Consider the following 68,237-nt stretch of genomic DNA (forward strand, 5'->3'; position numbering starts at 1 on the left):
CATCTGATGATCAAGTGCTGAAATGTTTTTTTTAGTGTCAGCCGCCTATTTCACAAGTTGAAATGGCAACAAACAAAAGCTGAATAGGTTAAAAAAAAAAAAGTTTAAAAATAATGTTCCTCAATTAAACAACAGCAACTCAGAGAAACAGGACATGGCCTTCACCTTTTTTAAACTCAAGTGAGTTCCTTTCTAATGTTAGAAAATTGCCACTTTTTGCAGTAGATAATGCATTAGTAACTCAAAAGTTACATTCAGACTGTATCGTCTCCTTTTTTAGGGAGTCGAAGTTGTAAATGCCGTGGTTGACTGAGCTTTCTTTTGTATCACCCTGACAGGATTAACATGTTTTCACAGCATCTCAGTGGGGAGTGCTAACGCTTCCTGAAGTGGGAAAATCCTCATACTTTTGTTCTGAATTAGAACATGCCTGCTGTCTTGTATAGAAAGCATAAAATTGCTTGATGTAAATATGTGTAATAAAATCCTTTACAGCTGCTTAACAGACAATGCTGCAGGACAAGCTAACCTGAAAGATTCTGGGAACGGCTCTAACTGCCCCTAAATTAACTATCTATGTAATTCTGCCCCACTGTTCCATCTCAGCCAGCAAGTACCTGCATATTTGCAGAAATAAAAGAGAAGACCATATGGTGAAAATAACTGGTGTATAACCAAACTGGTTATGTGCAGAGCAGCCCAAAGAGGCTGTGTCTCTCAGAAAAAAAGATGGACAAACTTTTCAGAATATTATCAGAATGTTTGGTGCTGAAAACTAGTTATATTTGATTTTTTGTGTTGTTTTTTTTTTTTTTAGTGAATCAGAGTTGTAAATGCAGTATCTGAATAGCAAGACTGCTGCCGTTATCCAGCTGGAGCTGGCACCTACCCTACATTGACCTCTCAGTGATGCAAATCAGCTCGTCCAGAAAACTGTTCCTAACCTATGCAAATAGGACATAAAAGGAAGCGACTGCCTTTTCTTCCTAATTCAAATAGCTTTTCCTGCTCTTGTAGCAAATTAGTTGCACAAAGCTTCACCTCGTTCAGATAAAGCAGTTGAACCAAGGAGGCGCAAGTGAATTTGATACAATTAACTGGCAAAAAAGAGAAGCTGAGACCCAGTGGATGAAATTTTGCTAAATTAAAGAATGTTTTTGCTTGAAAAATAGAAAATAATTTTTTCATTTTGATGCCAGTCTGCAGTCGCCAGTTTCACAAAAGTGACATGAACACCAGAGGAGCGACAAAACATTTTAACATTTTATCAGCATTTTATAAGCAGTCAATTTGATCATGACTGCTTATAAAAAGTGCTGTCCAGAGACAAGAAATACATTTCTATGGTCATTTAGGAAAAAGAATAGGATTGAGCTAATATGTGTCCATTCAGTATATTGCCTTAGGGATATTTGCAGGCCTCTATTTAATAAACGTGATGAAAAAAATGTCAGAATTGAATTTTTTCCCCCCCCCCAAAACATGATTGTTTTTTCTCAGTAAAATGCAAATTGCCCACTTCAGTTTTCTAATTTGTAATGAATCCTTATAGTACAAGTTTGTGAATGAGTGGGAGGCAGGTAGAAAGGTTGAAAAGATTCAAAAAGTACAGTAGAGGTGGATGAGTTTAAATTCCTGGTGTCAACCATTTAAAGTGATGGACAGCAAGAGCTAAAGAGGTTTACAGGGTCGTGTGGAGGAAATGCAGAGGGTTTGGTGTGACAGAGGAGGATACTAAGCAGAGGGTGAGATGTAGTCAGATGTTCAGCGACCCCTAAAGGGCGCTGCTGGAAAAAGAAGAAGAAGATGAGAAGGAAGTATCATATCCAGCACTCAACAGAGAAAACAAACACCTTTTAACTGGGAACATCTGATTTATTTCATGCCAGGAAAGGCACATTCATACACTGAATTCGACTGTTTTAATAGGCTATATAATGTTATATGCATCTACATTTAGGCAGTGCATATAATATGATTCCCTTGAATAAATGCCACAATAACATTAACATATTTTGTTAACCACAAAAAGATATAGCACATATGAGCACTGATAATTTATATATGCACACTTTTAGCATAAGGAGAAGTACATGTGCACCCTGTAGTCCATACAGTTTTACTGACCTTTTACACCAAAAGAGACATACAGTACTTTGCATCAGCAGCACTTGTTGGTTTTTATAAAGTCCATAGAGAATATATAATGTTTTAGAGCCGGGTCCATTTATTCCCAAACTATTTCTGTTCATTTGTTCCTGTTGCATAAATCCAGTCATCTCGCATCTGCACTCTCTCTTAAAATGCATATATAACAGACCAGCATGAAGAGCACAAAAGTCCCTCTCTTGTTGTTGTTTTTTTTTCTTAAGGGGATTTTTCACCTTTGGCAGATTCATATTTGGGCTTCTGCTGACTTACACCTTCTGTTACACATAACAGTAATCTATCCAATCAACAGATAAGCACTGTCAGGGAGAATCAGACTGTGCTTTTATTCACACTTTACTGTCCCACTATGAGACAAAGCAACATTCACGAATGAATGTCTAACAGCGAGCAGCATGTCCTGCTTCCTTCAGTCCGACATGAGTAGATATACAGTATAGGGTGGACGGGGAGCAGCAGGGTTAGGTAACGCACACGTGTTTCGTGATCAGTTATCAGTTTAAGACAACATTTTATCAGTTTGTTGCTGTTATGCCAGGATAAAAACGGAAATAAATAAACAATAATAATACTTACACACTGAGAGGAACCATTTCATTAAAGACGATTGTGCTGGGAATTTATGGCAATATATTGCAACTGTCTGAAACAACCCTTGTGTATATATCTTTCCATACTCTGAACTCATGCATGCTCTCAGTACTTTTTATCCTTAGGATAATATATATATATATATATATATATATATGTATATATGTATGGTATCGAGGCAATGGCTGTTAATCTGGAAGAGAATCTCTCGGCTTTGATGTTTGTTTTAAAATTAACTATTAACTATGAATTGATTACACTTTAATACTGACGCATAGCATTTTTGATTTTGAGTTTAAAGCAAGGAAAGTAACTTGCTTCTGTCATTTGTTAATCAGTCAGATTGTGTGTGTCTGAGATGCTGTACACTGCATATTATGCATATGTGGTTCCAAAACAATATGCTACAATTTTTTTTTTGTATGTGTGTGTTTCTCCTTCAATCATATTGCAATTTATGTAAGCATGTGACACAGTTATTAATCACATTTTACATGGACAGTGTAGTATATTAAATGCATTTAATCTATTTCCCCGCTGTCTGCATTTAATCAAACACAATTATTCTGTTATAAATTGCTCATCACCCTCACTGATTCCCCGGTTTACTATGTTTGATGGGTTTTTTTTCTTCTCTTCCACTGAAAGCAGGGCTAAAATGGATACATTAGCCATTTTGTTAAGGTAGAACAGGAGCTCTTTTCTGCAGTACTTTACAGAATATATATGATGGAGGCGAGACAATTCCAACAGCGTTTCACGCCCTTTACGCCTCGTCGGTCAGTTCTTCACCACAAACATTTCATACACAAATCATGGTCCCTTTGACCTCCAGACTTTGTGTTGGTTTGCAAACATGGTGAGATGGAGGACAAACTGGTATCAAAAAGCGTAGCAGAAACTGACTGTGTATCGGCATCCGCCCCTCTCATCATACGTCCTTTCCCGCTTCATCTCGGAGCACCAGTGGTCATCTACATCCATAAGATGTGACCCTGTTTTAAACAGCTCTCAGCCCTGGGAGCCTTAGGAATACATGCCAACTGCCGAAAAATAGGCCTTCTTCTTTGCTCTGTAATAAAACTTTATGCCTTGATGGTTATTTGTTCACAGGTTTACTGTTTTTCAGCGTGTGGAGAGTGTCACTGGCAGCGATCGCCTTCTCTGTGTCTGTCTTGCTGCTGACTTTTCTTGACATGTCAGGCTCCCATAGAAAGAACTCATGCAGGAGGGTGTTGACAGTTTCAGGACACTCCATCATGACCATGTGACTTCCCTCTTCGATTACTTTTAAGAAAGCGAACAGGAGGATCTAAAAACAAGAGCCAAAAATGGATAAAATTACAACAGATCCAAATCCAAATCTATGAGACAATAAATAACAAATGAAACAAAATAGCTCTTGTTTGGATAAAGGTGTGATATACCTCTGCCATCCGCTGGTCCTCATCCATGGGCACAAATTTGTCACACATGCCATGAACCAGAAGAATGGGCACAGTGAGCTCGGCATGGTAGACCTCGTCCCCCTCGGGCCAGTACTGACCGCTCATCATGGCACGCAAAACGAATGGAGACACATTGAAGGCATTGCCCTGCTTCAAAAGCTGCTTTTCTTTGGCACCCTGACGGGCAAATCCAGCTCTGAAGATTAGAAAAAGAAAGAAAAAAACTTTACCAAAATCTGCTTCCTGCACATTTTAAAGATAGTAAACATTTTAACCAAGCTATAATTTATCTATTACATCTGTCTGTCACAGTGTGTCACTACTGTTTGCAGCATCACAGCGTCTTACTTGAGGAAGCTCCAGGCCAGACAAGGTGACAGACAGTGAAGGACACAAGACGGCAGTTGGAAGATGGAACAGAGGCTGGGCTCCAGGGCTGTGGGACCCCCTCCGTTGATCATTACTACCTTATGGACCAGATCGGGATATTCGTGGGCCAGGAAGGTACAAAATGACACTCTGGAAGAGATATAATGGGATAGGTACAGCATGTTAATCACTGTATGCCCTTACTTTTCTAAGCTGACCCTCAACACAAGCATCTCACAAATCCTCACCCATATGAGTGGCCAATAAGAATGTTGCGTTTACGAGCATATCTCTTGAAGATGGCTCGCAGGTCCTCCGCGAGGGCATAAAAGGTATAAGCTGCTGCAATCTGTGGCGCTGTGCTTGCTCCGTGACCTGCCAAATCCGGTGCAATGACCTCGTAGCCCAGGCGGGAGAAGAAGTCCAGCTGGCTGCTCCAGATGTCAAGAGATCCTCCGACGCCATGCACGAAGAACAGTGCTACATCCGAGTGCGTTCCTTTGCAGCTCGAGATCATCCTCTTGGAGTCTATTAAAACTGTGCGCTTGGGCTTGCGACGGCGGCGCCGCGGAGGCGGAGCAGGTTTATGTTCCCCAGGTGGTGGAGGAACTGGAGGAGGAACAGGGTTGGGGTCTGGAGAAGAGGCTATTTCTTTGTAGTCAGCAAGCTCCACCTCTACAGTGCTGCAGGGCTCTAAATCCCCATCCTGACACTGCAGAATCTCAGAGTGCAAAACATCCCCGAGATTTTCGATCACCAGCTGGCCATTTCGGTAGACTGTGATCTTCCTCTTGCAGTGGACAATGCTGCCATTATCGCTGTCATTATTAGATTCGGGAGAATCTTTATCATAACAGTCAACATCTGCATTGTCCTTTTCAGCAACTTGTTTTTCTGTTTCTATGGGTTGGCGCTCAGGGACGATATGCCGCACTCGCAGGACTCTCCCAGGTTTCACCTCCACATACTCAAAACCATCAGAGGGTTCTGACGACTCCAGGGGCAAGACTAGATTGGCAGTCTTCCCAGTCAGGCAGCACAGTATCCCTTCAGTGATGCTAGTCAGCATGGTGTTTCCCTGCAGGAACAACATCACACAGACACAAATAAAACATATCAGTACTCTGATGCTTCCTTTGAAATGTGGGAAAAAAAATATTTTTAATGTCTTGCCCTACTTTTCACAGCTCATTTAGTCTCACAGTTTCAAACATTCAAGCATTCTAACTTGTTCCAGTTGCAGTGCTTTGCCAATGGCATTGGCTGCACTGCAAGAAATTGGACCCAGCTTGATTCCTACAAAACTGAACCCAAGCTGTTTCCTAGCAACAGAGACACAAGGAAAAGGCTTTCTTTATCCTTCATCAGTCCAGAGCCAGAAACAAACTACGCCAAAATAAAGGGTACTTTAACACATTTCAATATCCATATCATATCCAACAGAGCTGTTTAAGTCTCTACTAACACACTCACCTCGGTGACTCACCTGGCTTGACATTCTGATGCATTCAACAAACAACTGCAAAGCAATATTTGCACCACACACCATATAAACAACCTAGTCCGAGCTAGATGTCTGCTATTAATAACCCCTCTGTTTCACATGGTCAGAATCAGGATATATATAAATAGAGAACTCCAGTCAGAGGGCATGACTGTACACATGTCTGCGGACCGTGTGTCTCACGACAACATGATAGCAGTTTTCCAAACTGCGCTCTTTCCGGCGGGAGAGCTGGTTTCTATGTTTCCATTTAGGTCCAGCCACTGCTTGACATTCTGCTGTCAGCAGCACAAACACACACATTAGTGTCCCCACTTTTGATAGAAAACACCGTTATCTCTAGGAAACACACAAGGCTGAGTCACATCTTCAGTAGCTGGTGAGACTTTATTGTTTCCTTGTTTGTTTCCTTGTTTAAGGAACTGCTGTTGTGTCTATGCACTATATATGCATTATCCACACTATCATTCAGCACACTTTTGTGTGAATGCAAAGTGATATACATCTCATTGGATGCAAAGTGAACCCTTATTTTTACACACAAATTGAAAACCCTTTTAACATTTGAGTTGAGCTGCATTTGCAACTCATTACCATTGAGCATTATGTGCATTATTGTAGGATATTTGTGCATTCCCCTATATTAATGTGCGTTTTTGTACTTCTTATTATACTTCTTAGTATACTAAGGAGTACAAAATAATACAAGGATGTAAACATGTAGTTTACGTCTTTATTGTCTTCCAATCATCTTGGGTACTTAGTATATTTAATGATTGGTACCTTGATAAATTTAGAGAAATATAAAAATAAAATGTAAATAGTGGAAATGATTATTTGTTGGTGGATGTCTGTGGAAACCTGACAAAAACAAATCCTTTAGGTATATTGTGGTATATTGTGCACGTGCCAGTTTTTCAAGCACCATACACCTTACATTAAAACAGAACATCAACACAAGAAGCAAAATCCTCCCCAAAGAGCACGGTTATTACCATGCTAGTCTGCAAAAAAAACCAAAAAAACAAACAGAGCAAAAACACATAGATGAAAAATATTCTACATGGCCACCCACAATCAACAGATCTGCACAAAACAAACTACAGCAGCACAAATTCAACAGTCCTCCCACTTAAATCTGAGCTTCTCCTCCTGACCTACAATTCTCCAATCCTGCCAGCAGGTCTGGAACATGGCTGTGGGGGAGCAAGTGTAATGGTTTCCGCGACATCCATAACCTCGACCAAAGTCAGGGCTGAAGGTTACTCAGCCATGTTGAAGTTGTTTGTTTTGTGTGTCTGCATTGCAGAATATTTAGGTTGACAGGCCTGCCAACTCTTACAGTAACACACATTCGGTACACTGTGTGCTGCTGCATTTCCATAACAAGAGTCTAGCAGAGTGAGGCGCAGTCTGTCAAGATGCACGTGAAGTGAGTGGCCTATATTTGCAACACGAGACCGTTATGTTAAAAACGCCTGATGCACAAACACTTGGCGGCTTGGTTCCTACAACAACACATGATTATTATTTTTTAAACAATTCATACATCGCAATAAGAAGAAGATTCAAATACTCACAAATATACGCACCAAAAATATGTTTATATAAATATTCATATATATATATTCAGCTTTAGGCTTCATAAATAGTGCGCTTTGAATGACCCTGCTTATATTATTCATAATCTATTATTATTTTAATCTGTCTCAGGCGAAATACATGCATGCAACATGCCTGCAGCCGTTTATTGGCGCTGATATACTGCACAGTAAACATCAGATATCCAAACGTCACAGAGCAATACAAAAAAAAAAAAAAAGCTAAAACAAAAGCAAAACCAAAAGATTTGCATTACCTGCAGAAATACTGATGATTAAGGTGATGAGAAACCTGCACCCAAAGATGAGAGTCAAGGGCCGACCACACAGTACCGACAATAGCGTTGCATCTGGCGCAACAATTTGTCTACGCTAGAGATGCTGCAAAACAGTGAAAGCTCCTTATTGGCCCAATTAGACTGTCATTACAGACCGCAGGAGGGCATGGAGTGAAGATAAAGCATGCATCCATAAAAGAGTGCCACTGGTAGTTTAATGATATACCCATTACGAAAACAGACGCCTGTGTTTTTCTCGCTTCCTCTGCATCCACTGCGCACTCGGGCCAGACCCTACCCAGCCCTGCTGCCCTTGAATCCGCAGCACCAGCAGCAATCTTCGGGTATTTTCGCTGCTGAGTGGCGGTGGGGAGGGCGAATAGAAAGCAGCTGTATATTGAGGAGGCCAATGGGAGACGCCTGTTTGCTTGTTGCTAGGGCTGACAGGCCAGCAAAAAAAAAAGGAAAGAAAAAAAAATACGGTGTGGTCCTGCCAGGGCGCAGAAAAGGAGACAGGAATGATAAAATGACTGCCCGGCTAATTTGTCTAAATAAATTGGGCACGTGACCACAGTCGAGGGGGGGGGGGGGGGGGGGGCTCTGCGTGGGGTGTTATTTCAAATCCCACATCTGATTGCGGACTATCATCATAAAGTGTCACCTGAGAACGAGTTATTGTTGCCTCACCACCAAGGACAGACATGACCTTTCAGTTTTAATCTAACACATTTCGAGCAGTGCCCCCTTCTTGAACTCACATCAGCATAGGCCTGCTGCTGTGACAGTCCGGTGCCAGTCACTGGAAAGCAATCTGTGACGTTTATTGGGCGGAGAGCCCGTGAGCCAACTGGGTGCTTTGTTTTATTGCTTGGCGTAAATAATCATTGGTTTATCTGTTTGTATCTGTGTTTTGGAAGATTAAAATTCAATTAAAAAAAAATAGGCCTTTATCACTGATACCCGCCTAAAAACAAAACGTGCGTCAGTTTTTTTCAAGATTCCTACGTGTACCATCATCACTGTAATGAACTTTGAATACATAGTGCTTTAAAAATACTGCACTATAAGCAACAGTTTGGCTATGGAAAAAGTACTGACTGTCAGTGGAGAGAGCTTCAGAATTTGTGTTTGCACATATCTGCTGATGTGTGTATTGTCTTATCACAGGGTGGTCTTTTACATCAAAGGCTAGCCTGAAGTTAATGTTTAATGACTAAACTGTTAGATTAAAATATAGCAACAATGCAAAAAGCAGATCCTCCAAAATGCAGGTGAATTACACATATAACATTCTAGATGGCCACCAGAGCACTCAACAGCAATTACACTTACAGCTCAAGGAGTCCTCAGTCAGCATGCCAGGATAGACTATACAGAAACTCTATTATAAAAACATCTTCTCACATCTAAAGCTCACAAGCTCAAACTGGGCGTCAGAGTGAGGAAGAAAGCCCATTTAAGTGACTTTGAAAGTAGAATGGTTGCTATTGTCAGACAGAGTATTTCAGAAACTGCTGATCTACTGGGATTTCCAAAACATGGAAGAATGGTCTGAAAATGAAAAAAATATCTAATACGCGGCAGTTCTCTTAGAGAAAATGCTTTGTTGATGTGAGAGATCATGGGAGAATGGCTGGACTCCTTTGAGCTAATTGGAAGGCAATGGTAACTCAAATGACTACTCTTTATAACCAAGGTAAACAGGAGAGCACTATTGAATCTTGGCACAATATGCCAAGATTTGAAGCAGTTAAGCTAGAGAAGACTGTGGATTCAGCTAAGAACAGGAAAATGAGGACATAGTTTACACGTGTTACCAAATCTTCACCAAAGCATGGATCCACCCTGCCTGGTATCAACTGTTCAGGCTGGTGTTGGTACAATGGTGTCTTCTGGGCACATTTTGTGCTCCTTAGTAAGAACTGAGCACACAGCCTATGCCTGTTGTTGATCACTATGCCCATCTCATTGCTATGGCCACTGTGTATCCATCTTCGAGCTGCACCCAGCAGAATAATACACCCCGAAGTCAATTAATCTCAAATGGCTTTCTTGAACATGACAGTGTGCTCACTGTACTCCATAATCACCACGTCTCAATCCAAAAGAGCATCTTTGAGATGTGGTAGAACGGGAGATTAGGATCATGGATGTGAAAGCAACAGATATGCAGCAACTGTGTGATGAGCATGCCAACATGGACCAGGAAAACGTTTCCAACACCTTGTTGAATTTATACTATGAAGAATTAAGGCTGAACTAAGGCGATAGGGGTTTCAACCTGGTACAAGCAATATGAAACTCATAATGTGTCTGGTGGGTCATTCACCCTATTAGTGCAGTTAGAATCTACAAATGCTAAATACCTTACACCAACGTAAAAGTTGTGTAAAAACTTTTCTTTAAAATCTGTCCAACGGGACCAAAAGCTGTTGTACCGTGACTCAGAGTAATATCCAAAAATACTTCATTCTAATGTAACCATATATTTCTGTGGTTCTTACACGCTGAGATCAGTAGGTGGCAGCATTCACCTTTAACGTTGGTTTGCAGTCTTTTAACAAAACCAAAGAAGAAGAAGCAGACCTGCCTGTGACATTCACTGCTCTCATGTCGGTGTCGTCTGTACATTCCTAAATATCTCAAAATGAACATTATGCTGTCCTCATTTTCCCGACTGCGTGGTCTAACTCACGTGCGTAGGTAAGTGACTTAAGTTATTTGCACGCGAGGCTAACCCTTAAGCCCACAGTGTTTCTTTATGAGGCTAACATTGGAAAGCTAGCTTGGTACTCATTTAGCAGCATGGCTAGTTGCAGTTAACCTGGATAGATAGCTTATATTTAGTCGAGCAAAGGCTAAACCAAACAATACTGATTTACATTTATAGGCGATTTTACGTTTAATTGCTAATAAGCAGTGTGGTCATGGGAAAAAACACAGAGTAATAATGTTTCCTATAAAGAACTTTTAAAAAATAGTTTTGGGGAAGACTGAAACACTTTCTGCTCTAATTTTTCCACAAGTTATTTTATTCATACAGTATCCTCCTTGTATATGTTATGTAGGGGAGACCGGGGCCGTAGCGATCTGTTCCTCAAAGCAGGACCAGCTTTCTTTGATCATGCTCATTATGGTTGAACAATCCACTCTAATATAGGTGTTGTTTGCTATAATGCAAGATTTTAACATGGAACCTTTTAATTGTTCTAGGTAAACTCAAAGACTTAAAATCTATTTTGTAGAAGCTAGAACTGTTGTAAAGTTTCTGGAAAAACAGAAATGGAAGTCTTGAATGTATAGCCAACAACAACACATATATTTGTTCCTTTTATGAAAATATGACCAGTATATTTCATGTAGTCTGTGAGTTATCAAGTTAAATGTAAAAGATGTTGTAATTGCCACCAGTCCACTACTCTTTAAGACAACCTGCACTAAATTTTGTTTGCAAATTCTTAAAATTAGTCCCTTTATTCTAAATATTGAAGTAGTATAACTGATATAATGCTGTTGTCCAAAAATGAAACCCTACACATAAACTTCATTGTGATAAATGGATTTACAGCTTGCACGAAGTTACTGTATTATTGTGGCATAATTTTGAAATTAGAGTAACATATTTCAACAACATTTTAATCTTTGTTCTTCCAACAGCATCCCCACAGGACACCTAACTGGAGCCTCTTACCTTAGATCATTCAGCAGCTGGATTGGTCCCGGAGCAGCTGCTAGACCACAGGTTTTCAAAGCTTCAGATACAATTTCTTCACAAGCTGAAGGTTCAGGAGTGTTTCAGCAGGTTCCCTGGCAGTACCAGCAGGTACGGACCCGGAAAAGAGGCACAGAGTATCAGCCCAAGAACATCAAACGAAAAAGAACCCACGGCTGGATCAAAAGGATCAGCTCACAAGGAGGCATCGAAGTGATTCTGCGGCGGATGTTGAAAGGACGGAAATCGCTCTCACACTGAAAGTTCCCGATGGAAGATTTGACTTTAAAGAAACAGAGCTTGGTTCTTATATGCTGAAGGTGCTCAGCATGCAACAAAGAACTTGTGTATTGGGTTAACTGGTGTGATACTAGGTGTGGTCTGGGTCTGGCAGTTCCACAGTATTGGTCTTGAGAGTGTAAATGTGCCCTGTAGTTTTGCCCACCCACTCTGGTCAGGGTGGTTTTGGTCAAAGTCATTACATGTTAGCACATTTGTGTGACTTCATTTCTTTTTCTTTTTGAGTAAACATTGTTGACTTAAAGAAAAAAAATGTTCCTGTAATAAAATTATTTTCCAGAATCAGCATGGTCGGGCTGAAAATGAAAATACCACCTTCACTTCTTTTAGTTTTATCCTGTTTAGAATGGCTTTTGTAGAGTCGCTGTGCTCATGAGCATGATCAGTTCATTTGCAGCAAAAAAACAAAAACAAGTTTGTGTTACCTTAGTTGACACAAAAAGGTATATACATTATTTTTTCTGCATATCTGATAAATGTGTATTATGCTTGAGTAAATGAAACATCACAACAATGGCCTAAAAAACTAAAGATTGTCCTTTGGTTGTACCAAAAAGCTCCTCTATGTTGGAAGAACATAAGAAGAAAAAGAAGTTCTTTGTTAATTCATTGTTCTTTGTTTGAAGTTTTCCGTTATCTTGAGAGACTATACTTAGAGCTACAAAGCTGCCGCAAATTTTTATGTTTTACTTAACCTTTTTCACATATCCTACATTCGGTCCTGGTCTTATCTCTAATAAAAACATGCCTGAAATACTTTTTTTGATATTTGACAGATACAGAGGCTCAAAATTTACTGCACGATTGACTAACAATCAGTTTTGTGGCCAGGCGAGCCCTGTTTCCCCATTAGTCTGTGACAAAACAAGCAGATAAAAAAAAAACCTTGATGTGATTCCAAGTGTGGAACTTGCATTTGGTAGCTGGAGCATGGTATAATGTCCAAAGATATGTTCATGTAAGTTAGGCCATCATTAGGTTGAAAAACCAAAATAGACCTATCAGATACATAAAACTTTACATGTAGTCAAGTCAACATAAAAAGTGATCAGACAACACTTAACGGTGCAAATGAATAATGACCCAAAGCATACTGCAAAAGCAAGCCTCAAAAGAAAACAGTGAGGTATTGTTTAATAGTCAACCCAACAGAGCATGCTTTCAAGTATTATATACAGGTGTTATATACAAAACCAAAGGCCGAGAGACCCACAAACAAGCACTGACTGAAGGTGGCTGCAGTTAAGACGAAACAGCATTTGGTCCATGGCTTCCTGAATTCAGGCTGTAGTTGACTGCAAGGGATTTTCATCCGGGTTTAATCCTTATATTTCAATCGATATTTGATAGCCCAGTGGTATAAAAATGGTTCTATAGCCTAAACAGTTAATGCAATACTTTTGTTAAACCCCTTGAATTAAACCTGAAAGTCTGCATTTCAATTACATCATCATACAAATACAAATTACATCATACAAATGTGGCATTATCCAAATAATAATGAACCCAACTGGAGCCTTGATATGGTGGCTCCCCTGAATAAGAAGGCAACAAATCAGAAGTACTTTACTCCTTGGTAACTCTCAAACATGCATCTTAGACTAATTTAGAAGGTCTTCATTTAGGCTGTAGAAATAGTTTGTTTTTCTAAAATAAAAAAAAGCCCCCCGTAAAGCTAGGACATCTTACTATTCATCAAATAAGTACAACCCGAGGTTTCTCTTCAGCACTGTATTCAGGCAAACTGAGTCCGAGCTCTCGTTAAAAACTTTCCTTTATCTAGTAATGACAAGTAATGACTTCATGAATTTCTTCACAAATAACATTTTAACCATTAAAAATATTCACAACCATCCCACAGATGTGCTTATAAGAATAGCAACTTTTAAAACTGCTGATATATATATATATATGTATACTGAGTTTACTTCAATAATGTCTTCCCCTTAACCATCACTCTGTCTTTTAGACCACACTGACCCCTCTTGAAACAGTATTTTTTAAACAGCTTGCTGAGGAGTTGAAGAGTTTGTGCCAAGATTTAGTGCATCATAGCACAGCACTTGAGGAAGTTATGAATGATCTTCTTCTGGCCTCTGACAGGGAACTCTATTTCTATGTTTTTCCTTTCAGACCTCAGTATTTTACTACAGAGAGTAGAACACACTGTTGCTTTTGACTACAGTTTGGTTATGTAAATGAGGAGTTTTCACACACAAGTTAGTCATGTTCCACATGTTTTATGCAAAGACCAGTACTTTTTACATTGTACAGGCTTTCCTTGGGCAACATTATTAGAAAACACTGCAAAAATGTTCATATTTTCATTCGTATGCAGATGACACTCAGCTTCATTAAGCCACGGAGCTAGATGACACAATTCAGCTAGTTAAAGACATAAAGGTCTGGATGATTTCTGATTTCCTGCTTCTAAATGCAGATCAAACTGAGGTTGTTGTACTTGGCCCTATAAATCTTAGAAATATGGTCTGTCACCAGATACCTACTCTGGATGGCATTACCTTGGCCTCCAGTAACACTGTGAGGAACCTTGGTTTCATTTTTGACCACAATATGTCCAAATATATAGGACTGCCTTCATTCATTTGTGCAATATCTCTAAAATTAGAACAACATTTTCTCAGAGTGACACTAAAAAAAGGTTCAACCATTTTCAAAATCAAGAGTGCGACATCTCACTTAAAATCCAGAAAATCCCATTGGGCTCCACCCAACCTTAAATCTTTATACTAATCGAAATACAAGAGAAGGTCGTTTATTTCCTTGAAAAATGCAATCAAAAAACATGCATGACCAACACAGGCTGTTGGTTATAAATTGTTAATGCTACCCAGTCGTATGCAAAGTGTTAAGGCCAGTTTGTGACCCACTTGCCACTGGGACACAAACTTCAATATAAGAGCAGTAAAGGTCAGAGTAATGACTAATATCACAATATAAAAATGTACCATTACCAATTTTAATTCATATTACATATAAATATGAAACTGTACGTAGTGATTTAATTTCAAACTGAACTTCTGTTATTGCTGCAGCCCACCAGGGGTCCCCAGCACAAACTTTGAGAATCACTTCATACATTAATGAAGACAGCGCTTCACAGTGCAAATGAACAGAGATGGGCAGTAACGCGTTACTGTAATCCGATTACTTTTTTTCAAGTATGGAGTAATGTAAGGGATTACCATTGCAAAAACGGTAATTAGATTACTGTTACTTTCCCGTAGGAACGCTGCGTTACTGCGTTACTAAAACCGTGAGTTTTTTGCGAGAATGTCTCATGATAGTGACGTAAGCGAGTGCGACTTTCGTGACAACAGCTGTCTGCAGATCAACAATGGATAATATATCAAGTACGGGAGAGAGTATGAGGATGCAGCGTTTAAAACGTGGAAGTACTGACCTTACTTTGAGTTTGATTCCATAAAAAGTGACAAAAACATTAGTGTCCGTTGTGCGTGGGAAGAAAACTTCTTTTTACAGCGAAAAACCCCCCCTAAACTTCCAAGCAAGCACCGAGTGCGCTACGACTGTAATGGGAAATTGACAGAGAAACTCGCGGAGTCTTCAACTGACCGCTGCGGCACACCTGCACCAGGGTAAACCTCCGCCTACCCCAGTCCTGCTTTACAGGTGAAAATAGAGCAACTAGCCTTTGACTTTATTTATTTTCTGCTGTGTTTTACTTTCATCTATTTGAAAGAGTGAGTGTAAACACACAAAAAAAATTATTTTATGTGCTGGAATGTGCAGAAAATAGGTTTAAATGTTAAACAAATTTCTTCCAGTCAGAGAATGTTGCATATAATTTAATTTTTGCTTGATGCATAAAGTTAAAAGATTAAAACTAATAAAACAAGTTTTAAAAAGAGACATTTCCATATGATTACATTTTGTATGATGGATTATGCAGAAAAAGTAGAATTGGGCTGAAAGATCTATCGCTTTATCACCTATTCAGGTTGTAAATTGTGTTTTTAAAAAGTAACTAAGTAATTAATTACTTTTGAAAATAAGTAATCAGTAAAGTAACGGGATTACTTTTTGGGGGAAGTAATCAGTAATTAGTTACTGATTACTTTTTTCAAGTAACTTGACCAACACTGCAAATGAATAATGACCAAAGAGTTCCTCAAAAGAAAATGATGATGTATTCTTCAATAGTCAACCCAACAGAGCATGCTTTCAGGAATATATATACAAAACTGTTGGCAGAGAGACCCACAAACAAGTGGCCACTGAAGGTGGCTGCAGTCAAGACCTAGCAGAACATCCCAAGGTAGGCTGGACTGTCATTCATTATTATCAGGCTGTCCTAAAAACTCCCTGAAAAGCCTTCATTTAATCCCAAATAGTGCACCTAGAGTACTGACAGGGACTAGAAAGAAAAAACGTATTTCTCCTATACTGGCTTCTCTTTACTAAGAATCAGGTTTAAAATCTCTCACCTCACATACAAGTTCTTGAATAATCAGGCCCCATCCTATCTTAACGACCTCATAGTACCATATCACCCCAACAGAGCACTTCACTCTCAAACTGCTGGCTTACTTGTGGTTCCTGGGATATTTCAGCTTTCAAGCTCCTCTTCTGTGCTCCCAGTTTGGATTTGCGAGACAGACACCATCTCTAGTTTTAAGATTAGGCTTAAAAAATTCCTTCTATGATAGAGCTTAGAGCTGGATCAGGTGACACTGAACCCTCCCTTACTTAGGCCTAAGTTGCTGGATGCTTCCCATGAGGCACAGAGTGTTCCTTCTTCACTCATCTCTTTTTAGTCTCTGTATGTTTATTGTCCACTACTGTATTTAATCATTAGTGATTATTAAACTCTGGCTCTTTCTCCCATAGTGTGTCTTTTGTCCTGTCTCTCTCTGCTTTCTTCTCTTTCCCCTTACACTTAACTGGTCTTGGCAGATGGCTGGCCCTCCCTGAACCTGGTTCTGTCAGAGGTTTCTGTTAAAAAGGAGTTCTATCATGAAGTTGTCATCAAGTGCTTGCTCTTAGGGCGATATCTGATTGTTAGGGCTTGCTAATATTGTAGGGTCTTTATCTTAGAATATAAAGAATCTCGAGGCAACTACAGGGAGTGCAGAATTATTAGGCAAGTTGTATTTTTGAGGAATAATTTTATTATTGAACAACAACCATGTTCTCAGTGAACCCAAAAAACTCATTAATATCAAAGCTGAATGTTTTTGGAAGTAGTTTTTAGTTTGTTTTTAGTTTTAGCTATTTTAGGGGGATATCTGTGTGTGCAGGTGACTATTACTGTGCATAATTATTAGGCAACTTAACAAAAAACAAATATATACCCATTTCAATTATTTATTTTTACCAGTGAAACCAATATAACATCTCCACATTCACAAATATACATTTCTGACATTCAAAAACAAAACAAAAACAAATCAGCGACCAATATAGCCACCTTTCTTTGCAAGGACACTCAAAAGCCTGCCATCCATGGATTCTGTCAGTGTTTTGATCTGTTCACCATCAACATTGCGTGCAGCAGCAACCACAGCCTCCCAGACACTGTTCAGAGAGGTGTACTGTTTTCCCTCCTTGTAAATCTCACATTTGATGATGGACCACAGGTTCTCAATGGGGTTCAGATCAGGTGAACAAGGAGGCCGTGTCATTAGTTTTTCTTCTTTTATACCCTTTCTTGCCAGCCACGCTGTGGAGTACTTGGACGCGTGTGATGGAGCATTGTCCTGCATGAAAATCATGTTTTTCTTGAAGGATGCAGACTTCTTCCTGTACCACTGCTTGAAGAAGGTGTCTTCCAGAAACTGGCAGTAGGACTGGGAGTTGAGCTTGACTGCATCCTCAACCCGAAAAGGCCCCACAAGCTCATCTTTGATGATACCAGCCCAAACCAGTACTCCACCTCCACCTTGCTGGCGTCTGAGTCGGACTGGAGCTCTCTGCCCTTTACCAATCCAGCCACGGGCCCATCCATCTGGCCCATCAAGACTCACTCTCATTTCATCAGTCCATAAAACCTTAGAAAAATCAGTCTTGAGATATTTCTTGGCCCAGTCTTGACGTTTCAGCTTGTGTGTCTTGTTCAGTGGTGGTCGTCTTTCAGCCTTTCTTACCTTGGCCATGTCTCTGAGTATTGCACACCTTGTGCTTTTGGGCACTCCAGTGATGTTGCAGCTCTGAAATATGGCCAAACTGGTGGCAAGTGGCATCTTGGCAGCTGCACGCTTGACTTTTCTCAGTTCATGGGCAGTTATTTTGCGCCTTGGTTTTTCCACACGCTTCTTGCGACCCTGTTGACTATTTTGAATGAAACGCTTGATTGTTCAATGATCACGCTTCAGAAGCTTTGCAATTTTAAGACTGCTGCATCCCTCTGCAAGATATCTCACTATTTTTGACTTTTCTGAGCCTGTCAAGTCCTTCTTTTGACCCATTTTGACAAAGGAAAGGAAGTTGCCTAATAATTATGCACACCTGATATAGGGTGTTGATGTCATTAGACCACACCCCTTCTCATTACAGAGATGCACATCACCTAATATGCTTAATTGGTAGTAGGCTTTCGAGCCTATACAGCTTGGAGTAAGACAACATGCATGAAGAGGATGATGTGGACAAAATACTCATTTGCCTAATAATTCTGCACTCCCTGTATTGTTGTGAATTAGTGCTACTTAAAAGAAAACTGAAATGAATTGAAATGAAATGTTTAAATGTTTTAAATTAATTTAATTGTGTTGTAGCTCTTTAAATATGAGTTTAAAGGTAGTTTTTAGGGGGGGGGGCGTGAACAATTACAGTTTAATACCCTTGCAATATTCTTAAGCCATTATTGTAATTCATTTTAACTGAATATACACGACAGGAATCAGTCCGATCACTAAATTAATAACATTATTATTATAGCTTGTTTTATGCTGCTGTATAATCTGCGTATAATCTCTCCCTCTGTGTGCAGATTCCCCAGAAGCGGTGTACGTGTGAGGGGAGTAGTGAAGAAAGTATTGTTTTTATGAGCACCCTCGTCCATAACCTGCGTCGTATTGGGGAAATTTGTCTTCTACGTCATGACTTTCTGACCAATCGGCTTCTTGCCCTTTCTCTCTTTTCCCAGACCTGCCACTGTTCAGCCAATGAGATAGGCTGGATATCAGAAGATAACCGCCCATAAGAGACGAACAACAAATATGGAGTTTTGAAATAGTAGCAAGTTGGCGGCCAAAAAGACCCTAAATTTCGGCATTTTTGTAGTTACACGAGTGGTAGTTTTCTACCTGATTGAAGTGACGCGATGCAATCATATCAAACGTAGTTTATGTTTTGTAACAGGCGCTGTTGACCGGGTAAACCGTTCGGTATCTTGGCTTCGACAAAAACAAGGCTTAGTAGCTAGCTAGCTAAAGCAGTAGCATTTGCTGGCTTTCACCCTCACCGTGCTTTGCTCAATAACAAACGAAGAGCACGACCCGGGCAGAAATGGAGAAGGTTGGTTCATAGATACTTCATTCCTGAACTGTTTAAGTTGCTTTTCGTCGAATTGCTTGTTGTAGCAAGTGAGACGTGCTGTAAATAGCCTGTCACATTACAAATACGTCACCTTGATAAATGTGAAGGGCAGGAGTTGTTTGTGCAACCTGCCTGAGTGTGTTTTCCATCTGGTAGTGTATGTGTGTCGCAGCTGCAGTTACACTTAAGTGTTTATCGTCTTATTTTTCTGTTGTGTATACAGAGAGACTTCCTGAAAGGACTGCCCGTCTACAACAAAAACAACTTCAGCAGGTTCCATGCAGACTCTGTGTGCAAAGCCTCAGTGAGTGATGCTTGTGTTTCTCATTATGCTCAGATGTTTTCATTTCTAATCTGAGCTCAAGAACGTCTTGTCATGTTGTGATGCCACTATTGATGTCTGAAGCAGTTTAAGCAATAATAGACTAACTTGGACCTCTGTCTTATTTTTTTCTTTTTTCTTTTTTTTGTAGAACCGTCGACCATCTGTTTATCTTCCAACTCGGGATTATCCCTCAGAGCAGAGTAAGTACACACCCAGTGAATGGCCTCTAGGCTTTTACGTTCTTTCTCACAGATTGCTAAACTTTGGACTGATGTCAATTTATCATAGGCTTATCAGTATCAGATTACAGTGTTGTGAAAAAGCATTTGCCCCTTCTTGGTTTCTTTTTCTTTCTTTTTGCATATTTGGCACACTTTCATGTTTCAGATCATCAAACTAATTTTAATATTAGTCAAAGTAAATGACTGAGTAAATACAATATTCAGTATATTAACTGATCATTTATCAGGGTAAGCCTGCTTAGCCCTGTGTGGGAAAAGTAATTGCCCCAACCCCTATGTAGGCATAAAAATCTCAAAAAGGAACACATTATAAAACTATCTAAAGAAACAGCAGAGAAACAAAGCCACTGACATCTATCAGTCTTTGGTTACAATGCTGTTTCTAAGGTTGGGACTCCAGTGAACCACAATGACAGCCATTATCCACAAATTGGGAAAACAGTGGTGAACCTTCCCAGGAGTGTCCCGTTACGTATGGCATAAAACTAACACGGCATGTAATAAAAACAGCATCATACCGGCAGTCAAACATGGTTGTGGTAGTGTCACGGTCTGATGTTGCTTTGCTGCTTCAGGACAACTTGCTGTAACTGATGGAACATGAATTCTGGTCTATACCAAAAAATGCTGAAGGATAATGTCCTGCTATAACTTTCTGTTCTGAAGCTCAAGCTCACTTGATTTATACAGCAGGACAATGATCCAAAACATACAGTGCACCTCTGGAAGGCTCAAAAAGAAAAAAAAAAAAAGGTTTTGGAGTGGAGTGGACTAAAAGTCTAGACTTACTGTAAGTCCAATAGAGACACTTTGGCATGATGTTAAACAGGTCATTCATGGTAGAAACCCGTCCAACATGGCTGAATTAAAACAATTCTGCAAAGAAGAGTGGGCCAAATTACTCAGCAATTTCACAGCAATGTGAAAGACTCATTACCAATTGTCACAGAGATTTGATTGTAGTTCTTGCTGAACTGAGACTGAGGAAGTCACTTGGATGAGTGACGAAATGTTTCTCTCATTGAAAATGCTACGTCCAGATGAACAGAATCAACCTTTTGGAATCTACTTACCTGGATGATTGAGCATGCATCAGGAAAGGGAAAGGTATTTTTGGATAGCTTTTTTCCTTAATAAATGAAATCATCATTTAAAAACAGGCAGTTAGTCAGGTTGTCTTTGTCTAACATTAAAATTTGTTTGATCCGAAACATGCAAGTTTGACAAATATGGGAAAAAAACAAACAAAGAAAGAAATCAGTAAGCTGGCAAATACATTTTTACAGCACTGTATATGATTTCTAATATTGTTATTCTCAGCAGTAGGCGTTAGATGTGTGCAGTCAAGTATGCTTGCAAAATCATTTATAAAATGCTCTATATGGTTGGAGATGGCTCATCATTTAACATGTTCACTTTGACTCAAATATATTGTATACCTATTTATGCATTTAGAGATTATTGGCTGATACATTGATATCACAATTCTTTTTACTCCCTAAAAATTGATGTCTGCATCTTCCCCAAAAGTCACTCTACATAAACACTCTGCATCTATTATGCATTCCTACATTTTTTTCTCTCTTTTTGCATTGTGTGCTTTTGTGTTTCTCATGATCAGATCATCTCTGTGTTTTTGTTCCTCAGTCATAGTCACAGAGAAGACAAACATCTTATTACGATATCTACATCAACAGTGGGATAAAAAGGTAAAGGCTTTTAAATATCGTTCATCTAATGGAGGAAGCAGTTTGTGCTAATTATATTGTCTATGATGGCACGTCTCCATTATGTTGAAGTTCAGTGGTTAATGTCCTTTTCCTTACTCCATCAGAATGCGGCAAAAAAGCGAGAACAGGAACAAACAGAAGGGGAGAACACGGCACCTCCACGAAAAATTGCAAGAACAGACAACAGAGAGCCAAATGAAGCTTCATAAACTGCTGCGCCATCGATTCTCCGAGTAGAGACTGACCCACTCAGACAAAATGCACGAGCCGATGCAAAATACATGTTTGCAAATAAGTTTGCCACAGCTGCACAAGCAGTTTGATTTCAGACCACAGCTGTCAAGTTGTTCCTAATGTTTGGACTTGACTTTAGAGCTCCTTCTTAACCAAATACCTTTTTCCTCAGTTTATTCACTGCTTTCATGCATTGTTTTCTTCCCTTTGAGGAGGCCATACTTCTACTTCAGTTTTTTTTTTATTTTTTTTCTCATAGTAGTCTTAAAATGATCAAACATCTACCTCCTTATTGCCCAGTCCCTGTGGTTTTATTCCACTTACACCCATGTAGTTTTTCTTTAAAGATGCCAGGGATTTAAAAAAAAAAAAAAAAAAGAAGCTTTTGGCCTGACCCTTTAAAGGTTTACAGTTGCAGTAATTCACACATATCTGAAATGTGCATGTGCTGTGAGATGACCTTGTGGATAGTTTTCAATCAGGAACTTACATTTTTGAATTAAGTAACAACAGAAATTGTTCATATGTCATTTTAGGTAATCTTTTTAAAGATTACTGCCATTACAATAAGTGGAAATAATTATTTTAATAGTGGTTTAGGTTTAACGTTAGATTCAGGGTTTGTTTTTGTGAGCTGCGTTGCAGAAACAAGACGAGTGATCGAGAAATGTTTGTTTTCTCCCGATGAATAATAACTATAATGACTTATTGCCTTATGTGGAAGTGAGTGTGTTTCCACTTGCGTCTTAGGGTGCCCCTTGGTTTACATTGTGTTTCAGGAAGATTAAGCACTGCAGAGTTGGATGGACTTTGGTGTAAGAAAACATCCAAGCCAATATTTATACTAGAGGATGCAATTTTTACTTGTACATATTTTGTAGCTAAAATCTCAGCTTCTTAATACTTCAGCAGTTGGATCTTTGTAATGGCACCATCAGCACAGTATTTTACTGAATAATATGTGTAAATTTACACTTTAGCCATACTGTTGTTTTGGGGGGACTACTGAGCATCCTAGCTGTAAATGTGCTGTTCTCGTGTGCTTAAACACGTCAGTCATTTGAGCCATGTTGAGGAAATATTTTTGGATCAACAAGGTTCAGTACATACATTGCAAAGAGTGAAGCTGCTCCCAAGGCTCTGCAAATCTTGTATATTTGTACAGTATGTGTATTGTGATTGCCCTCACCTTTTTATCAGGTAACAAGACTCGCTCCAACTTTCTTTCCCAAGCTAGCTGTAGTTATCCTCACATTGTTAAGACAACTTTTATGCTGTAGGGAGTTTGTGTAAATGAAACAAAAGCATTTAACTAATTTGTTGAGTTTTTGCACCTTATGAAAGAAATACTTTTGAAAAGTTTAACCTGCTACAGTGTACACGAGCCAGCCACAAAATTAAAACTGACCTTATGTCATGTCGATCTCCCCTCGTGCAACAGCTTTGAGTGTGTGGAATTTAAGGGATGGGTCAGTGCTTTGGGCTCTTTGTGTTGCTTGAGCTGTTCCTGGGCAGTTTGATGTTTGGCCAGAAGCAAGTGCTGTCCTTAATCCACTTATGTACTTTGTTTAAACGCCCACTTTATTTAAGAGAAAGTGGGTGATAGTAACATCCAGATGAATGCGCAAGGTTTCCAGCAGGACGTTGCAGAAGATGTTGTGTTTTTCATCTTTCAGAGGTTTTATCAGTGTGGCTGACTCATGAATGTTCACTTTCTTGCTTGTGCAGGTCAGTGGAACGAGAGTACACGTAGATTTCACAAGTACTACTTTAAACCTGAAAGAGGCAGTGTATTTTCTTTAGCTTCATATAAAAGAGTCACCCATTTCTCCTGATGTCTTATGGTTTGTATTCCATCACTTGATTAAGTTTGTTGTTTTGCTTTGAGTTGATTGTATAGTTGTATTGTCAGTTTTGGATGTTCTTGTATAGATTGCTCTGTGACATGCAGTAAAGATGATAACTCTGTAATCAGCAGCCAGTCTTGGGGTGAAACTGAAGAAAGATCCTTCTTTCTGATTGCATGTGCAAATATGCAGGTAATATACAACACTTTAAACATTGTTTTTTTTTTTTATAGCTCGGCACCTGAAAGCTATACCTTTTAATACCATGTTTATATAAGAGAATACACCAATGACCATTTAATTAAGTACAGTTCTTTTAATAATTGGTTGGACCCACTTGTACCCTCAGAAATGCCTGAATTCTCCACAGCATAGATCCAACAAGGGGCTGGAAGCATTTTTCAGAGATTTTCGTCCATATTGACATGATAGGATCACACAATTATTGCAAATGGGGAAATTGCTCAAATATTCTATTGTCCAGTTTTGGTTAAACTTTGCAAATTGTAGCCTCACTTTCCTGTTCTTTTCTTGACAACAATCACACCCGCTTTGGTCTTCTGCTGTGAAGCCCATCTGCTTCAAGGTTTGATATGTTGTGCATTCAGAGATCCTGATAATTTGAGTTACTGTTGTCTACCTATCAGCTCAGTTTCCAAAATACTCAGACCAACCTCTCTAGCACCAACATCCATGTGTTCCTTGCTTTCCCATTCTGATGCTCAGTTTGAACTTTGAACTCTGGACTATGTCTGCATGGCTGAACAGATATACCTAATAAACTGGCCTCTGAATGTATATGAGCGTTTTAATTCAAGCCCTACATCCAGCAAAGAAATCGATCCAGCAGTGCGGTCAGTCATACAGTGAGTGTTTTATTTCTCGATGGGCGTTTATTAAAGTGAGATTTATTTGCATCAAGGAAGTACATTCGCTAATTTATGTAGTAAAATAATTCATAGAAAATCAAAGTTAAGAAAAATAGAATATTTTTTATGGTCACAGTGAATAAATCTGACCTATTGCGGAGGAATACAATGGCTTTGAAAGTGCTTCACAACTAAAAAGACACGATGGAGAAGTAATGCATGCACATAATGCAACATGCATTTTATACAGGCATCAAAATGAAGGAGAAATAAATGCAGAATGGGAAGTTGCTGCTCATGACCTCTGACAAAAGGGCTCATTGGTGATAAAGTCCTGGAAATTGAGGGGGGGGGGAAACGATCCTTCACATCAATACAGTGTGTTCTGGTGCTGTTGAAAACCGCTCATGCAGTAATTGAACCTTAATTAAAGGTTACTCAAGCTCCACTCAAGGAGTTATGATTACTGTACATTTTTTACATGGAAGTTAGATAGTTGAGTGTTAATAGATACAGTTTAACGTTTTGTGAGAAGTAAGTTGCATGAAGTGTGAAAGTCTAATCCTCGCTGACTTTACATGTGGTCCTCATGACTAATGTTCTCCTACAGTGCAGGTGCATCAATGTCACTTGTATGCTGCTCTCCACTTTATAATAATACACTGGTTTGGCTGATCATTTATTAAGTCTTTGAGTTGGAGCTTTCTAAATCAGTCAGTTGTTTCGATTCACCTTTATCTGACTCATTCGAGGGTAATTCCTCTGAGGATGTGTTTAACTCAACCCTATTGGGTTGAGTGTTAGCAGCCTGGGTGGTCAGCTGTGTCCCATTTGCGCACACCACAGTACCCTCTGACTTGCTGAAGCTGAACAGCTTCCCAGGACTGAATGTCCGGTTGGGGGATTGTGACCTCTCCTGGCCACTAGGGGGAATTGAAGAGGTCACTGTTGACCCCTGCGTGGCTCCAACTGCCACTGCTGGCTCTTTTTTCACCTCAGGTGACTTCAAGAACTTCAGAAATCCTGGAAGCTTTGCTTCGCCTCCCGTTGGGGACTGAGCCGGGGACCGTGACGTGCCGGAGGAGAACTTCCCCTGGAGAGGAATGATCTGCTTAAGCTTCATCACATTGTTGTTTCCCAGCAGAGAGCTTGGTCTCTTGGGCTTGTCCCCTGGCTTACTTCCTTGTGTTTTGTCATGGTGATGCTGGTGCTGGGTGTCTGCCTTATGGCAGTCGCTCTCCTGACGGGCTTCTGCCTGCAGCTCAGCATGACGCTGAAGCTCTTCTTCTTCACGCCTGCGCCTGAGCTGCTGTTGGAAGTGTTGTTGGGCCTGCAGCTCATGCTTCTAAGAGGGAGAAGTTTGACATTAAAGATAGAGAAAATGAGGGATAAATACATGTAGAAATACACATTGAAATATTATACATTTAAAATATATATACTAACAGTGATGAAATGCAAACATAAATACAAATATCTAGATTTTTCCATTTGGCTCATAGTTGTGTTGCTATCTCTATAACAAGACTTATCATCAAGACAAGGTGCCAACAAGACTATACAGACAAACACATACAGTTACTTCTTCATTCACTGGTGTTTATTGTTGGATAATGCACACCATGAGGTACCAAGGGGCACAAATGTAGAGATATACAAAAACACAATACAGTATGCAGCCAACAGCAAGCCTTACGTTGGCCGAAGGTCTTTCAAGCTATCACAGTTATACCTTGAAAGCTTCCCTTCGTCGGTACTCTAGTTTGGCCATCTCTTCTGCAACCCAGCCAGGGATATCAGGGATGGCAACATGGATGATGTACTTTAGGAGGATTGCAAAGTGCTGTAAACCACCAAGACCACAAAGGGACACTCTCAACACACAGTTCCACCAAGGCACAATGGCATTCTCCCCCTCCCGCCTGTCTTTAATATTTCTATTGATACAAATACCAAAAATCACAATAAATATAAGAAAATATCATTTTCCACATTTACAAAAAACAAACACAAGTCTTCACTGCCAAATCTAAACGACTGCAAATACCTCCAACAAGACGATGGAGATGATGGTCATTTCAGGACTAAGCCAGGGGAACAGACGCTGAAGCTGCCCGCACTGACCAATCAGGTAGCAGTTAACTATAATGGCTATCAAGCCCATGGCCTCCATCGCAGTCTGGCGATACACAGGGAGAGATATTTACATATTATCAGATGCCCCTGCTGTGCACACTGGAGCCTGGAGGCTTTTCTGACATTTTTCAAAGCATGACACACACTGACCTGCCATTGTCCTATGTTCTCCACCCTCTGCCCAAACGGTCTCTGCAGACCGGTACAGAGCTTCAGGGCATCGCTGCGTATTTCGATGATGTTGTTGATAAGGGCGCACATGGCCGCCAGCGGAAACGCAGAAGAGAAAAGCACCACATAGCCAAACTGAATGAACATCTCCTGGTAGTCCTGAAGTGTGTCCTGTCGGGGTCAAGTTGTCGTTAAGCAACAAAATTTCTATTAAATGTCAAATTATTTTCATGGCGATGGATGAATTTAAGTGTAGTCCTACCTCGTATGTCTGCATACAACTCTCGATCTCGGCCTGGGTCAGAGTGACAGCTTTTGGCTCTTCCGGTGGATCGATCCATGATTTCTTGTCATCATTGCCCTCCCCCACATTCCTTCTTCTCTGACAGACAGAGGGCATGGTGGTATTCTCTTTGGTGTCCTGCTAAAGGAAATATTAGACTGCTAATCTAGTAACAGGAGCTTTAATTCTATAGCTTTGCAGTGCATACGTTAGTTGTGATATTGTGAGTTAAATGACTCTCAAACAGCACAATGTAATATTGAGAGACCTTTGATACCTATTAAAGCAAAGGACGTCAATTTTGCATTTTAAAGACATACGGCAAGAATACAAAGCAGCAATCGAATCTGATACACAGTTCAATTAAGCAAAGCACATACTTGAGGCAGCACTTCATAATCACTGTCCTCATCGCAGCTATCAAAAATACTGGAAGGATCCATGCCCTCCTCCACCAGCGTGGGACTGTCCTCTAGGGAGCTGTCATCCGCTGCCTGCGTGTCCGTTGTGACATCCTGGTAGTCGACCTTCTCGGTGAAGCTGACTTTACGTTGCTTCATGGCACTGTCGGTCATGTCCCACTCTTCCTCTGTCAGCCTGAATCCTGCTTTCAGATCCCCTCTTCTCTTTGGCTCTGGGTTACCGTTTGCACTGTGACTGACAGGAATTCCTCTGGGACTCAGAAAGGAATAGGATGTCATTGAAGCTTGAGCCTTTCCCAGAGCCAGGCGGCCATATTTTAGCACGATGGCTTGGAGAAGCTCCCACAGCACCTTTGGGGTGAATACACCGAGCTTGTTTTGCTCATACAGGTAAGGCTGAAGGACCTCTTTGATGTTCTGTAGGAACTGGCGGAAAATCAGTAGAGTAGCTAGCATCTGTGAAGAGAAGGACGGCATCTGTTACTGTGCTGAATGTAAGAATGACATCAAATCAAGACCCAGTCATTGTTGACTGGAAAAAACACAGACACTGGGATTCAGAATAAACTGGTGCTTAGTACAAGAAATTGTGGGTGTTGCTGTTAAAGCTTTGATCTTGTGTGATCTACAGAAGCTTAGAGCAACAAATGCAGTGTTTCATTATTATACCATGCTGTGCAAAACTCTTGAGCGACCCTCAGTTCTTTATGCTTTATTCTCACACATTATACTGCACCGTGCATTGTTTGCACTGTGACTGACAGGGATCCCCCTGGGACTCAGAAGGGAATAGACTTAGATATAAAGTTAATATCAAAAACCGTTATAACAAATCAGATGAAGTTATCTTTATTCATTATATGTTGGAAACAGCCATTAATGTAATGTTTTATTTCCACACTCTGACTTAAATGAAAATGAGCTCATGTGAAAAGCCCCAAAATACTAAATGAAATATGGCGCTCATTTTAACTTAATTACCAAGCTGTCTGCAGCTGAAAAAAATCCCTTGGTTAATCAGTTTGGTTGATAAAATTGCTGACAACAACAATATTATTACTACAAACTGCCAAGTTCCAAGTGTAGAGTTGCTACTTTGGGCCACGGTGCCCAGTGTTCAGCAAAGTGACATTTGGGCATTTGCAGATAAAATGAAATAAATATGAATATTTATATGAATATGAAATATTCATATTTATAAATAAATATGAAAGAAATAAATAAATAAAACTGTGGTTACCTCCTTCAGTCGCTCCATGTCCTTGAGGTAGAATCCAATGTAGAAAAGGCTAAGGTAAGAATTGATGAATTCAAACTGCAAAACAAAAGGAAAACATTGCAGAAAGGCAAACGCTCACTCACTCACTCGTTCATGGTAAACTGTGTTTAGCCCCAAATGAGGGGAAATAATGACTTACAAAAACCATCTTGATGATGAGATTATTCTCATAGGCACTCTGGAGTCTGTAGTTTTCTAGGCGAAGAAATGCAAATAAGAATAGTGTTATTCAGTGTGCAGCAGTTTTTCCTCTAACAAAAAGTAAAACTACAGACTAGGACATAGGACAGCCTTCTACCTACCAAAGAGTTGCATAAACTAAATCACGGTCATGGGCAAGTACGCTTCATTAAATTTAATTTCTTCTTACCCATGTCATTGAGCCAGTAGGCGATCTTCTTATACACTTCATCACATACAGTTACTGTCATGGCCAGAAGTATCTTCGGAATGAATCTTGTAATACTAGGCAGCTCCTGAATCTCCATCACCACTTCCTGCAAGGTGAAATAGAAATACATTTTTAATGGCCTGTTCATTCATATCTCAAATCCCTGGGCTATTTTTAAAAGGCCGTTAAATGAATGTGAGCTGGTAGGAGGTATAGTTGATTATGGTCTGTTTAACCTGTTTTAGAAAATAAAACATTACACAAATCTCAGGACTACCAGTTGACATGGATCTTACATTATTCATAGCTTTTATTCAAAAAAACAAAAAAACATTTATGACATAGAATAAAGATAGACTTTATTGGTCTGAAGCAAATTTGTTCTCACTTTTTACCTCTCTTGTTAAACTCCTTATATATTTATTTTGTTAAAGGTAGAATTAATCACAGATATATATCATCACCATGATTATATTAAATTCATCTTGTCTCACAGAACCTGCACACGGTTGTTCTGGGTGTCAAACCTGCAGTTCCAGGCAGAGGAGCATGGCGAGGAAGACGAAGCAGAGACAGAGGAGGCAGATGGGCAGGCTGACCAGCCATCTGAACAGAGCTCTCTTCCAGGGCGGATAGTAGAACTCCTCACAGCCAGTTATAGGACTGCAACGCTTCACTCCCTGCAGAGACAACAGAGGAGGAGGGAACAGACGGGCCAGGCTGAATATGAGATTGGAAGCTATTTTCGGATTTTTGTCATCATTTGAAGTGTAAAAATGAGATGAGATGTCTTATCATAGTGCGCTCCACAGCAAACAGCTAATTCTCTGTATATAATTTGTTACATCCAACTCATGCCATCTGTACAATTTGCAACATTTCCTGCCAAGAAGTCAGATCTTCCTATTTTGTAGGACTTCCGGTTACATGTATGTCTTCTTTAAAAGCTATCACGCCCAACGTGGGGCTCGAACCCACGACCCTGAGATTAAGAGTCTCATGCTCTACCGACTGAGCTAGCCGGGCTTGTGCTAAGGAGTTCCCACACTCCCCTTTCGAGGCACTACCCACCCCCGTTCAGTTTTCTATTCATTCTTCACAGCACGACACAGTGAGTTGGACACCTTCACCCCCCACGCACTCACACTCACACACTACTCTTAGAAACACGTTGATCGCATTTCCTGGTATTGTGTCGCAACTGAGTTGCTGCAGAACTGAGTAACTGATCCCTTGCATCATGCAAAGACAGCAATATAGCTTTTTACTTTGATAAAAATGGAAATGCTGAATAAAATAATTCAAAGTCTGCGTTTAAATTCATTAATTTAAAACAAATAAGCTTTAGAAGTTTATTATCATTATCACCGAAAAATGTTTGGTGGTATAAGATCTGAAACAGTGCTCACCCTGAACTGAGGTCTGGGCTCCTCTAAGGACTCGGTGGGGGTATCCAGAGTGCCCCACCTGTAAGCCAGCTCTGCCTCTCGCCTCTTCCAGCGCTCCAGAAACAAAGTCGCCCACACAACGTTGAAGAGGGCAAAAACCACACAGCAGATATCCTGACTGGTCTGAGCAGGAGCATTAGAAAACCAAAGACAAAATGCTGTAACATGTGATGATAAAGTTATACCATGCAGTGCCACTGATTAGATTATTTAGTTTGTATCATGTGCTGCTTTAACTTATAAACAGTTTAAGCATTTTATGAAAAACATTAGAGGCAATTCAGTGGAAATTTCATATTTACTTTCATGCATATTACCCAAGTGTTTACTCCTTACATGTTACATATCAACTGTTTGATCGTGAAGAGGGATTTTTGTCTGTTCTGCTTTTCAGCGTGCCAGCACGTCAGCTTGACCATAAATCAAAGCTGCCTACTTCCTGTCAGGGGCTGCTATCTTTTCAATCTCACACATTCAAATTAAAAGCCTCTGAGCCAGAGCATTTATACTGTCAGGAGAACCAAACCAGAAAACGATAAGCTGAAACGAATACGATTATTTCTGTGTAGATCGACTATCATCTATTTGAATATTTAGTGGTCGACAGCCTTATGTTTGATGACATAATACTCTGAATTTGCTTTACGCAAATACATTTTTTCAATTTCCACAACGAGCTAAAGAAAAGATAAAATATTTTCCTGAGATTAAAATGCTTTTTTTTTGTAATTTTGCCCCTGTACACCACCACCGTGGGTTTTAAATTAATCAAGGTGTGACTGCAGTGTAGACTTTCATGTTTAATTCAAAGACTTTTACAAAGGTTTGGCATAAACTGCTTAGAAATTAAAGCTGGTTTTATACACAGGCCTCCATTTTCAGAGGCTCAAAGGAAATTGGACAAACTGGCATATTTTTAAAAATAAAGATTATTTTTTAAAATAAAATCCTGAAAATCCTTTCAGGTTGTTTAGCTGTGTTCAGTTGCTGCTTGTTTGTGGGTCTCTACATTCAGTTTTGTATTTAATAGCGGAAAAGCATGCTCCGTTGGATGACAGACCCGGCCACTGAAGTATATCCCTGTAAACGTCTTTGCCGTATACTTTCATTTTTCATTATCCACGTGCACCGTGAAGCACTATCTGATCAGTTTTGTAATATTTGTCTGAGTCTGAGTAGAGAGTATAGCCTTTTACACTTCCAATTCATCCCATTACTTCTATCAGCAGTCACATCATCAGCAAACACTAGTGAACCGGTTCCACTGCAGTCATACCATGACACTGCCGCCACCGTGTTTTAATAGATAATGTGGCATGCTTCGTGAGCTGTTTCTCTACTTCTTCATGTTTTTCTTTTCACTAGTTGATTTTGGTTTCACGTGTCCAAAGAAGTGTCCAGGCTCTTGTGTTCTAGGTGTTGTCTGGTGAAGCATAATCTGGCCTCTTTGTTATTGAGTGTAACCAATGTTTTGCACCTTGTTACAACAAGGAAATACAAGAGGAACAAGGAAATACTGAGTGTTTACAAACCCTTCCATACATGAAGGCAACTTTTGATTGTAGACTTGATGTAGACTTGTTTAAATTCTTTACATTACCGATTGTTGACAATGACACGCCTACATCCTCAAGGGTGTTTTTGACTTGGCTACATGTTGTGAAGTTTTGTTTCCTGGAAATAATTCTGTCATCAAACAATCGTCTCTTTTTTTTTCTAATTAATGATGACCTGCATTTGCATCAACACCTATTTGGACCTCATAGTGATAACAGAAGAGATACCAAATACAAGCTGAACACTTGGAATCAGCTCTAGAGCTTTGATCTTTTCCTAATTAGTCATGAAATAATGAGGGGACGGGCTTCGTCTGTATGCAGTCAATTGTCCAGTTACTTCTGAGTATTTGAAGCATGCCACTTTAATCACATATTGACTGCTTTATTTGAAACTCACTTTGGTATCACTAAACACTAAGATCATCAAACCAGATGCTCTTAATGCAAGTCTAGGCTGAAAACCAGAGGTGATCGTGCCTTTGCTATCGTAGCACCTAGACTATGGAACAATCTCCCTTTTGCCATTCGCACTTCTGAGTCTATTCAGTCTTTTAAATCTCGCTTTAAGACTCATCTTTTTACCTTGGCTCTGAGTTAAGTTGGTTTGACTATCATTTGGCTGTCTTGTCTTGAGTTGCTGTTTGGTAAATTTGTCTTATTTTATTTATTTCCTAATTTGTGAAGCACTTTGATCGAATTTGTTGTTTTTAAATGTGCTGCATAAATAAATTTTGATTTGATTTGATTTGATTTGATTTGATTTGATTTGATTTGATTTGATTTGGTGGTGTACAGAGGCAGATTTACTGTCAAAAATCCCTGTCCAAAAATGTATAAATGTTTTCAAGAAAGAAAAAAAAATGCTCCGAGTACCTGGTCAGCCTCTGCTAGTATCCAGAGGAGAAAGCCAATGACAGCAGGATAAAGCATGGAGTTGGTGTAGAAACCCAGCCAAGCAAAATACATAGCAATCTTCACTCCAAAGTAGTCACAGATGTCATCTACAAAGTAGAAAAATTGAAAATGTTGAGGGTTTAGGATTTGAAGGCATCACATAATGTTTTACAGTGTCATTTAATATTCCTTATAACTGTGTGTAGGCATAATGGTGGCCTTCTGTTTACTGCCCTCCAAAGTAAAATTGTAAATCTTCCTACCAAGGGGCTGCCTCTCACATACAGCCTGGACCCAAGATGTCATCAGCTGATTGAGTATCCTCTGCTCATGAAGAGGAAACATTTGCTGGATCACCCCCCGAGCTATCAGCTCTGGAACTAAAGAGGACACATCAAGTTTGGAAAAACATGGATTCTAAAATCTTCTGTAATCCAGCAAAAAACAATACATTTAGTTTATTTTAGTGAAAAGGGTAAAACTCTAACAGTGGATGTCCTGATAGTCTTCAGTGAGGGGCTTCTTGTATTAGAACATGAGATTTTCATGATAAACTTGGCATCTATTTGTACACCAGTTGAAATATGAAATATTGCATTTAAAAGCAAATCCATTCGTGAAGTATTTAAGGAATGCCTCAATATAAAGTGCTCATAAAAAAACCTCAGCATACTGATTGGCTGTCCCTCCAGGAAGTGAATGTTGTGAAGGACCTCCCCCTGCTTGGCTCGCAGGTTATCAAGCCAGTACTTAATGATGCTCTGACGCTCCTGAACAAAACCACGAACACAAAGCAGGAAAAAAAAAGAAAACATACATTTTAATCCATTGAATTTACAGTTTATACTGTTTAAGATATTCAAACAATACTGACATCCATACATAACATGACCCAGGGTTTGGCATCTAACCTGAGAGGTAAAAAAGCAGAGCTCGCTCTCGATGTTCTCATAGATGTTGTCCTCCTCACAGGAAAAGCGCCGCATGCCACCACCAAACTGTGGTTTAACGTTCTTGTGCATGCCCATCTGCTCCGCTCCTCGCAGTAAGCTGAGGGTGAATGAACAGCAGCATAAACCCTGATGGAGAACTGACACTGAACAGATGCTGCACTGAAAATGTTTCATTATTTAGGTACATTAAGGGCCGGTGAATATCAAACTGCAGTGAATACAAGTGGAGGTGGAGGATGACTTGTCACATGTATTCAAAATAATTTTACTCTAACACTAGAAATTACATTTCTTACATTTCTCCACCCTGGTACATTGTTAAAAAGAATGAATGTACTTGCCAGCTCTTCAACACCAACGGAAAAAAAAAAATGACCACAGAGGACAACTAAAGCGGATGAATTGTGAATTTTTTTCCTTGGTTAACAAAAATGCTTCAGACCAAGTCAAGAACGCTCCGGAGGAGGTATCATTGTCAAGATCTCCAATCAACAGATGCCTTCATGAATGTAAATAATGAGAGAAAACCACCGGTTAAACTCAAGAACTAGAAGATCAGATTAAACTTTGCCAGAAAACATCTAAAAAGCCTGCACAGTTCTGGAAAAAGAAGAGATGAAATAGAGATGAGCTTATATCAGAATGATAGGAAGAGAAAAGTCTGAAGAAAAATTGAAACAGTTAATGAAACAAAGTACACCACATCATCTGTCAAACATGGTGGAGGTAGTGTTATGGCATGGGCATGTATGGCTGGCATGTTTATCGATGATGTGACTGCTGATGGAAGCAGCAGGATGAACTGTGATGTGTACAGGGCTGTTTATACTCTCAGCTCAGACTCAGACAAATTAAATGCTGCAAAACTGATCAGACAGAGCTACAAAGTGCAAACACAGGATTCAAAGCATTTGGTGATGTCCATGAGTTCAAGACCTGAGGCAGTCATTGACTATAAAGGTTTTTCAAATATTAAAAACAGTCCTCATATTTAAAATTATGTTAGATTTTTTTTTTAAATAATTTTTTTAACCTCTTTAATTAAAGCTGAAACTCTGTGCTTTAATCCTAAAATCCACTGTGATGGTGTACACAAGATCACGTAACAGAAAAACAAAAACAAAAATAGCTGTCTACAAACATATGGGCCTAACTGTATATGCCAAAACCATCTAATCATGTATGTAAAATTAATACTCCACATTTTTGTACTTAACTGCACCTAACTGAATAGGAGCTATAAACACACAGTTCTTTAATACTAAAACACATTTATCTGCCACGAAGCCCATAAATGGCAAAATCTAGCAGAGGATGGCAACACTAAGTCTGGGCATTTGTTTGTGGCTAAGATGAAGCAGGTGTAAATCAATAATGGTATAAAATGTCAAAATGGTGTAACACACACAGCCACAGTTTGAGTTACCTACTTCTCGAACGTTGTTGTGATGAAGAAGGCGTTTGCCTGGCTGTGTTTATGCTGTCGAACCTGGATGCTGACTTGTGGGATTCCAACCCGAATCTGATTCAGGAGCCACAGCAGAGTGTGGTCATCTATTGTATCTGTAGGGAAAAATGTTGACATTTTTTATCAATCGCATTAATGTCATTTACATGTATTTTTATTACAGTCTAAATTAGTTGTTTATCAAAATTATAAGGAAATTATATGTTTGATGCTGCATAAGGAGGCTGAACCAAAGACAGTTTTTCACAGCTCTGACTGAAGTGTCATGAAGCAGGGAGGTAGGTGGGAGGTGGGGGTGGCAGTAGAAGGCCGTTCCAGTTAAATACTTGTCTCCATTTACCACAGACATCTTTTTAAAAGCTAGTGAGGATGGACTGTCACCAATCAATCTTTTTCAGCTGACTCTATGAAAAATTTGAACCAGTAATGAAACTGTTAACGACCTTACTAACACTAAACATCACACTGAAAAGCATTTACAACGTTAAGTTCATCTAACGTGGAAACGCTTTAAAACAGGTGCAATTTATATATAAATATGTGCCGTGTGTGTTTCTTTCTGTCACATTCAGCTATGACTGTTGCACATTGTTGAGTTACAATTTTGTAACAGCCGCTGTCTTTGATTGCTTAGAATAAAGTCATACTGAGCCATTTATGGTTGATAAAAACTGCTTCAGCTGACTCGACAAGACTACATATTCTGGTTAAAATTCAAGCGTGCCTGCCTAGATTAAAAACTGCAGGTACGCACGATAAGACAGTTAAGGTGCAATTCTGTGCGTCATGTGTGCACTTTCAGATGGATGACTTAAAACATCAAAGCGTAAATAGGTGGAAACAGTTGAACTCTAAACAATCAAAGCAGCTGATGTTTCCGCTGAAGGTCGGCTCAAAAGGAAGTGTGTGAAGAGAAAAGTTTTTTTCAGAGTGGTCATAAAAACCAGATCCGCATTCTTCAGATCTGTTTTCTTAAACATAAAAAATCTTCACAGTAATCGTAAGATCCAGTGTCGAAGAGTTTACATTTCAATTCCTGTTTTGCTACAATAAACATCTTAACAGTCTCAGCCATCTCTTTACTCTAATTAAGTTAAATTAAATTCATGATACAACCTCAGTTCTTAATAATGGGGATGATAAAAACAGAGTGCAATGATTTACAAATTGCATAAACACATTTTATTGATAAGAAGGCATTTAAAAAAAACATTAAATACTTAAGCTGAGAAAATGTACCATTTTATGATGATTACATGTCTTTAAATAAAGTTGGGACAGGATCATGTAAACCACCGTGTAACATCCCCTCTTCTTTTAACAGCAGCCTGTAAACAGGCTGAGGAGAGCAGTTGCTGGAAATTTGGGAGAGGAATGTTGTCATATTCCTGCCACCATTTTCAAATCATACATCATAGCAGGTCTCACTACCATCTTATAAACCATCCCTTTCACTCTTGGTGCCATCCTTCTGTCAGAGTTCACCCTTGACAACCGTGTCCCTCCACTCCACCCTGCCTGGATTCCCTTTTCACCTGTCTTGTCCTTTGACTGTTGCATTATTTAATCCTTATATCTGCCTTCACTCATCCTACAGACATCTGATGTTCCCTATAACTACATTCCAGACACCACCTCACAGCCTCCTATCTCTTTAGGACTGCATGTTCTGCAAAAGATGTAATCCACCTGTGTGCACCTTCCTCCAATCTTATATGTCATGCTTGCCTCCCTACCACAGCCGTTTCTATAGTTTGGGCAAAAATCCACCACCATCTGTCCTTCTGCATTTCTCTCCTTAACACCATGCCCACTTAACACCTCTGTTCCCGTCACGCAAATGTCCGCTGACGTCTGCTCCAATCACCACCCTCTTCCCCCTTCAGACACTCTCTACCACTTCATCCAACTTACTCTAGAATACCTCTTTCTCTTTTTATCCACATCTACCCTTTTGTGCACTTTGAAACTCTCTTCACCTCAGTAACACTATTCACATACTCTTCCAATAAGATTACCCCTACCTCATTTCTTTTCCTACTTACACCATGGTAAAACAGCTTGAATCCGTCTACCTGGTCTCCTGCACACCTTCCAACATGCCTTCCCCCTTTCCTCTTTCTTTATCTTTCATCAACAGTAGCACAGATTCCTCCAGCACCCTGATGGCCAACAGCACCCAAGGCAGTCCTTGTTAACCTGGGCCCTGAACTAATATGCTAATCTCATTCTTTATCATCCACATGTTTGATTTGGTCAACATTTTACAGTTGATGGAGGATTAGGAGACCCCCCTGCAGTCCTGGTCAGTAATCTCACGTTAAACATTTTATATGTTTTCTGTGTTCCAATGTAAGTACAATATGTATTTATAAAATCAGCAAATGAGTGTAATCTGTTTTTATTCAGGCCATAAAATTTCATTCCATGCCATCACAGATTATTTGCACTTAAAAAAAGCAGTCTAACATAGACCCCACACAAACGGTATCATGTTTAAATGCAACATAATGTATAGGATGGGACTTTCATGTTGTATATGTGAAGGTTTGGCCAACGAATTCACAGCTTCATGAAAATACACTGCAGAAGGGGATGGTGTGTAAATACAAGCACAGTAAATGGAAGGTCCCATCTTACAGTCACAATCATCTGACTAAGTGGGTGGCTGACCATCACTGATATTAAATGAACACTGTTCTCTCTGCAGCAATGGCTTCAGCACAGGACAAACGAAACGAATAGGACACGTTTGAGCTTACTGTACCTGGGAATGTCATCAGTATATCACAGTTCTCTGTGGGAACCATCTTTAACCAGGACTTCCGTGACATAATAAAGTGCCTGGCCTGCAGAAGTGGCTTCCCAAACAGTTTATCTAAGGAAGACAGGTAATATAGAGAAAGGATGAGACTGGGTCAAACTGGGGTTAACAAAGTTTAAAGAGAAAAAAAAGACAGATACTAACCACAACTGACCAGTTTTTGATTAATATCAGTCACTTGCTCAATACAGACAAAGTTTAATCACAACATTTTCCATTCACTATTAAGTGTTTGCTCTGTCATGGTGACATAGGGACTGAAATGTAGAAAATAATGAGTCATCTCCAGTGTAGGTTAACAGTGCTGTGACTGAGCAAATGTTCTGAGAGGCAAACAAACAAATGATCTGCAAACTGGTCGGTGAGTAAATACTCTCTAACAAGCTACTTTTTCAAGCCTCTCTAGATAAACATTAAGTGCTGACAAACCAACAGGCCTCAGTGTACTCAGCAGCGTCATCGCACTTCTGCATTTTAATGATACACTGAAGTCTGAAGTCATCATTTTTATTGCTGTGCCTTTCACACGTTGGTTTTCAGTGGCTCATGCTCAGGAACGACAGCCACGGTGATGGGCGAATCGCTTCATAGTTCACTGAATTATAGTGTAACACTCTCTCAGTGTGTGCCTGTCTTCTGGATGTCACATTCTGCAATATCACATCACCTACTTACAGCACGTATTAGCCCTCTTTCTGAGGGCCTTCGATGCTGCTGCCATCTCGTGTGTGACAGTATTTTGTGGCTGGGAATAAACCAACTCACTGCATGCAATGCACAACTAATAAACTCCAACATCAATCAGATGTAAACAGAAATACGTCTTGTGTGACATATTGATGCGACCCAAGCCAACTCACAGACACTGGCTGCTTCTACTCCACGCTCTGTGTGTTTCAGAGTACCGCACACTGATGTTCTCGCTGGTTCCCCATGACAGAAACGCTTATTAAAGCCATGAAGAATCCTCTACTTGAATGTGTATCTGACATGCAAATTTCTCTCCCGGGCAGAAGCAATTTATCAAATTAGGGTCAAATTATCATTAAATGATGAGCTTATTTAATATAAGAATGCAATAGAGCAGGTGCACACCAAAGAACTGGAGTATAATGAGTATATTTTAAACCCCACGACATATTTATCATATTATTTATACATAAATCAATACATAAAATGACAAATAAAACTACATTTACTGAGCACTGGCTATCAGATATTTTTCACAGCTGTGAATATCAATATCAGTCCATATTTTGCAGTTTGCTTTGCTTTCCTGAATATTAATTGTGATTTTAGCATCTAGTTTACTGATACAAAAGGGAGAGGTCTCACGTAATGGATGAGAATTATGATATTTATCAAGTGCAATGGGACTCTAAAAAACAAGTGTAACAGTAAATACTAAATATTAAATCAAATATGAGACTGCATCTTAGTTTACTCCGTGTCATATTTTTGTTGGGATTCATCAGACAGCATGTTATAGCTCAAGAATGCTTTTAGAAAGTTACTTCTCAAAATGTTTTTTTTCCGTTTGATTTTAGTATTAATTTAAATATTTATTCAGGAGTAAGTTGACAAGTCAAAGTCAAGCTGTTGTAGGGTGGTTTCCCAGCATGCAATGGACAAACAGCAGGCAAGCATCCGTGAAGTCTTCAACAAACACGCTACACACAAACCAGAAAGACGGACGCTTTGATAATCTGCTGTAGCCTCCAGACTGACAGAACAAGGGGAAATGGTAGGATATCTTTCCAAACCTTTGAAAGTTTAAAGTTGTTTTTTTCATGTATGTATATATATTATGTGCCACCAGATTCCCCCCCAGTGTGGTTTACGCTGGTTGGCTTGAAGTCAGTTCGTAAATGAAAGCAGTAGCTATGGTGACACTGTTCAGGCCAGGACTGTAAAGGTTATACAGTAAGAGGCCCAGATTATTACCCGAGTCTTTTATAAAAGGCATCTATGCGTCCTGAAACCACCACAGAGCAAACCCCCATGAAGTGTCACAGATGAGTGGAGTAAAAGGTGACAGCGCATATAATTCTTACTGCTTTTTTATCATCTTCATAATCCATCCATCCATCCCTTGCTTACTCACTACTGTAGCATGCTATTTCTCCGTGTAAAGTCACAGCTGACATCTGAGCTCGCAGCGTATTATTTAGTGTCTTCAGAGTATAGCGCACAGTGTCCGACAGCCCGCCGGGACACACACCTCCGTTGCATATCAGCCCTTCATGCACCTGTGGACCAGGAAGCCTGCCTCGGACTCTTCCCGGGCCTGCCTGAATCGGAATGCGCACCGTGTAGCGGCGAAATTAAAGGATACGGAAACCTCAACCCAGTCCCAGACGGATCCCTCCTGTCTCCCCAGTGAGTCATTCAGTGAAGTCTGTTAAGCATCAGTGACTGCACCATATCGTTCATCCATTATCCCCATTCTTTCTGTCATTATTTTTTTTTTTTTTTTTTTGGTAAAGGCACACAAACACTCGCTTTCTGTGATAACAGAGAAGGCGAGTCCACACACACATTTTGCCGTTCACCCCCCCCCCATCCCCTCAATCTTTCTCTACGATACTCACCCAGCACTCCAGACGGGGTTGAGGACGTCTGTTGATGCTGCTGCTGGTTGTTGGTCCTGTCCTGCTGCTGTTCGCTTGGCACCGTCCTCTCCATCCTCTCCCCTGCCCCGTCTCTGTCGCTTATGTCTGCGGCGCTGCTGCTGCTGCCACTGTTTACAGTAGCATCGGCATCAGCTGCCGCGGTGCCCGCCGCTTGCATGGTGGTGCACAAATACTCCAGTTGGTGAATTGGCTGGAAGACTGCACCGCACGGAGGACTCTGATTTTTTCGTTTATTTCATGGCTGTTGCGTGCAAAGGGAAACCCTAATGTATGTGAAAGATGAGGAGGAGGAGGAGGAGGCAGAGGAGGAGGAACATGATCATGGCATGTACACGTTACGCGCACCAGTCGTGACTGTGTGACGACAGAGTTTTAGGGGAACACCTAGCAGGCTACAGGTCCACTGGCGGTATGAAGGTACACTTTATGTTTGGTTTTTTTTTGTTTTTTAAAAAAAATATGTTTATTGAAAATCTACTAAGCCAACAGAATTGTATTGAGTCCCTTCAGGATTTGAAGTTCTCACATATTAAATTAAGTCAGTGCTCAAGATTAATAACCTGTTATCACCAGGACTTCATAGCCTGTATCTGTATAGCAACTAATATGGTTGCTAAACTTGCAACCAGTGCTTTTAAAATCAATATTCTTTGTGCCCTGGATAGCATTGGAGTCTTTTGTGAATTAAAAAAATAGACTAATTTGCTTTTTAAATCATCTTCTGAGGTTGCAAGCAGGAGAATGCAGCCAAGGAAGTGGTTACCATGGCTTACCAGGGGTCTAGTGGTGACAGCAGCTTCTGTACAAGTATGTATGCACGTAACACTCAGTAGTTTGCTTATTACACAGCAGTAAACTAAGAAACCTGACACTCTGACATGGTCAGGTTTCTAGTAATCCCTGAGTCATATCTCATTATTTTGGCATCTATAAAATGTGGCTCTGGACTGCGTATGGAAGTCTTTTTGTTTCACTGTATTGTTTTTTGTGTGACTTGCTGACCTAGTTACATATTCCAAATTTGCTCACTCAACTAAAAATATACCGAGCAAATGCGACTATGGTTAGACACAGCTAACAAGTTGGTTTTACGCAGGGTCATGTATTTGGTCATAATGAAGTTGAGTTTTACACTTTTGTTCATGTACAAAACAAAAAATGAAAAACAAAAACAAAATAATGATGTCACATTTTAATTAGGTCAAGCCACACTAACCATTTCCCTGTTCGATAAAGAAGTGCACATGAATATTTCCCAAGACATCAAAGCATTCATGTAAGTAAGCACAAACTCAATTCTCAAATAAAATTTTAACAAAACTGAAGAAGGAAGAAAGCGTTTATTTCTCATGAGCTCACAGGTCCACTGCTTCTGTGAACTTTCTGTTGCTCAGAACAAAATAAAAAATGTGCATGTTGGTATTTTCTGGCCACCCTCTGGTGACACATTTCTGAGCATTAGAATTGGGAAGAAATATGATTTAAGTGACTTGGAATCTCTCAAAGCACAGCAAATTGAACCTTGCAGCAGATGGGCTACAGCAGCAAAAGACCGCACCATGTGTCATTCCTGTCAGTTAACAACAGGAAACTGAAGCCACAGTTGGCCCACGTTCACCAAAACTAGACAAAAGAAGATTGGACAAACGTTGGCAAGGCTGATGAGCCTGTGACATTCAGATGGTAGCATGGAAGTTGTAGCAGAGGAAGACTTTGGACGGATGAGAGCCTCAACTACAGGAATGAAAAGTTTGTTTTTGTTTGTAGTACTTGAATAAATGTGCTGACACGAAATCATTTCATTCACCCCACGCTTGGGTCACCTTTACAGTTGACTGATAATGCACACCTAAAGTCATCTCTTAAACCAAGGAATCAAATTTGGGGTGTCAAAAAACAACAGAAAAAAAGTACAGGGAAAGAAAGCAAAATGAGGGAAATGAGCCATTAACAGACTTCTTTCAAAACAAAGGTGAGCAGAGCACAACTAACAGGTTAAGAATGGTTTAGCTAAGAGCATTTGCTAAAGACAGTGAGCCAGTGCTTCTATCAGAGTTAGCCAGCACAACTTTACTCTATTAACACAGGAACATTCATTTCAGAAACAGCCAGAGACTGAAGCAGGTCCCTTTCTAGATTATGTGATACTAGCTGAGCGCATGTAGCAGCAGTTTAAAGTTATTTCAGTCTTTTCTATCAATAGCAGCTTCAGCTTCAGCTTATGTTGGACCAGTGAGGCCCTGATGTAAACAAGGCATTTCTGAGCAAGTGTTTCAGGCTGATGAAATAGTATTTTAAAATGACACAAAGACATTGCTTCTTAATTAATAATAATAATAAAGTATGTAGGTAGTCAGTTATATGGCGACGGATGCATTTATTTACCTTTGGTTAGTTCTTATGAAGCACCACCAGGCAGGACACAAATATGTCCGCGTGTACGCTCACAGTTTCATGTTCTGCTAAATCGTCCAGTTTTCACAAGAACAAAAAACTGCTGTATAACGTTCATGTTTGATAACATCAAAGGAACACTAACAGACGGCGGCTGTTACATCATCGCACATATCGTAAAACTAATTTGACTTTCAACACAGTGCTGTTAGACATGTACAATACTGTCATTAGAGTTTCATGGAAACAAGTAAATATGGATACTTATTTTCACTTTTTACACACAATTAGCAAGATAAGTACATTTATAATGATTCTGGTTTGCCTTGATGATCTGGTTTGACCTCTGATGTGCCTTAGTGCCAAACAGGTTGAAAACAGCATGATCCTGTAAGGTTAAGGGGCTGCAATCAGTCCTGAATGCTTCATTTTGTCTAGAAGACAGTGATAGAGGAGATCTGTTAGAGCAGCGGTCCCCAACCTTTTTTGTGCCATGGACCGGTTTATGTCCGACAATATTTCATGGACCGGCGTTTAAGGTGTCACGGATAAATACAACAAAATAAAACCAGTACTTGTACCAAAAAAAAGAAGAAGATTTCTTCACAACACACGAGAAATGACCCAGGGAAACCGAGTTAACAATAAAAACGATAAAAACATAACGCTAAAAACCGATAAAAGCCCTGAAAACCTTGAATTTCACTCCCAAGCCTCAACTCTTATGGCCTGGTACCAAACGACCGGTCCGTGGCCCGGGGATTGGGGACCGCTGTGATAAAGGATGATGGAAGTGAAAAGAGAAAGCAAAATGAGGGTTACCCTGGGGTGATGGGAAGGATGAGGAGAGGACAGAGCATGTTAGAAAGCTAAGATTGCACTTTAAGCTTTTTTTATGCTAAGAAAATAATAAATACTGAATATAAATGAAGAAAATAATACACACTTAAGCTGGATACTCCAAGCAAAACTCATTGAAACATAATGTAATTGTAGAAATGTGTGGATCTTTCAAACTGAGCAGACATTTGGTCTTATGTGTTTTTAAAAGCAGCTCATGAATGGCTACACTACAGATTATTGTGTACAGTTATGAGCTAAATTATTTGTTTAAATAAAATAAAATAAAATCATGTAAGATATGGATAAAGAACGGAGAGGGCCCATAAAGACTACTCATGCATATGTGCCCCTCAAGGTTTGGTCAGAATTTAACATAAACAGCACAAAAGCATGGATCTATCCTGCCTTGTGTCAGCAGTTCACGATGCTGGTGGTGTAAATGCTTGGGGGATATTTTCCTGGCACGCTTTGAGCCTGTCTTGAGGATCAGTTAAACACCACAGTTTACCAGAGTATTATTTCTGACCATGTTCAGGCCTTTATGACGGCAGTGTCCCCATCTTCTGATGGTTTCATTCAGTATGATAACGCACAGTGTCACAAATCTCAGATCATCTCAAACATGACAACGAGTTATCTAAACTCAAACCGCCCCACTGTCACCTGATCTCAATCTAACAGAGCATCTTTGGAATGTGGTTGGAACAAGAGATTTGCATCATGTATGTGCAGCCAATAAATCTGCAGCAACTGTGTGACACTATCATGTCAATATGGAGCAAAATCCTCTGAGAAAAGTTTCCAGCACCTTGTTGAACCCAAACCACAAAGAATTAAGGCAATAATAGCATAAAATAAAGGCGTAATTTATAATGTTTATGGTGAGTCAATCGACAAGCCCAGTAAATTTTCTTATTTTTTTGTGAAGAAAAACAATATGAAGCATTAATAATGTCATAATTAAGGTTTTCATAATAGCATATGGTGTTGTATTTAAATATGTGTGCATCGTTTTCCACGAGCAGTATAAAAGAAAGCGTTCAGCTGGATACAATAATTAGAGCTATTTGAATCTATTATTCATTCACACCTTCTGCTGGTGTTGTCACACAAAGGCACAGCTGTTTGCCTGCCACAGTTCTCACTGTCATGTCAGCACATGGACCTGACAAATTGTCCCTCAGCTCTGAAAGAGATTTTGTGTCTGCCTTTCTGCGCTGGCAGTAAGTTGAAGTTAGAGATAAAAATGGAGTACTGTTGATTATTTTCTGTTCTTGACTTTGTATGCCAGTATAGGCTACTACTTGGTAAAAAATAAACCAAACTTCGGGTTTTATAAATTGCATTAACTTCCTGCTTTGTAAACTGGTGTACCTTTCAGGCAGGTAAAAAAGAAACAATCAAAAGAAAGATAAACGGGCATTCGTGACACCCTTGTGTTCTAGTATAGCAGTACACTGGCACAGACACTAGATGGAAGCAGTACACAGGTTAGCGTCATAAAGGATGTTTCTGCTGCAAAGTTGATATGTGAACCTGAAACCCTTTTATTGCATTGAAAGAAAGACACTACAGGTCTATGACACACTGAGATAAACAAACGCATAAACTGTTGTAATATTAAGCAAAAATAAGGAAGGGGCTGTCATTGTCACGGACTGAGATACAGATTTTTGTTATCAGACCAATTTTGTTATCAGCGTGTTGCACCGGGTCGTAGCACTGGACCTCTGTCATAACTTTTTATGATTTAAATGGGGAACTCCAGGAGTCGCACAACCTTTGAAAAATACCCATATGAATTTAAGATATTATCAGTGACATCTGAAAGAGAGGATTTTTCACCGAGTTCGCCATTTGTTCTTAATTATTTTCTGCTTTGCTCAAAATAAACAGATGTGACAACTTCAAGAGCTTTGTGCGATGAGTGATGTCCTCTCTAAGGTGTGTAATGTATACAGCACCTACTGTTACCCTTAGCAGACTGGATGATCAATAATCTTCTCTATATTCCCTGCTGTAGGATAGAGTTCTCAGCATGTGAGGGATAATTGATTAGATAAACAGCACCCTCTTGTAAACAGGTTTGAGTGGGCCGGCTTTTTGCTTCTTGTTTGTACAGCTTCCCTTTGTTACATATTGCAGATACACTAGCAGACAACAGTAAATGTTTCTGCTATGCAGCACTTTCTGTTGAATTATTTTGCCTCTCAACAAGAGAATCAACAAACTGCTTCACTTTTTCACTACACATTGATATATTGTTATTTTATTATCATCAAGTCTACATTTTACTTTGATTCATTAACCAATCAAATGGAGGATAAATGGATTTTCCATTAGTCTCAGCTGCACCATGTTTAGCTTTTCCATGTTGAGCATTTTTGCAAATTGATGTTAGCTTTTACATTGACTCTTTTTTTGTCCTTTAACCTTGGTCCATATGCGGTTTGCTGCCATTCGCTTTTAGGACAATTCAGACTGCAACTTGCAACGTGTTAATTTTAGTTCCAGTGCAATTCATTAATCCAAATAGATTTTGGAAAGTAATAGTTATAAGACTGTTTGATGCAAAAAAAAGGAGATGTCATCACAGGAGCTTCAAGTAAGTGTTGGTCTTAAAGTGGAAAGTGTCAAAGTCTGCCTGCGAATAACTGCACAAATGTGACTTTCACGGTGTTCATAAAGAACATTAGAGCAAAACTACTGTACATGTGTTTAAATTGATATGCATTTGGCAGAGAAATCAATCATTCCAGCTGAGATGTGAAGTAGTGAAACTGCTACAGTTTTGCTTCAAACATTTGGTAACGATTGATTCAGCAGTGATTTCTGCATCATATCAGTCATAATGAAATTCCATCTGTCCAGCAATTCAAGCTGAACCCGACCATGAGCTTTTCAACTGGATAAAAAAGCCAGTAAATTAAAAAAAAAAATTCATCTATTGATACAAACTCTTCTTTCTATGCCTTAGTGCTTTGTATCGAACATCAGAGAGAAACTCGGAGTTTGGTTTCTTGCCCAAGGATAGTTTTGGATGCAGACTGAAGAAACAAGGGATCAAACCATCAACCTGCCAATTAGTAGAAGAGTACAGCTATTATGACAGGCCTATGACATTAAACAAAAATACAGAACTTACAATCTGACAGCCTTAGTACTTTCATTAAATTAAGAGACACACACAGACACATCTGTACATAATTTACTATATAAAGTTTAATGAAAGGTATTATTGTGGTCTTCGTGTTGGGGCAGTAAAATAAAGAAAAGTTGTAGGTGGAGCATTTTATTATATTGACGTCACCATTTGAACTTCATGTTTCTTCATAAAACATAAAGGTCTAGCTGTTAAAACAAAGATTATATGAAAGCAACCTGTTGTCTTTAACAACAAAACAATCTTCGCCTTTCTTCCAATAACATTTCTGCTGAACGAAGTCAAGGTGAAGGTCAGGGTTGCTCCGAAGGATGTAAAAACAAACAGAAAAAAAAGCCTCATATTCCCCTCTAGACTCTGCAGTGTTGATGGACAAAAAAAAGGGGTTTTGCTCCATGATGTCTTTTCCATCCTGGGCAGCCGTGTGACGGCAGCTACAGCCCAACAGACAGGAAATGCAATTAGAAGTCACAGTAAAAAAGGGGACATTAGCATGCACGGACAAAAGAGTCACAGTCCTGAAGCCCCAGGTGAGGAAGGAGGTCGTAATCATAACCACCCTTACAATTTCCTGCCTTATAGGAAGTAGAGGGAGGTGGTCCTTCAGACTGTGGCACAAATGCCTCATATTTTTGTAAGTAATGACCAGAGTTCTTAGGGTCAAGATCCCCAGTCAACAGCCAGCAGTGACTGTGTGAATGTTATCTAGTCTTAACCTGAGCATGTGCTGGATTAGCTTTTACCCAGACGTACATCTGGCCTTAATAATGACCTGCTTAAACACCCAGCGTATCGTATTTGATACATGTCTTTTGTGACTTTTTGAGACAAGCAGTTAAAAAATGCCAGATGTAGCATTTAAATGTAATTATTTTTTTAAACAAATGGTCAGATGGTTCACTAAACCTTTCCTGGCAATTATTTCATGTTTCAGGCTTTAAAAGATTTTTAAAAACCTAAACAAACAAAAAAACAGGACATGTGTGGATAGACTGCTTACACTTTATTTCAAACTGTGTCCAGTTTTGGCAAAGTGACAGAAAGCTTGAAAAAAAAAGTGACATGCATTGCTTACGGAAGATCTTAGACATTGACTTTATTTAATGCCACACTGGGGAAATTTACTCATTACAGCAAATTTGACAGTTTTGGACAACTTACATAAGATTTTGTCAGTTTCAAGTTCGTGCCAACAAGTGCACAAGTTAAATGTGTGGATAAAGTTGATCAACATATCCTTTGGACCTTTGTATTGTAAGCAGACACAACTCACCATAACTCCTAAACCATCAGACCTGACTTCACCTGACAATTTACTTGTCAATAAAGTTTAATTTAGAAAAAAGTAACGTTACATTGTTCTTGTATGTGTCTCGAATGAAGTATATCTCGTATGTCCTATTGTTCTGTGATAAAGTTCACTTTATGACATGTTAACATATTTATAATACTTTATTTTTAGTTCTGTTAAAAGGAATAATATGAATACAACAACCTTCAGGGAGTTGTTCAAGCATAAATTAAATTTACAGAATGTAAGGTGGGAAAGTTCAAACTAAGCCTGTAGCCTCGTAGTCTGTTCAGAGTCTGCCCCACCTCTTGCCCTATGACAAGCCTGAACTGGATGAGAAATTATAGAAAGTGCATAACAATTGTTGTTATTGACCACTGTGTCAGTCAGACAATGCTCAGTGGTGAACTGTGCACGTAGAATACACAAATGATGTACGGGGCAGGAAAATGAGATGACATGACAGGAAACAGACTTGTTTAGACCAGCATCATCAAGATAATTTTCCAGTAAGTAGTTTTAACACATCCTGTGTCCCATTGCATCCAATAAAGAGACTCCCAGTAGCATCCAACCATCTGACCTTTAATACCCTGATTGGCGCTCCTGCATTTCACATCCTAAATGTGGAAAACACTACTGTTAAACAAAGGATATCCTATCCCTCTCGCCCAAGCCTAAGTGCTGTATTTAATTGGCACCAATACAAATACCCTTTTGATTCTTGAATTAACAGCATGTCCCCATCCTTTCACAGTTCTTTGAACAGGATGTTTGTCTGTTCTCAAGATGTTTTTTCCCCACTGGACCATGTTGGCTCCACACTGAAGCTGTTGGGGTCCAAATAAAATGGACCTTTGTATGAAACTAATCCAAGACCAGTAGCTTTGTTTATATTTTTGTCTGTATTAAAGCTGCTGTATTAATATTCAGGCTGTGATCGGAGAAAGAAGATAAAATCTGATTGCTATGTCTAAGGTTGTTTAAGGTGTGGTCAGACCACTCATCATGTAGCAATTGCTCCGTCTTTTCCCACCTGTTTTTTTTTTCAATGAGAGGTATTTTAAGATCTTATTTAGATTATGGATATCCGTGTTCTCTGCCGTAAGGAGGTTACGCACTGTTTTTAAGTGCTTGTCAAGAAATTCCTACCATTTTTCTCTGCCTCCATACTAACAAGTTGGCAGGTAAACATAAACATGTTGGAAGGATTAAACCGTGTTGCCAATAAGCTGTCACAGGAGGGGCTTGGGAGTCATCTGCAGACAATTAGTTACACAATAGGTGACGCACACAGAAACAAACAGTTCTTTCCGGATCTGAATGGGATAATATTTTAAATAGCTTTGTTTATAAAGAACAAGACAAGGAGACAGAGAAATGGAGACCAGAGGCACAGTTTACATACTTAGGCTTAAACAAAACCTTTATTTTTATCTTTGTATTTACAGTGTAAAAATACTATATACTAAATACTACATGCCATTATTCATACACGCATGACAAAGCTTCACATTTTAAATGTAAAAGTGCAAGTTATTGGAATGGATTTCATACATGCATACTGAAACATTACCTGTCGTAAGCAGAGCGTGTTATACAGTACTTTTATGTATAGACAATATGAGAACTCAATATGAGAAGCCATGTGTAACAGATAACAACAGATTATAAAAATGATACGGTTAACCCAGCATTCTGGAGATTTCTTGTTTCTCCCTGTTGAAAGAAAGAAAGAAAGACAAAAATTTGGTATTGTATATAAAGTGGAAGTACATCAAACCTGCAACATGTTGTTAAAGGATAACTTTAGTGATAATCTGTGTTATACACAAGGGTCTTCTAGAAAATTTTGATATAACCTATTTAGAAATAACATATAAACCTACTTTAAAACATTTATGTATTAAATTTTTTATTTTATGTATTTAATATTATTTTTGGTAAGGTGTTCCATCGCACATTGTGTTACCTAAAAAAAATGGTTTGTCTAAAAAGGCCAATTAATCACGTTAGCAGAGGCTGAAATCTGCCATGCTGATTAAAGAAGCAGCACATTTGCTTAAAAAGTGCATGACGTACGTGATGATGCCGCATTCACGTACGTGAGCAAATGCATTGCTTCTTCAATTTTATTTGGTGCACAAATAACCCACAAGTGTTTCTAGTTTGAGTGACTTGCAGGTCTTCAGCTGGCAACTTAATTTAGTAAGAGCTAGACTGTGCAGGTTTGTGAAGAGAGTATTATACCCTGTTGTATGTCTTTAAGAGTCTATAATCAAACCCAAAAGGCTGACATTCAAAGTCAAAGTCGTTGCTTCTTTAATCAGCACCCTTTTCAGCATTAAGTAAAACATAAGTGATGGCTGATGTTGATTTTAACTTATTTTTAAATAATCCTGCATTAATAATGGTCATTTACAACATTTAATGTCATATTTTATTGCCCTGTGCCTTTCTTTAAGAACCTGCACGTTTCTTTCTGATGCCAACCTTTTGAACATTAGTATAATAACAATACTAGTACATGCCCATTCTACAGTATTATTTGGCCTGGTTGTGCTGTTGACCGTGAAAGGAAAATGATGCAATGCTTTTATAAGGTTTATAAATGCATAAAAAGGGTCATTTTAACCTATTTTTCTACAAGGTTGCTAGGCAACATGATGATGCAATAATATACCATGTGCCATTCAGCTTTTGTGGATGCAGACGCAGATAGATAGGTGGAGAAATGCTTAAATGAGGTCATTTTAGCCTGTTGCTAGGCGTTCGCTTAGCAACATAGGTAAGAACCTTCAAGGGCTCAAGATGAACCCATGTGCCATCTTGGTTGCTCACCTCCTGATCATGTAGGAGGAATCAGCAATCAGCAACTTACAATACTTGCAATAAATTATAATTCTCAGAATAAATACAATACTTACTGTGGGCCAGGCGGGTTGATCAGGCGTTGTAGATTTTGTATGTGCTGAGCAATGTTGCCTATTTGTTAAACATAAGAAAATAGGGGTTTATCATTACCTCGCCATGAGTTATTAATCATATAGATTTAGATGTTTGACAATGAGAATAATAAATAAGAGTAAAACAAATGTATTTATTTATGCTTAAAGGGTATACCTGTCATTCCATTGGGTTTTCCTGCACCAAATGGTGATCCAGCTCCAGTACTGGTACCACTTGATGTTCCTCTCCCTGGTACACTTGGTGTCTTACTTTGACCTGAGTTACTGCTCCCAAACCAAGGAAAGGTAGTTTTACTTGTTGATGATGATGATGATGAGGAGGAGGAGGAGGAGGAGGAGGAGGAAGAGGAGGAGGATGAACCTAATCCAAAGCCAGAGCTTCTTGTATTTGATGTTTGCTTATTCGAGGAAAACGGATTTGAGCTAAGGTTAGGAGTCAACACTGATGACCCAGAGGAAGACCCGATGGATGAAGACCCTCTCCCACTCAGTAATGGGTTATTTGAGCCTATTCCACCTGAGCTAAGATTTGGATTGTTGATTCCTGACCCAGGAGAGCTGACTCTTGACCCAGTGGACAAGGGTGTATTTGAGGAGGTTGCTCCAGTTGCACCCAGTAGAGTTGATGCAGGTTTATTGAATGATCCAAGTGAGCCTTGGCCTAACAGTCCAGTTGACCCTGTCTTACCCTGCTGACCGAAATTGGTAGAGCTTGGAGAGTAAGAACTAGCCCAGCGATTCTGTACTGGTATGCCTGGCTGATGGCCCAGGGCTCCAGTCTGAAAAATCAAAAATGTTCAGTTTTAACATGAGAGAAAATAGAGCCTTCAATTTTCATTTATGTATAACACAACAAAACATGTGAATCAAGAGAAAATATCAAAACAATGAAATCATGTTCTGCTTTAAGAAAAAACTTTTCCTCAGTAATCACAAAACTGCACTAAGCTTCACATCTAGGTTCGAAATTTCTCCTCAGACAATAGCAGACACTCAACACGAAAGGCAGAAACATTTGCCTGCTTTCACCTCTTTGCCCTCTAGTTTTTTACTGGCAGACAATACCCCGCTGCCCCCTCATCTTCTGCACTTGCTGGAGTTGAGGCTGGATCATTTCCAACAACCAGTCATGCTGCTTTGATCTCATCCACCTTATATAACACCTCATTATCTCAAAGAGGTGAGGCATGGGCTTTTTTCTATGTTACCATTCCTGCACTTGCTCTGTACTGCAGAGGCTGTCATTAACAGCAGTGCTAACGTTTTTGCACAAAATCAGCTAGTTGTTGTATCAACAAATGCAGATCATTGCACTTATCAATAGTTTTATAGGAAAATCTACAACAAAATATACAGACAAATTGTATGGGATCACTTTTCATAATAGCATGAAACTCTGTCTGCAGTTGTCATTGAGTTCCCCCGAGAAAAGCTTTGGAAGGATGAAGGACTCAGTTGAAAATTAAATTAGGTCTTTGATGACTAAGTGGGTTTTTTTCCCTGAAATATCCAAGTTTTTATATAACATCTGGATTAAGAACACAAAAGAGCTCAAAAAGCGGGGCTTATGTAGCATATCAATCAGTCTCGGGTGTTCGTTCTTACCCTGGACTTGTTGAGAATTTCGATTTGCTGCATAAGGCTCTCAATCGCTTTAGCGTTATAATTGACGGTGCTTTCTAAGACCTCTTTCTCTCCGCTTAGCTTCTTCTTTTCCTTCAGGAGTCTCTCCTGGTCCAGATCGTGCTTCTGCTGAAGTTTGTCTAGGTTCTGTTTGTGTTGCTCAACCATGCCTGCGTACTCCTGCCTGCACGAGCGGTAGTCTTCAGAGAATCGCCAGTTTTCAGCCTTCAAGCGGATGTTCTCATTCTGAATGCCTGCCACATGATTTCCCACGGTGTCCATGTAACGCTGGAGCTTGTCTTCGACCTCTCTGGACAGGTTGGTGCAGTTGGAGCGGATCTGTTCCAGGTGTTCCCTCTGTTTTGGACAGGTGAGCTGGAAGGCAATGTGTGCAGGGAAGAGCGAATCGATCTTGTGCAGAAAAGCCCTGGAAACATTGTAGACCGAACCCAAGGACTGGGAAAACTCATCTTTGGATGTTTTCTCGTAGATCTGTATCTGCTTTTCTTTTGTGGCGATATCCCTCCTCAGCTTTATGGTTTCCAAGTTGAGGTTGTCCCTTTCTTTGGCAATCTCCTCCATTTCCATCTTCATGGCTTGCACTGACTGGGTGAAGTTGGAATTCACAAGCTGAAACCTAGCTTTCAGTTGTTCGACCATCGCCCCACAGTTACAAGTATTAAGATTTGTAGCTTTAAACAAAAAATAGAAAAGAACAACAATATACGAAGTTAGTCACAGCTGCATGAAATTCATTAATGTATTTATTTTGGGGCTTGCACTGGAGACATATCATATTTACCACTTGGCATGGGGCATGGGGACGATCGTAAGAGTCTGCATGAGAGCAGGTCAGTATTGAACTGTAGCTGTTGACATTAATACAAACAAAAAAACAGAGTGTTAGGGATTTGTTATAAAACAGAGTGAAAAAACACATTTTTAAAACTTCAGGTTTGCCAGTCGCAAGAAATATTATGCCATTTGAGCTAAAGTTCTATGGATCTATGATCATTTTGATTCATCTCCAGTTTTGGTGGTGTGAAGCTCAGCGGTCTCTGCCAACTTCTATACAGCAGGAATGGACACATTCCCTTTGTGGACAATTTTATGTCCTTGCGTAACTTCTTGGAGCTTTTTTTAACCAGGACCATCTTCACCCTGAACCACTGGGGTTCATATATTTTATCTACAAACATTTAACTAACCCTCAGCATGGCCCATAAAAAATCCCACTCAAATACAGGTACAACTATCATAGACTTTCACCTTTTAACATGTACAACCACCTTGGGTAAATGCCTCACTGCCATTACTATTTTGATATCTTCAGATTTCTTGCATCCTAATGCCAGCAAAATTGAGGTTCTGGTGTTTGGACCTGACAGCTTCTCTGAGGAGGTCAGTCATTATGTCGTCCCCCCCCCCGTCCAGATTATTGTAAATCATTGCATGTACACCTCTGTGTCCTCCTTAGCCTGTCTCCAACTGGTGCAAACAAAAAACTCGCCAGCAAATATTACATTTAATCTTGCTGCCATTCACTGAGAAATTCAGAATTCATTTTCAAATGTCATTAATATGTAGAGCTCTGATTTGACCATGAGAAGATAGGTACAGCTTGGCCATAAAGAGATGGAAATGGTCAGCAATACTTAGGTAAGCTGTGGCATTTAAACAAAGCTCAGCTGGTACAAAGCCAGCCTCCTGCCTCTACAGCAGATCGGCTTAGACCTTATTCCATCAGCTGGACTCTCCAGTCATCGGCAAGTCTAAAGGTGTTCACGCTTTTGGAAGTTGTGGCTCCTAAACTCTGGAACAGCCATCCTCAGCCTGGCTGAATATGTGGTTTGCTTGATGAATGATGAAAGCACATTTTTATAGCTTTTCTTTGTTCTTGTTTTTCTGATGTGTGTGTGTAAGCATGCATGCAGGAGTGAATGTAAGACCGTATATTTGACAGTTTGTATGTTTGAACCTGTAGATTTATCGTTAATGTGCAGTTCATCCAAACTGTGAAGCACAAATGAAATATTATTAATTCTATTATTATTTTGCATCAACTTGGCTAAAACATTGCAGGTGTATTGATTATCTTTTCCTATCATCTGTAATTTTACTTATTAAAAAGATGAAAGCTTCATTAATTAAATTAGATAACACATAAGAAGGTAGACATAGAAGAAAGATATAGGTATTGTAAAAAGCTCAGTTCCTCACCAGCTTCTGTTCGCATTCGTGGAAATACAGAATTGACATATTGGTGTACTGACGCAGTAATGCCAGGTCGGAGTCCATCCGAGCCTTCGCAGTCAGGGTGACATTGAGGAAATTGGTCAAGTTTGTCCTCTGCTTCTTGAGAGCCACATTCTCCAAGGATAGCTGACTGAAGCGCTCCTCCAGGTCCTGGGTGCGTTCTTGGCATGCAGAGTCCTGCGTCTTACCATAGACAAGAAAGAGCACGAGGCTAACTATGATAAGAGACTGAATGAGCGAGGAGAAGAAGAAGACGATGCGCATGTAGTAGCCGCAACTCTTGCTGCTGGAGCGGTACTGCATCGTTTTTTTAGCCTGTGGGCTGTGCTTGGAGACCTGGGAATAGCCGCTGCTGTACATGGGTGCTGTAAAGCAGAGTAAAAAATCAAACAAAAAACAAAAACAAAACAAAACGAAGGGCTTAAAGCGAGTCCAAAATCTGAGAGTTACCAGGAGACAGATGATAATGCTGAATTATTTCAGGCTGTCCGGCTGATTTCACACCCCATTTCTTGTAAAGTCTTCCAGTGAAGCCCAATAATGCTGCAGATCCTGACCAGACGTTTCCTCTTTGCAGTTGTGCTACAAGAGAATAGAAACGATTGTGTACTGGGTGTAAACTTGGGGAAGGGTTTATAAACACCTTTGACCACACATTTCCTATAATGGGAATGGTCCTGTTCCCGGTCTCCTCCCTCCGTTGGCCGTCCACACCTATGCAGAGTTTATCAAACACACGATGACCCCTCTGCATACTTTATGAGCCAAATGTTTTCTTGGGAAAAAATTAATAAATTCTTTTACTGTAATTTGCGAAATGCACCTCATTGCAATTGGTTGAGTCAGAATTTAAGACCTGCTGAAAAAACCCCAAATACCCAGGGCTCCAAGGACCTCACTGGACTGACTGCGTGGAGCTTCCCTGTAAATCTGCCAAATCCATCTTTCATGGGATCATAAACAGTGATTTCCATCACGCAGCTGACAAGGAGGACAATGGCTCCTGATGCTCCTCTAAGAGTCTTACTCAGTGGCTCTTTGATGCTTCGAGTCTCAGTCCAACACAATGACGTCAGCACACTTCCCTCTGTCATAACACAAACATGCACTACGGCACACACAGGCGATTTAAAATGAAATGTAAGAGTGAGAATCCCAACTTTTGTCCTGGACGCTATTGTTGACATGTCAAGCTTCATCTTGACAGGAAGTGGCACACTGCAGAGGAACTGCTGATGTCCAAAGCTGCCAAGAATCTACAGAAAAGACTCAACAAACACAGGATACAGATTACACAGATAATAAGGGTGTTTTAATTGAGGTTGAAGTGGTTTGTTTGTTTTTTAAAAATATCTAGATCAGGGGTGGGCAGTCTCAGTCCACGAGGGCCGGTGTCCCTGCAGGTTTTAGATCTCACCTTGGGTCAACACACCTGAATCACATGATTAGTTCGTTACCAGGCCTCTGGAGAACTTCAGGACATGTTGAGGAGCTAATTTAGCCATTTAAATCAGCTGTGTTGGTTCGAGGACACATCTAAAACCTGCAGGGACACCGGCCCTCGTGGACTGAGATTGCCCACCCCTGATCTAGATAGTGGGTCCAGTTTCCATTGTATTTTTATTTTTGGAATCATGGTGATGCCGACCTGGTCGAGCAGCACAGAGAGCTATGTTTTATGTGCCTCACTGACTTCCAGTGTACACTAAACACGTGAAGCCCGAACTGCAGGCATCACATGCATTTGTCCAGCAAGCTGGAGTGAAGTCGGACTCCAGTGGTGATGGTGATGAGCCACTAAAATGTGGTTCAACACCATTCTTTGCCTTTGAACATGAGAAAATCTCCCTACATGTGAATTTCAGGTTCCTTTGTGACATAAATAACAGGAAGGGCTCATAGGGTCCAGTTTTGTGTGATTTCTTTGCTTTGGGTGCGTCTTTCACAGCAGGACTCCCATCACAAAGACTGTAAATCAAATATCAAGTGTTTGAGCTGACCGTTAACAGTCAAGGAAATGTTTCTTGTAGATAATGTCATATTTATAAGACAGACACATGGCTATCAATCTTCTCACATCACACTCCACAAGACAAATTTCCCAGTGACCAAATGTTTTCTTTTCCAAATTTAACCTAGATTGTGACACTCACACTGACCGAAAGACCATTTCATCTGCAACTTCTGCACACAAATTTCTTGTCTCAGTTAGGCCAGCAGGCCAGATTCTTTCATTTGTTCCAGCGACGCAGCACAAACTCAGAGGTGACGGAGCTTTCGCAGTTATGGCTCCAAACTTGTGGAATGATTAGCCATTGCATGTCAGGCAGGATCCTTCACTTGCTGTTTTAAATCTCTTTTAAAAGCACACTTTTACTTCCTGACCTTCAACCCAGTGTGAGATTTTAAGTTACTTTTTATGCGCCCATTTGTTGTTTAACTTCTATGTGTCTTTCTTTGGATCTGTATCTTTCACCCCTGGCCTGTATTTGTCTTTTACATTTGCTGTTATTGTGCAGCACTTTGATCAGCCCTGTTTGTTATTTTTAAAGGTGCTTTATCAATAAAGTGTTATGATGAAATTATCCCATCATGGGTAAGAATTTTCACTAATTCCCAAATAGAGGGACTGAGCAGCTCCTTCAGCAGGAGAGAGTTAACACCCCTGTGTAGGATGAAGGGTTATCACAGGTCCTGTGCTGTACAACACACACAGGGTAAATACCTGCTATAAATACAGGTCTATATATATTATTATTCCCACTGCACTTTATGTACAAATATTAAAGAATAGACTCTGTGACATGTCTTTTAGTGTAGTTTAATTTATGGTACAGTTTATAAAAACGTACAAATTAATCTTGGATTTTACTGATTTTTAACATTTTCAGTTGTAACTTATTTGTTTTTTAATGCTATTTTTAATGTTTTCTAATATATCTCTATTTCACCTTTACCTTGTGACTCTTGTGCTGTGGTAACAAGTGAATTTCCCCCAGTGTGCATTTGATAAAGTCCTTATCTATCTGAGAGATTTTACGCCATTAATATTGGTAATTTAAAAAAAGAAGTATTTTAATTTTATTGTCTAGTTTGTTCAGAACATGGTAGACATTTGGATCTTTATGCAGTTGTAACAATAACAACAACCAAGGAAAACTTTTTTTTGACATAACTGATCTTTCTTTAAAATTATTATTAGTCTTTTATTTATCCAAGTAAAAAATCTCATTGAGATTAAAAATCTCATTTCCTCATTTTCCAAGAGAGACCTGGCATCTGAACATAACAGTTATATTTCACTTGACTGCATCATTTAAAAAAAAAATGCAAAGTCATGATTAACGATGATTTTATGAGGCCGCTTAAGCTTTTTTTGTTAGAAAATGCAGACGTTACTGCAAAAACAGTTTATTTAAACCAAATTCTGTTTATTTCTCAGCCTCAAAACTGTCATCAACAGCTGCCCATGTGAGTGTGAAACAGCCGCAATTTCTAGCACCTCATGTGGGAACAAGCCAAATGTGTACTCCTCCCACACAGCACCAGCTAATGTAGGTGTGCAGCATCTGCTCCTGCAGCTGAGGTTAAGCACTTTTAACAGAAACACGGAGCTTGAAATGTTTGTGCCAGGCGCTGAGATTACACTTCAGGCTCGTGGCGGGCAGAAAATATTTCCCTTCAACAGGATTTGTTAGTTATTTTATTGAAAAATAAAAATATCAAAATTCAGCCAGACACTGTAAAAAAAGCTGCACGCTGTCATTCACCAGCGGTTTTCCTTTCAAACTAATCGGGGAGGAGGGGGGTGTTTGTAGAGACCAAAGAGAAGGTATTGCATTGTGCTTTTTATTTTCCTTGAAACCTGAAGACCTCCATTATGCTCGTGTTTCTTGAAACTGGAGAGGGCATACACCCACACAAAATCCACTGAGGGCTGCTTGCGTGTTCGCTTAAAATGCAGAATTACTGCTTCTGCAAATGAGCAACAACACATTTGGAAGTGGTTAAAGTAAACCTTGGTGCTACAATATGAGCACATATAAATAATTCTCATATATATATATATATATATAAAGAAAACATTCTTTAGATCTTATGAATGATGAAAGTTTAGTTTTAGTGTGGGTGAAATATTACACAGTTTACTTTTATAGTTTCCTACATATTTTTAAAACATATCAAATTTGTCACCACAAGAAATCAGTTCATGGATTAAACAGTAACATTAATCACAGGCCTCTACAGTGTACAACGTACCAAAACTGACAGATTTCTAATACATTTACCTGCAGCAGGTTGGTAATCAGTAATGACACATTTTAAGTGATAATCATTTAAGTAATGTCTGTCCTGATGGCACAGCAAGAAGACAGTCACATACAGTAATCGTCATGGGACACACTGCCACTCAGAGGAAAATAAACACTACTACAGCTACGGATCTACTTAGAAATGTAGTGGCTGAATGCATGTGTGTGTAGCAGCTCCAAGCATCAGGAAAGTTGTTTTAAGCTTTACCTGGATTATTATACTCCGAATGTGCATGAATGAAAAATATGCACCTCTTTAACAAAATTATTTTCTTGGCTATAATTGGAGTGCCATTGGAAAACTTTGAGAATGTTGTTCTGTTCAGACAGGACTACTGATATTTTTGTTTTTGTGGCACAACTTGTCATATTTGTTCAATATAGCCTAACATTTTGATGAAAATTGCATGTTTTTTCATTTTTTGACTATTTTAAAAGTATTCTGCATGTTTCCTTTAGCATTTTTGTGACGTACAACAATATATCATCCTGAAATTGACACTAGTGAAATTTTTAAATCAATGTGTGCTCTAATATGGGATTTTACAGGATGGCTTGATTTATTATTTTTTTTTTTTTATATTTACTTTGCCCAAACTCAGATATTCTTTTGTGTATTCCAGATTACAGGTCCTGAGTCATTTTTATGGTACGAAAGGCCAATAAAAATTTCTGGCTTTTACCCTTAACAGGTTTTGAGATATTCATGTTCAAATATTGCTGCAGATGTTAACGTGCAAACAAAAAAAAAACATTCTGGAAGTGGGCAGACTAGCTGCTTTTAAAAATATATAAGTAGTATTCTAATAGTTTCACAGGCTAATAGTTTTTAAACAGAATACCACAAACAACATGTAACCCTTTAGAAATAAACTGTGATACTTCTAAAAGCACATATTCACACCTAGCCTCACTAGCACTGTATCAACCCCCAATGTTCCTTTAATGCAACTAGCCCTATAATTATCTACTAGTCACAAACACACTGCAACAGTAAGACTTGTTAATTACACATAGATGATTGAACTGTTTTAGGAGCATTTTACTTTTTCTTTAGCGCTCTGAAAAGACACAGAGGCTAATAGTTTTAAATAGAGCACCACGAACAACAGGTATTCCTTTAGAAATAAACTTTTCTTGTGTTACTTCTAAAAACCGCATATTCTTAACTAGCCACACACTGCAACAGTTAGACAGAGGGGGTTACAGGTAGGCCCCCAACAGTCAGCAAAAGAAGTCATAAAACAATAAAAGCGGCCTCCTTATCAAGAGCATCCCAGCACTCACACATCCCAACTGTAGTTCCATAGTTTTTCAGCCTTTTTCTATGGGCTCAAAATGTGGTCATAAATATTTTGTACTTGTAAATCAGGATTTGTATGTGTAAAAAGAATTTGTGCGTGCGTAAAAAAGATTTGTATGTGTAAAAAGAATCCTTTGCTTTTTAATTGCATGACAAACATACGATAGACTCTTGAGCTTATTTATATAGCTAATTTCACAATGGTATAACCGTGCTATATAAAAGATGCCCAAGCACCAATGCACTCTAATGCAAGCCTCTAAACTGCATGTTGATAAGTGCGTGAAGTATACCTCTACCTCTACAGCTGAAAACAGTTTGTATCCGCACTCTGAGGGTCTGCTGAATTGTTTTTAATATGGCACTTTTTTGATGAACTGCAGATGATGAATTCCTCTTTATTGTAGAAACTGTCCCTAAGGTGATATTGTTGCTCATACTTAATGAGTTCCCTAGCTACATCCTTACTATGTCAGTAAACTTTTTGAAAAGGAAGCTGTTGTAGATTTAAAGAAACATCCTAATTGAAGCAAAGGCAAAAAAAAATTATTTTTGTATATAAATAAATGTTGATGTTGTCCGACGGGATTGTGTGCTTCAATTTTACTTATAATGTGCCAAATCACTACAACAGACGAGTCAAGGCAATGCCGTCCAGAGTAAGGATCTTGTCCTTTGTATCCTTTGTATTAATGATCTCCCCCTCTCTCTCTCTCTCTCTCTCTCTCTCTCTGTGTGTGTGTGTGTGTGTGTGTGTGTGTGTGTGTGTGTGAGAGTGTGTGTGAGTGTGTGTGAGTGTGTGAGTGTGTGTGAGTGTGAGTGTGTGTGAGTGTGCGTGTGTGTGCCCTCACAGAAGGAAGGTCACAGCAGGAGCTTTTCTCAAACGCATTATCAATCAGTTTATTTTTTACAAGAAGTGTAGCTCATACAATGGTATAAATGTATTCTTTGCGATACTTTATAAATATGAAACTCTAAAGATTTTGAGTTCATGCACATTGTGAAACAAGAATCTAAATATTTGTGTCACAATGATTTCTATAAAAGCATGTTGTTTATGGGCATAATGTAACAAATCTTTTGTGGCCCTATTAATGATCAATGGTGATTGAAGAGGAAGCTTGAACCCAGGCTCTGGACATTTTCATGACAAGTGACAGCGCAGACATGTGCTAATGACAGAACATGTTTTATCATCATAAACACTGTGATATGAAGCATCGTTAAAGTGTCACTTCAGTAATGTTGACTCATGTTTTAATAGATGACTTTAAAACACTAAACACTAATTTCTGTGGTTTATTTTAAGCTTACAGAATATAACATGTGGTAAGACGATGAGTTTTACTTCTCACTGTCCGTGTTATGTGTATCTATTTATCATGTATGCTACTTTGCTCTGTGGACTGTAAAATGTTTCATTCTATTCATAAAATAAACCAGACTTTCACTGTCTGCATCTTTTACTGTTTTTCTGCTTTTGTTCACTCCAAGTTTGACAAACCCACAGATATCCAGAGTTAACTCACTGACAATGTGGAGCAGTCTCAGTGTATTTAGCTGCTTTTTCCCTAAACACAACCAACTGAGAGAAACGCCTGTAGTCCTCACTTTGGTCATTTGAACGCTGAAGGAGATTTGTTCCATAGACACCTTATACTAGTGTTTCCTGCACTTAATCCATCACTACTATGTTCTATTTAAATCCAGATTCCTTTTATAGTTTGCAGTTTCTTTACTAACACATTTGTAGATAAGTTTATTGCTGAACGACACAGTTAGCAGTCTCACACACTCTCTAGGTTTTGAAGTTTTGTGTGTAATGGTTTAGTCTATCAAACCCTTTTCTCCCCAGTATCACAACAGTATGACTCCCAAAGTACGGATCAGTAAACAACCAATGATTCTAAAGCCAGAACAGAAAGGAAGATGAATGATTGTGTTTTTATGATGCATAGTAAAACTATCCCGTCTTCTTCTTCTCTGTGTTGTTGTTGTTCTTGTGTGTGTGTGTGTGTGTGTGTGTGTGTGTGTGTGTGTGTGTGTGTGTGGGCGTGCGCCTTAGAAGTCAAATAATACATTAGCCACACTTAAAAAAACAAAAAAAAATTGAATTTCATTTAGAAGTGAGATTCTAAGTTGTAAGCAGAAATCTTATGCTCAGCCACAAACGTGTTTCCTCACTTTCACAATGCTGAGGTGTCAAATCCACAACCTCCAACAAATGGTTTGTTACACGAGGGTGTGAAGGGCAAGCTTTACTCACACAGCCTCACACACAGTAGATTTTTAAAGTTTTTTTGGGTACAGTGGTTTAGCCACAGATGCAACTTCCACTTTTGATAAAGATCACTCCACCTGTTTATTTCTTAAAAAAATTAAGATCTTATTTATAAATGTTTACACAGTAATAGACACCGTGTGCTCTGTGACATTATAGTCTTCTACTGCTGCTACAGTTGGTTTGCATTTTAATCTCCCAACCTTTCAGGTTGTTATGAACGACTTATATTTCTAACATTTTGTGATGTAAAAGTGAACCATGTGGGTTTTTATTTTCTGTGTGATGGAAGGACTTAAGACACGAGTTATTTAAACAATTCTAAATGACAGTGTGACGGCCATAGTACTTTATGTGGGCCAAATATGTTAAGGATAATGTTTATCAATGTAAAATTGCAAAGAACCTTTGAATAGATTATAACATTTTGTAAACAGTTACCTCAGAACCTGTACTGTCAGCCCTGTATGTAAGGTAAAACTTTCCACAGTACTTCCACTTAAGTAACTAAACACATAAAGTCACCCTTACCAATAATCCACGGCTCCTTGAAAAAAGTTGCACAAACAGACAACTGACTCAGCAATGATAAGTAGAGTTATCCGAGGCCGAGACTCAAGCGGAAGAAAATTAAAAGTTGTTGTTTTTGTGGCTCGAAAAATTAAAGAAAGTATGTTTAATAATTCAACAAGACCCGGACCTTCAACACATGTACATTCAAAATTTGGAACAGGCTCAACATTGCTGTTTGTTCAATAGTTTTTATCCGTTCGAAAAAGTCATTTTACGGCTTTAATGTTTCCAGCTGATAAGGAGAATGAGTGCATTTCAAATGTGCGTCCAAAGGCTTTAAACATCCGCTTTGTCTGTAACGACAGTATCAAACTACAGAGCATTGTTTTTACTAAAATTCAACATTTTCAGATGAAAATTTGGCTGCTTTTTGTTTTTTCACTGTAACACCCCCCTCAATGCCATTTTTAGGATATTCTTGGTGATCCCATTTTTTCATATTTATGCTTTTGGGACTGAGGGTATCTAATACGCACGTCGTCACTGTGTTTTGTACTATCAGCTGTGAGGGCTCTGCTTTTGCTTTGTGCAGTCTGTTTTTATTTTGTCTCATGAGTGTGTGTGTGTTTTTCAAACAAGATCCTCCTCAGTTTGATTTTGTTACCACAAACTTTGTGTGAAGTTCACAACAGAGGTAAAGAGATTTAAACACACAAGTTTAAGGAGGCAGCGGTTGGACCAGCTGCACAGGACAGGTGAAGCAGAGAGTGTCAGGGGAGATGTTCAAGCAGAGGGAACATTTTACAAGATGATAAATGGCACATTTAGAGGATTAGGGATTTGTTGACAAGATTAAAAGACACGTCCGTCAGAGTTCAACAACATTACAGTTTGATTAAATAAAAAGTTTTTAAACTACACAAGGTTTATTTTCTCCTCTGATAGTAATCATATTAAACGTGAAGAAAGAAAGAGTACAAAGAAAAACAGTAAACGTGTGTCTAATTAAACTCTTCCTGTGAACCTTATATCAACCTTTAATATGTTTGGTGTTACAAACTTGAAGAAGCACAGAAGAGATCATCAGACATTAATCTAATCAGTTTTCAGCCTTCATTCATTCATATTGAAAAGTTGAAATCTTCCCTGCTAGACCGAAGTGCAGCGTTTAACACCGTTGGCCATAACATTTTATTACAGCTATTATTAAATGGAGAGGCCTCTTCACACACTGAGGTTAATTATGAAGCTCCACAGGCTTCTGTGCAAAGACCAGTTCTGTTTACATTATACGTGCTTTAGAAGACATAGCGTACGTTTTCACTGCTATGTATATGATACCCACATTTATTGGTTAAACTGCCGGGATGTCTTAGACACACAATGAGCTTTAATTTTCTGCTTCTAAGTTCAGATAAAACTGAGGTTATTGTAACGGGGCGTAAAAATCTTAGAAACAGTGTCTAACAAGATCCTTACTCTGGACGGCATTGCCTTGACTCGTCTGTTGTAGTGATTTGGCACATTATAAGTAAAATTGAAGCACACAATCCCGTCGGACAACATCAACATTTATTTATATACAAAAATAATTTTTTTTTGCCTTTGCTTCAATTAGGATGTTTCTTTAAATCTACAACAGCTTCCTTTTCAAAAAGTTTACTGACATAGTAAGGATGTAGCTAGGGAACTCATTAAGTATGAGCAACAATATCACCTTAGGGACAGTTTCTACAATAAAGAGGAATTCATCATCTGCAGTTCATCAAAAAAGTGCCATATTAAAAACAATTCAGCAGACCCTCAGAGTGCGGATACAAACTGTTTTCAGCTGTAGAGGTAGAGGTACACTTCACGCACTTATCAACATGCAGTTTAGAGGCTTGCATTAGAGTGCTTTGGTGCTTGGGCATCTTTTATATAGCACGGTTATACCATTGTGAAATTAGCTATATAAATAAGCTCAAGAGTCTATCGTATGTTTGTCATGCAATTAAAAATTCAAAAATATAATTTTTAAATCAGTAACTTTGCAAATTTAGAGGAAATGTTTTTGGATAACAAATGTGTCACATTTTAAACAGGGTTTGAATAATCAGCGCTAACACACAGACATTTATGCGCTGGGTATAACAGACATGCTTACTGTGTGAAAGGCCCTCGGATGTCTTGGAGCAGAGAAACACGCTGTATTGTTGCTTTTCTCTATTGTATAAGCAGCGCCCGTAGGTCAGAAACGCTGTGTGCGGGTAGCAAAGGCAGCTCCAACACACATCCAGGAATCCGTGTGAAAGAAAGGTGTCGCTGCGGCTAGGCTCTCAGGATAGTCAGGCTTTTATTTATATTTGCATTCTGGTGCGTTAAAACTAGCAGCCTCTGTGTCCCGCTTGGATCATCATTCCAAAAATTCTGATATTTAAATAAAATGGTGAATTGGCTAGTGATGAGGAGCCACTTAGATCCGTAAAATGAGGTTTGATTAAATTAAACTCTTATGAACAGCTATGAATTCTACCTCTCTGCTGGTGTGTTCCAAACAAACAAACGATGTTTTCTACATGTCCAAACTGTGTGCTAACTACCTCGCACCACTGTGTCTGGAATCCGAAAAAATAAAAAGTTAAAACGATATACCTTGCGGCAGTTGTGAAGTGCTGAGGAAAATACTGTGTCTGATGGGTGTTTTTATATAGGTGGCCTTGGTTTCAGTTGGCCTCTGACATGATAAGATAAAGGAACTGTTTGTAATGAAAAAGGTGAAAAACTATGGAACTACAGTTGGGATGTGTGAGTGCTGGGATGCTCTTGATAAGGAGGCCGCTTTTATTGTTTTATGACTTCTTTTGCTGACTGTTGGGGGCCTACCTGTAACCCCCTCTGTCTAACTGTTGCAGTGTGTGGCTAGTTAAGAATATGAGGTTTTTAGAAGTAACACAAGAAAAGTTTATTTCTAAAGGAATACCTGTTGTTCGTGGTGCTCTATTTAAAACTATTAGCCTCTGTGTCTTTTCAGAGCGCTAAAGAAAAAGTAAAATGCTCCTAAAACAGTTCAATCATCTATGTAATTAACAAGTCTTACTGTTGCAGTGTGTTTGTGACTAGTAGATAATTATAGGGCTAGTTGCATTAAAGGAACATTGGGGGTTGATACAGTGCTAGTGTGGCTAGGTGTGAATATGTGCTTTTAGAAGTATCACAGTTTATTTCTAAAGGGTTACATGTTGTTTGTGGTATTCTGTTTAAAAACTATTAGCCTGTGAAACTATTAGAAAAGTGAAATCTTCCTAAACTAGTTAAATTAAATGCTGTGTGGGAATACACGGTTTTTAGAAGTATGACTGTTTATTTCTAAAGGGATACCTGTTATTTGTGGCACTCTGTTTGAAACTATTAGCCACTGTGTGTTTCAGAGCACTAAAGAAAAAAGCAAAATGCTCCTAACTAGTTAAATTAAAAGTAAAATACCCCTAAACTAGTTAAATTAAATCATCTATGTCTAAATAACAGAGCTCTGTGACCTATACAATCCTTTAAAAAGAGTTTAATTAAAACACATAATGGTTTCATTAAATAAAACGCTATTAAACACTTGTGAACTCATATGACCCCTGAACTCACATGCACGAGCAAAGCCACCTACTACAGAGGGTCACGCACACGTACGCGCACTCACATGGACGCACAGGGAAGTGGTGAGGGGAAAGGGGAAGTGGGATGGGGGGGGAAGTGGAAGTGGGATGGGGGGGGCAAAAAAGTACAGGTATATTACTACTGATATATTTCTTAAAAAGTATTTCATATATACAAAAAAAAAAAAAAAGTATTTGAAAAGCTACAATTTTACAGCAAAACATATATATGTCCAAAATTTAGCCACAAAATCAGTTGTGGATGAGAAGAAAACCTAGACATGAACAGTCCTTAAAGCAGTGAAAATACTGCAATACATGAGGACGATTTAAAGAGCTGGACAAAGAATTATAAATTCTTTGTAATGCTGTGGACAAATTTGTGTTTTACTAATTAACAGTTTTCGTTATTTAGGTCAGATTATTAGTTAATATTTGATGGACTGACTCTTTGATAC

At 39.2% G+C, this 68,237-nt stretch overlaps 5 protein-coding genes and 1 non-coding gene across 11 annotated transcripts; 2 read left to right on the forward strand and 4 right to left on the reverse strand.

Annotated features, from left to right (window-relative positions):
- Positions 1 to 1,854: 1,854 nt before the first annotated feature.
- On the reverse strand, positions 1,855 to 8,384 carry abhd8a (abhydrolase domain containing 8a). The gene is made up of 5 exons (XM_005476069.4): positions 7,940 to 8,384; positions 4,826 to 5,655; positions 4,557 to 4,727; positions 4,188 to 4,404; positions 1,855 to 4,072 (listed from the first exon to the last, which is right to left on the reverse strand). The coding sequence occupies exons 2-5, from the start codon at positions 5,644 to 5,646 to the stop codon at positions 3,860 to 3,862; spliced, it is 1,422 nt and encodes a 473-aa protein (XP_005476126.1). The 5' UTR covers positions 5,647 to 5,655; positions 7,940 to 8,384; the 3' UTR covers positions 1,855 to 3,859.
- A 2,076-nt stretch (positions 8,385 to 10,460) lies between these two features.
- Positions 10,461 to 12,414, forward strand: mrpl34 (mitochondrial ribosomal protein L34). Its single transcript, XM_003437773.3, has 2 exons — positions 10,461 to 10,663; positions 11,618 to 12,414. The coding sequence occupies exons 1-2, from the start codon at positions 10,608 to 10,610 to the stop codon at positions 11,931 to 11,933; spliced, it is 372 nt and encodes a 123-aa protein (XP_003437821.1). The 5' UTR covers positions 10,461 to 10,607; the 3' UTR covers positions 11,934 to 12,414.
- A 6,695-nt stretch (positions 12,415 to 19,109) lies between these two features.
- On the forward strand, positions 19,110 to 24,297 carry LOC100697207 (DET1- and DDB1-associated protein 1). The gene is made up of 5 exons (XM_003437772.5): positions 19,110 to 19,472; positions 19,717 to 19,797; positions 19,967 to 20,018; positions 21,708 to 21,769; positions 21,895 to 24,297. Exons 1-5 carry the CDS (start codon positions 19,464 to 19,466, stop codon positions 21,997 to 21,999), a joined length of 309 nt encoding a protein of 102 aa, XP_003437820.1. The 5' UTR covers positions 19,110 to 19,463; the 3' UTR covers positions 22,000 to 24,297.
- On the reverse strand, positions 24,121 to 41,488 carry LOC100696049 (anoctamin-8). Of its 6 annotated transcripts, none has more exons than XM_005476071.4 (18): positions 41,160 to 41,488; positions 38,512 to 38,622; positions 35,707 to 35,839; positions 34,235 to 34,373; positions 33,997 to 34,093; positions 33,587 to 33,703; positions 33,303 to 33,430; positions 30,832 to 30,993; positions 29,950 to 30,102; positions 29,402 to 29,528; positions 29,171 to 29,226; positions 28,993 to 29,067; positions 27,711 to 28,208; positions 27,310 to 27,468; positions 27,027 to 27,218; positions 26,788 to 26,919; positions 26,473 to 26,583; positions 24,121 to 26,085 (listed from the first exon to the last, which is right to left on the reverse strand). In XM_005476071.4, the coding sequence occupies exons 1-18, from the start codon at positions 41,356 to 41,358 to the stop codon at positions 25,423 to 25,425; spliced, it is 3,252 nt and encodes a 1,083-aa protein (XP_005476128.1). In that variant the 5' UTR covers positions 41,359 to 41,488; the 3' UTR covers positions 24,121 to 25,422. The 6 variants fall into 6 exon arrangements, with proteins under 6 accessions (XP_005476128.1, XP_005476127.1, XP_025755824.1 ...); XM_005476070.4 differs by having other exon boundaries at positions 27,310 to 27,471; XM_025900039.1 differs by lacking the exon at positions 41,160 to 41,488 and adding an exon at positions 40,673 to 41,091 and having other exon boundaries at positions 27,310 to 27,471.
- trnak-cuu (transfer RNA lysine (anticodon CUU)) lies at positions 30,376 to 30,448 on the reverse strand. The gene has a single exon. It is a non-coding gene; the product is annotated as a tRNA-Lys (tRNA).
- Positions 41,489 to 50,291: 8,803 nt separating the features above from the next.
- plvapa (plasmalemma vesicle associated protein a) lies at positions 50,292 to 56,509 on the reverse strand. Its single transcript, XM_019348069.1, has 7 exons — positions 56,191 to 56,509; positions 55,705 to 56,105; positions 54,287 to 54,353; positions 53,467 to 54,176; positions 52,016 to 52,640; positions 51,820 to 51,877; positions 50,292 to 50,611 (listed from the first exon to the last, which is right to left on the reverse strand). The coding sequence occupies exons 1-7, from the start codon at positions 56,492 to 56,494 to the stop codon at positions 50,578 to 50,580; spliced, it is 2,199 nt and encodes a 732-aa protein (XP_019203614.1). The 5' UTR covers positions 56,495 to 56,509; the 3' UTR covers positions 50,292 to 50,577.
- Positions 56,510 to 68,237: the final 11,728 nt, after the last annotated feature.

This window comes from Oreochromis niloticus, linkage group LG18 (genome assembly GCF_001858045.2).
Source record: "Oreochromis niloticus isolate F11D_XX linkage group LG18, O_niloticus_UMD_NMBU, whole genome shotgun sequence".
In the NCBI taxonomy this organism is placed as follows: domain Eukaryota; kingdom Metazoa; phylum Chordata; class Actinopteri; order Cichliformes; family Cichlidae; genus Oreochromis; species Oreochromis niloticus.

Excerpts from the sequence above, each read along its gene's own strand:
- plvapa (XM_019348069.1), bottom strand. The coding sequence starts at position 56,494 with ATGCAGAGGGGTCATCGTGTGTTTGATAAACTCTGCATAGGTGTGGAC. Across the intron at positions 54,354-55,704 it reads ACGAATGCGAACAGAAGCTG|CTACAGTTCAATACTGACCT; the intron begins GTGAGGAACTGA and ends TAATGTCAACAG. Across the intron at positions 52,641-53,466 it reads AAATTCTCAACAAGTCCAGG|ACTGGAGCCCTGGGCCATCA; the intron begins GTAAGAACGAAC and ends TTGATTTTTCAG.
- LOC100697207 (XM_003437772.5), top strand. Across the intron at positions 20,019-21,707 it reads GGATTATCCCTCAGAGCAGA|TCATAGTCACAGAGAAGACA; the intron begins GTAAGTACACAC and ends TTTGTTCCTCAG. Across the intron at positions 21,770-21,894 it reads ATCAACAGTGGGATAAAAAG|AATGCGGCAAAAAAGCGAGA; the intron begins GTAAAGGCTTTT and ends TTACTCCATCAG.
- mrpl34 (XM_003437773.3), top strand. The coding sequence starts at position 10,608 with ATGAACATTATGCTGTCCTCATTTTCCCGACTGCGTGGTCTAACTCAC. Across the intron at positions 10,664-11,617 it reads GGTCTAACTCACGTGCGTAG|CATCCCCACAGGACACCTAA; the intron begins GTAAGTGACTTA and ends TTCTTCCAACAG.
- LOC100696049 (XM_005476070.4), bottom strand. The coding sequence starts at position 41,358 with ATGCAAGCGGCGGGCACCGCGGCAGCTGATGCCGATGCTACTGTAAAC. Across the intron at positions 33,704-33,996 it reads CCTGGAGGGACAGCCAATCA|TTCCAGAGCTGATAGCTCGG; the intron begins GTATGCTGAGGT and ends TGTCCTCTTTAG. Across the intron at positions 26,920-27,026 it reads AGAACATAGGACAATGGCAG|ACTGCGATGGAGGCCATGGG; the intron begins GTCAGTGTGTGT and ends GTGTATCGCCAG.
- abhd8a (XM_005476069.4), bottom strand. The coding sequence starts at position 5,646 with ATGCTGACTAGCATCACTGAAGGGATACTGTGCTGCCTGACTGGGAAG. Across the intron at positions 4,728-4,825 it reads CTTATTGGCCACTCATATGG|AGTGTCATTTTGTACCTTCC; the intron begins GTGAGGATTTGT and ends TATCTCTTCCAG. Across the intron at positions 4,405-4,556 it reads CTGGCCTGGAGCTTCCTCAA|AGCTGGATTTGCCCGTCAGG; the intron begins GTAAGACGCTGT and ends TCTAATCTTCAG.